Source organism: Anomaloglossus baeobatrachus, chromosome 12 (assembly GCF_048569485.1).
Source record: "Anomaloglossus baeobatrachus isolate aAnoBae1 chromosome 12, aAnoBae1.hap1, whole genome shotgun sequence".
NCBI lineage: Eukaryota > Metazoa > Chordata > Amphibia > Anura > Aromobatidae > Anomaloglossus > Anomaloglossus baeobatrachus.
In genome coordinates this window covers 21,516,524-21,588,328 of record NC_134364.1, presented here as the reverse complement: position 1 = coordinate 21,588,328, position 71,805 = coordinate 21,516,524, and the positions used below count along the sequence as shown (strand labels likewise).

Sequence of the window (71,805 nt, the reverse complement as noted above, 5' to 3'; positions counted from 1 at the left end):
CATGGTTTCAGCTCCATTAATTCTCATTATTCATGCGGGTGGAAATGACCTTTGTTCTTTCTGACCTACAGGATGGAATTGAGCAAGCCCTTCTCTTTCTGGGTGGGGGTCGGAGCACAGTATAAATACTCTGCTCCTCCTTGGCGGTCATGTAATGTTTACAAGGCTGATTTGCTGCTCTTCTGCCGGGAGTCCGGCTGGTGATTAATATTTGCACTGAGATGTGCATTGGCCTTTCGGCCCGTTATGAGAGTTTATAATGGTTTACAATTCTATGGCTGTGACCGACCTCCATCCAATAAAGGAGTGTTTTGTTAAATTATGGTGTGGTCTTTTTCTTGCATGGGACTGAGGGGTTTAGTTAAGGGGTTTATGGTTCGCAGCAGTCTGCAGTGCTGTTCATGTAGTTAAATTCATCAATATAATGGTGTCGGAGTGCACATACCAACAACTTCGGTGCCATTTTATTGAAGACACGGTTTCTGGTGACTGGTGATATTCAGTTTGTTTCAGATGATAATCAGTGTCTTCAATAAAATGGCGCCGAGTTGGCGGTATGCACATGGGCTGAATCAGTCACCATTTTATTGAAGATTTCAACTACAACGTGAACATAGCACTGTGCAAGCGGCCATAGAGGTAATGGAGATGGACACTGTGCAAAGCTTAAAATGGAGGGAAGGAGCCAGGGTAGGAATAGATAAAGAGCCCACCCACAAAGTCCCGCCACAATGCTAAATCATCGCCCCCCCGGGGTCAATAACTAGTCCTGTATAATGAAGGCTGGAGGCAGGCTCCTCTTCTGGGCAGCATATGCCCGTAGCCCAGAAGATATGAAAGGATTTTTGCCAGACACCCCCTCATCCAGGAGGCATACAGGGGTGACTAATTTCACCTTAAATGCTACCTGTATTTCCTTTAAAAAAAAAACCAAAAAAAAAAAACCCACACAAATACCAACTCAAAAAAGGCATGACCGATTTCCTTTAAGTGGTGGGAAACATATGTTCCTTTTGTCAACATTTTGTGAGACCCATAAATGTTTTTGTTTTCCAGGCTCTGGTGATTGCTTTTTTGCACCCTCCGCTGACCTTTAGACGGATACCATTTTTTGGGTAGATACAATCTTTTGATCGCCTCTTATGGCATTCTATTTATGGGAGGCAAAACCCCCTGCAATTCTGGAGTTTTGATTTTCTAAACTTGTGATGCCATTTACAGATCTGATTTTAGATTTTCACAGATCAGACATTTCTGAAGGTAGTGATACCAAATGGGTATTTTTTAAAATTGCCTTCATTTCAATGGGAGAAAAGGGGGGGAGAGATGAACTTGGGCTTTCCCCACCTTCTATTGTATTTACTTGCCCCCTAGGGGACGTGAAGCGACCATCGTCTGATGGCTTGTGCTGCACATCAGCACGGCTCTGTATAGCACAAATTACCATCTCCCATGAACGCTAGCTCATGGACAGCGTTCACTGTAGGATTGTAATGACACAAGGCTCATCAGCTGACCCCTGGTTGTCACTGCAACCCATCAGCGCACCAAGAGCACGTTATGAAGCGAGCTAATGGGAGAGGGGAATGACGCACCCCCTGTTGGTGCTTTTTAAATCCCTCTGAAGAGATTGACAGAGGGACTTTATTAGAAGCAGGTGGAGCTCCAATTTGTCCGAAGCCGTTTGAGGCACATGATGGCGGATTAAATCAGCGGTCATGTGCAGGCTCCGCACGTGAGCCCGCAACAAAGGCGGGGACCAAAGTTTACGTCATATGTTGTGAAGGGTGGATCCCTTTCCAATCCAGTACACCTTTCTATGAGGCGTCGTACCTTCACTAGTCACCGGACTCACCTCATGCTCTTTTTGAGTTTGTTTCTCCAGCATTTCAAATTCATTTATTTCCAGTTTCTTCTGAAGACATTTTTCCAGGTAGGAAATGTCTTTTTTCAGGCTTTCGTTCTCAGCTAATAGATGATCAAACTCATTCTGCATTTTGCCCAGTTGATCATGAGCCCTTTGCTAAAGGGGAAAGGGGTGAAAAGTGAAAAAAGTTGACTCCGTATTTAAAATAGTATTTAAAATAGTGGTAATAGTGTTCTCTAATATAGACAGCAAATACTGTTTCTGCCATGAGAGCTTCACATATTTCAAGACTTTCCAGCAAATCATTTTGGTCATTCTGTAAATGAATCATATATAGCTAGTGTCATCTTTCAGAAGAAAACCAAGACCTTTCAGCTTTTAACGTCAGGAAGGAGAAAAAGGAAGAGGCGAACAAGGTATCATAGTATCATAGTTTTTAAGGTTGTGTAAAGAGTGTGGCAGATAACAAAGACAGGCCTAGTGGCCGACCCCATGTAGTTCAAATGAGCCACGCCAACAAATTTTTCAGTACCCTTTTCCTCTACCTTATGGTAATGCAGATGTATGATAAGCTGGTGGAAAGCACCAACTATCTTGACGATCAAATTTTCGAGGTTCTCCAAGCAGCAAATAGTACCATTGCCATACAGAGACAATTAATCATTGTAACCAACATACTTTGGCACTGGATTACCTCACAGCTGCCCAAGGGGGGATTTGCCAAATAATAGGTCCCAGCTGTTGTCACTACATAGACCCAAAAGGAACCTTAAAAGCGCAAGCCAGCCTGAGATACAAAAGTTAAGAAAAAAATATGATGAGGTACTCAGGAGCTCAGATGCATGGTGGAGCAATACATTTTCAATGTTCAACCCCGCAAACTGGTTTAAGGGAATAGGAGGATGGTTAATGGGGATGCTGCAATCATTATTCCAAGTGCTACTCTGTCTATTAGTGGCCCATGTAGTGTTTAAATTGTTAATGGCTCTGTTTTCCTGCTGCGTGAAGAAATGCAAAGATAGTAATTATTCAGCGCCAATATGAAATTTCTAACATATACTCTTTTCTACTCTTTCCCATAGAATCACCTAGGTGTGTTATGATGTGACTCTTGTTGGGAGGTATGCAGACTCAGTACCCGCAGGACGGATGTGGATTTGAAGACTTCACACCCCCAGGCAACCCGCGGCTTGGACAGCATCCGGTGACCAGCCTGCTAGTCCAGCTTCTCCATAGGATCCAGTCCCATCACGCACGCCAAAGGGGGGATTGTAAGGAAAGAGTTAACTAAACTTGAGTAGCTAGTCACCCACGCCATTTTCAAGAAGTACAAACCGACCCATCTACGCTCTAGATGGGTGGGCAAGAGCCAAGGACAAATGAATTATCGAAACCATGAACTCACGCTTTGCCGAGAATCGAAACTTACGCTTTGCCGAGAATCGAAACTTACGCATATGCACACGACATAGCTACGCCCAAATTAACTTGATAAAAACCTGTATGTGTAATAAACTTCAGTTCAGAGCGCACACTGTTGCTTTATGTGCAGATACCAGTCTCTGTCTGTATCTCATTAAGGTTGAGAGAAGCTGAGGGGGTGACCGGGACCCTGTCCACATTCGGTCATCGCTGGCAACAGTTGTGACCTATTTAGGGGTCAACCTAACAACCTCAGTAAGAAAGCCATGGACCCCATAGGGGGGAGGGGCGACATGACCAAAGGGAAGGGAGGGAGTGAGGGGGTTAATAAAGTGAAATAAGGGGATTATGGGACATCGTAGGGGATTGGTGGAAAAGGGTCCCTATAGGGGAGGGGGGGGGAGTATATAAGCTATAGGGGAGGGGTCTTACCTTCCCTTGTGATTCCGGACGGCGAAGGATTCAGACCCAGGACCAAGGACCCAGCATGGCGGACCTCCAGGAGCTCGATAGGCTCCTCAGAGCGGCAATGGCGGTGCACGGGGCTCAGGCAGTGCAGTCCCACGTCAGGGCTGCCTGGGCTTCCCCGTCGGCACCTGCCCCTTGCTCCCCCCCTAGACGCGGGCGGCGTTCCAGGCCCCCCATCCGATATTCCCCAGGAGCAGGGGGGGCAAGGAGGCACAGCGAGAGTCCCCCTCGGGACCCTCCGCGGCGGGGCGGGCAGCGGCAGCTCCCTGCGTCTGCCCCGGCCACCGGGAGGAATCTCTGGCGAGGCCGCGGCGGCCGAGAAGGGGGCGTGGCCAGCCCGGGGCCTCCTTCCGGTCTCCGACCTCGGGCTGGAGTCCGAACCCCTGCGGCGTCTCCCGGCCGGGAGCGAGCCCGGCGACGAAGTGAGGCCAGCGGCGGCCTGGATGGAGGCGGGCCCGGCCTGAGGTCCACTTCCGGTCCCAGGCCTCGGGCTCAATTTTCCAGGCCGGCGGCAGCCCGGGATCGGGGGCGTGCCCAGTGCGGGACGGAGGCCCGGAGAGGGGGCGTGTCCAGCCTGGGGCCCACTCTGGACGCCGGGCCCCCGGCGGTGGGGCACGTCCCGGCGGCAGCAACCACACGGAAGCGTGCCCGGCAGAGGAATGAGGCCGGCAGTACCCCCCAAGGACCGTGGGGGGGCCGGGCGCAGGCAGCCAGCAGGGGGACCGGTGTGGGCAGGCGCCACCCGGATACCTGCGAAGCTGGGGAAAGTAGGGGGGATGGCGGGAGCCCGGCGGTGACTGTCAGGTCCCTCAGATAAGCTGCACTGCGCCCCTCGGCCGCGGTCTCCCTCGGGCGGGGGAGGACCCAGCGGGAGGTTCCGGTCGGAGGCCCTGGAGGGCGAGGAACAACGGTGGGGAGCCCCCTGAGTCTGGGGAACGGCTCCTCCAGGAAGAGGCCTCGGTCAGCGGCGGCCCAGGGGACAGGACGGTCTCGTGGGCTGTCGCCGCACAGCAAGCGACGGATGTCGACCGCCAGTGCCCACGCGGCGGCCCAGGAGGGCGGCCGTGGTGGAGGGGACGCATCGGCTGCATCCTCTGGAGCGGGACCGGTAGGGGACGACTACAGTGAGGAAGAAGAGGGAGCCATCCGGTCGGGTGACGAATCAGAGGAGCGGCTGACGTCGCGGAACCGTTTTCCATCTCTACGTCACGGTCGGGTGAGCTGGCCGTGGATTCGGCATTGATTGCGGTGTTGGGGAGGCGGCTGCGGGCACGGCAGCGCCGGAGGGGTCAGCTTTGCTTAGTCAGTTGTTGGGGCTGCTGCAGGGATTAGCGCGAGCACCGGCGGCTGCGGCGGCCTGGACGGGGTCGGCGGCGGATAGCGCGGCGGCGGTCGGCAGCGAGGCGGCGCCGGGGGGGCAGCGTCAGTTAGCGGAGTAGTTGAGTCTGTAGGTGAGCAAGTGGTAGAGAACGAAAAGGAGGATGAGGTGGTGCGGCTGGATGACAGGGCTAAGAGCGAGGTGTATGTGTGCTTTGAGGGGCCGCTGGGGGCGCACCTCAAAAAAGAAGTGAGGGACAAAATTTGGAAAGGGGAGTATGTGGAGATATTTTCCCTGCTACCCCTGGAAAAATTTAACCTGGACAAGGTCAGGCCGAGCGATTCCAAGAAAGAAAAGGAGGAGGAAGAAAAGCGCCGTTATAGGCTCATTCCTCGTTCCTTTTCTAATTGGTTGCAGGCATTTGCAATTTTGGCTAGCGTGATAGGGGAAAAGGAGTCGGAGCACTGCTCGGCCCTTTTCGGCTATATGGATGCTATTGGGGAGGCGTATCGCACGTACCCTTTCGTGGCGGTGTCGGGGGAACGGGAACCGGGCCCTCGGGTACACAGAAAAAGGGATTGTGCTGGCAATTTAATGAAGTGCAAATTTGGTGCAGCGTGTAGGTTTAAGCATGAGTGCTCCGGCTGCGGGGGGGGACATAGTTTGTCCAAGTGTTTTAAAAAAGGGAGGGGCAAGGCCGGGGACGGATCTGGTAAAAGGGAGGACGCCAGTGAAAATAGTGGCAGCTATGGGCTGCCATTAACTCCTTATTACCCCGATTTGCCAACGCAGTCCCAGAACTGTCGCATATAATGTATGCGGCAATTCTGGGCGGCTGCTGACTGATATTGTTAGGCTGGGGGGCTCCCCATAACGTGGAGCTCCCCATCCTGAGAATACCAGCCTTCAGCCGTATGGCTTTATCTGGCTGGTATTAAAATTGGGGGGGACCGCACGCCATTTTTTTTTAAATTATTTATTTATTTATTTATTTCACTGCACAGTATAGACCCGCCCAGCGGCTGCTGTGATTGGGTGCAGTGAGACACCTGTCACTCAGCGTGGAGGCGTGTCTCACTGCAACCAATCATAGGCGCCTGTGGGCGGGGAAAGCAGGGAATACGAGATTGTTTAATGAGCGGCCGGCTTTTTCACAATAGTAAAAGCCGCCGCAGCAGCGAGAAAGCCGTGCAGCGCCGCGCCGGGGATCGGGGAACGGTGAGTATGAGAGAGGAGGGGAAAATGACCGACAGACTGTGAGAGAGGGACAGAGATAGTGACGGACCGAGAGGGAGAGACCGACTGACAGAGAATAGTGATTGACAGATATTTTGACACATCACTCGTTTCCAGTGTTTTAGGAAACATGCGAGAAATGTATTTAGAAAATCGGATGTCACTGGTGTGAGTGCCGTCCCGTGACATCCGATTATTTACACGCTCCCATAGACTTGCATTGGAGAGACTCGCAGTAGAAACTCGCAAAAAAGCAGCATGCTGCGATTTTTTTCTCAGTCCGATTTGGACTGAGAAAAAAATCGCAGATGAGAGCTGAATCATTCACTAACATGTGTCCGATTCCAATGCGAGATTTCTCGCATTGCTCTACTGCGAGAAACTCGCAAGTGAGAAGCAGCCCTTAGACCTCGTGCACACGCTGAGAATTTGAGTATTTTACTTCAGTATTTGTTAAACTATGTTTACACAGGGAGTTTTTGGTCATTTTTTTTTCATTATTTTTTCGGCAATAGTCTTGTTTACAGATTAAGGGTATGTGCCCACAATGCGTTTTTACATGCTTTGCAGCAGCGTTTTCAAAATGCATGCGTTGTGATTTCCAAGCAAAGTCTATGGGAAATAGGGATTTCTTGTGCCCACTATGCAGTTCTAAACACTGTGTTAAATTTGCATATTTTTGGGCAAAAACTCTGCGTTGAAAGAAGCAGCATGTGAATTGTTTTTGCCATTTGAGGTGCGTTTGGTTAACATTGAAGTCAATGAGAAGTTGCAAAAAGCAAGCCACATCACAATTCCAGCGTTTTACATGCCTTTTAGCTGGTGAAAACATGCGTTTTGGGCTATATAAACGCATGCGTTTAGTTTATCAAAATAATAGAATGATATGTCCCTTTACACACACACATAGTCCGACAATTAAATTAATGAAAAATATCAATTTATAGATAATTTAGCCATAAAAAGTACATTACCGCTATAATTATATTAACTGTAACTATTTTATGATTTAAATAATTTTTTTTTTTTTTTACTTTTTTTTAACATTTTTCAATAGTGTTTGAATGTTTAAACTTTATTAAGCAGTATCTTTATGGTCAAAACGCATCTGTCTTTATGCAATGATAAAGCATGTAAAAAGCGCTAGAAACGCGGTAAAAACGCACGCGTATTTATTGCATTTTCAAAATCAAAAGCAACTTTGGCAAAAACCATTGCTGCCAAAAGGTGCGTTTAGAACTGCAACTACCTCGACGCATCGTGGGCACATAGCCTAAAGATGGACTGTTCAATACTAGGCCTTAAGGGGGCTTTACACGCTACGATATCGTTAATGTTTTGTCGTCGGGGTCACGTTGTTAGTGACGCACATCCGGCGTCATTAACGATATCGCAGCGTGTGACACGTACCAGCGACCTTAAGCGACCTCAAAAATGGTGAAAATTGTTCACCATGGAGAGGTCGTCCCAAATTCAAAAATCGGTAAGGGTTGTTTATCCATGTTGTTCATCGCTCATGCGGCAGTGCACATCGCTATGTGTGACACCGCAGGAGCGAGGAACGTCTCCTTACCTGCCACCGGCCGCAATGCGGAAGGAAGAAGGTGGGCGGGATTTAACATCCCGCTCATCTCCGCCCCTCCGCTTTGATTGGCCAGCTGCTTAGTGACGTTGCGGTGACGCCGAACGTCCCTCCCCCTTGAGGGAGGGATTGTTCGGCAGTCACAGCGGCGCCGCCGACCAGGTAAAGTGTGTGTGACACTGCCGTAGCGATAATGTTCGCAGCGGCAGCGATCACACGATATCACATGGGCGACGGGGGCGGGTACTTACACACTCGATATCGCTAGAAATTGCTAGCAATATCGTAGCGTGTAAAGCCACCTTTAGTGTTTGTTTTTTTTAAACTGAAGGGTATATTTATTAGATTAATGGATGTTTTTTACGTTATAGTTTCGTCAACTATTTTTCAGAAATTATCTGTTTCAGGTGTTTGTCACATAACCCGTGTTTAGGGATGGGGGGGGGGTCCACAGGTCCTGAACAGCCCGGGGCCCTGGTTACCCTTAATCCGCCCCTGAAACCATTATGTCATCACTGTAATTTAAGGCATTTGGAATGTGTTGAATGACACTCCTTATCACATCCTGAAAAATGTCCATTGCTGAGTAGACCCCAAAAGTCAATCTTTTATATCTTCTAAGGCCCACGTCTGTGGAAAATGTTGTCAAGTATCTGGAGTCTGGACTCAGTTCTAATTAGTGATAGCCCTTATTGAGGTCGAGCTTTGAAAAGACCGTCGCTCCATTTAATAGATGAATGATGTCATCAATCGTGGGTGAGATATGCCTTTCTCTCTGGATAGCGGTGTTGGGCAGGCACACGTCAACACACAGTCTCACCTGCTCAGGAGTCTTTGATTTTGGATCTACCACCAGTGGAGAGACCCATGGAGTAGGACCAGTAACAGTTTCAATAACATCCTCATCCATGAGGACACCTAATAAACAAAACATGGATTGGAGCCAGAATAAATATTCTTTTAAAACATATTCTTTTTTGATAAAATAAAAAATGGATTAAATATTTTATAATAAATAACAGGGATATGCATAGAACATTCCTCCTCGTTGCATAATCCATATGGGCATAATTTTACATCAGACAAAGTTTGAATGTGTAAGAAAATATCAAAATTTTTTTTTTAGGGTGTAAAGTGCATACAAGAGTCGCAGGATACAAGACACTGGAAAATAAATTCAAACAAAAAAATCAAATATTCCTGTATACAGGTTGAAATAAATATGTATATAACTGTACCGCCCCAGTAGTGGTCGAACCGCTCGGATCCAGGTATCACTACTCGTGGCTCGAGGGTCTCCGCACCCGGGGTCTCTGGGTCACTCTAAAACGTGATGGGGGGTTATTTACAGGGGATTAGATAGTTCGTGACGCCACCCGTGGTGTGTGGTAATAGGGAGTACCGCCGCTGCCGTTGGGCGTACCCGGTGTGATGGAGCGAGGGCAGCCAGATGACGTTACTCTCCATGGGTAGGGAAGGCCCCAGGACTCTGGATGGTGGGATGGATTGCAGGGGATCGCAAACTCGCTGGGGCAAGAGATGATCAGGTACTCACTCGGAAGGAAAGCAGACGCTGACAACATAGTAAACTAAGTCTCTGGGTGCCGCTGCCCTCTTGGGGGAGCTCGTCCGGGTTCCGTCCCCTGCAGTACTGCCTGATGGTCCGGAGCTTGCCTCCATGCACAGATTTTAGTAGTGTCCAAGTGGCCCGTAAGCTTGAAGCTGTCCGGTCCTCGCTCCCCACTTTTTGGTGTGAAGGAGCTGTGCTCTCAGGAGCTCACGCTTGGGATTTCAGTGGGCTGCTTTGGTTGGAAAACCCTATCCCCATCGTTGCGCTAGTGCCCCCGATCTCTGAGCTTCGTGGGGACAGTCCATAAAGGCTCTATCCGCCACAAGTTAATTGCCGGGTTGCTTGAAGCCTCTCCCCGACCTAGGGTCCAGTACCCCAACGTGCTTTCGGTCCCAGACCAGCTATTGTACTTGCTGATAACCGTCCTCCTAGACTAAGGCAAGCACCCAGTCCCAATATCCCATGACCGGGTCTCCGACTCCTCTGGATCCAGACCACCATCTGCAACCCAATGTACTTCTTCCCTGGGAGCTCCAACTCCCAGCTTCCTCCTAGCTCCTCACTGCTCAAGGGCTACCACTCGACTCACTTGTCACCTCCCACCTCCCTGCCTGACTCCTAGGTGGGCGGCCCTATTCCAGCTTAGCAGCTCACTGGTGTGCCTGACAGGGTGTGGTGCGAGGTGTGATTGGGATTTTTGGATGCTGATGGAGGCAGTGCTGCAGGTTGGGAACCCAGAGACAAGAGGGGTTGAGTCCTGCAATGGGAGATCAAGAGCGTGCAGTACCCTGTGACGACCTGACTAGTCCAGGGGCGTCACATAAAAACAGTGTAAATTGTTATATATCCAAGAAAATAATTTTCATAAATATCACCACTAGGGGTCACTGCTGTAAGAAAAAAAAAACCCATAACTGATGCAAATATAGTATATAAAATATAGTAAAAAAAAAATTACTGATTTATTGCACAGCCCAGAAAACCATACTATTTCAACCCAACATAGATAAAATAGGAAAACCAGATAAAGATAGATAAATGTATTGCACAAGAAGGCAAGAAAAAATACTGCCAGTCATTGAGATAAATAGAGTAGCAATATATAATAGCAATATATAGTGCTCAGTGCACCACCCTAAGGAACTTATATGGTTATAAAAACCTGATATAATAAAGTGGTATATGAAGGACAGACGAATGGAAATTGTTATGATTCAGTGACCGAGTAAAATCAGAAAAAGGACAAAAATGTGGAAACCCAAAAAGTAACCAGAGTGGCTGGAACCTTAACGGACTGTAGACCTAATACTGACACAACTAAAAGTAGGAATAACGTTTGGAACACCATTCTAAGTCCGAACTGGGTGCAAAAACCTAAAAAAACATCACTATGCGGAGATAAGGTATGCACACCAGTGACTATGCAAGGGGAATACATGAAATAGCAGAAACTGCTGTGTGAATGCTGACTTGAAAAATCCAATAGCTATATGCAAGAGTGAATATGTGAAAAATGGAATCTGCATTACTGCCATGAGCATATGAATCAAGAGAAATTTAGCTACTGAATTGATCAATGCAATAGAGCCCCAATACTACGCCAAAGTATTTCTCTACGTTGGGGTCCCTAGCTTGTGTGTGTCCTCTCATGCAGTTAAAAAACCTACCGTGTATGGGAAGCTGAGACCCAGGCTATTTATGCGTATGATATGGATTGGCAATAGGTGTGGTTGGGGAGGGTTCACAAACGAAAAAATACTAACAAATAGGAATAACGTTTGGAACACCATTCTAAGTTTTTTAACTGCATGAGAGGACACACACAAGCTAGGGACCCCAACGTAGAGAAATACTTTGGCGTAGTGTTGGGGCTCTATTGCATTGATCAATTCAGCAGCTAAATTTCTCTTGATTCATATGTTCATGGCAGTAATGCAGATTCCATTTTTCACATATTCACTCTTGCATATAGCTATTGGGATTTTTCAAGTCAGCATTCACACAGCAGTTTCTGCTATTTCATGTATTCCCCTTGCATAGTCACTGGTGTGCATACCTTCTCTCCCCACACAACTAAAAGTAGCCGTGGGGCGAGCCTACGATGACCTAGTCGCCTCGACAAAGCCGGAGCACTAAATATTCTTACAGAGAGAAATATAAGAAAAGTTAATCTGCCTCGGTGCAATCCGAAAGACAGCCCCCCACATATAAAGACTACCGTGATATAGGATAACACAATACGTAGCTAGAAAACAGATTCAGCAAAGATGAGGCCCAAACTATATAGGAAAGGATAGGAAAGCACTGTCTGCATCCGTAAAAACCTTAATAAATCTTAATCTTAATAAATCTCAGCACGCCTGATATGGAAAAAACCCTGCGCTCACACAAGCTCTCCCCCACTAGATCAGTACTCTGGTGTTATTGGGATCCAAAAAACACTAATATAGATGAGGGACTGAAGTTAATACCAAGCATGACAAAACACAATACACAGCAGAACATGAATCTAGGTATACTAACACTCCCAGCAGGGAATGATCCAACTCCACCAAGGACTCCACACAGGCAAAAACAGGAATCAAGCATTAGTATCAAAACAGAAAAAACTACAAGAAAGTGGAAACAATAAGCAGAGGTACAAAGACCAACTTATCTGAGAGGACTTCTGGGAGAGAGAAGGGCTGGTTTCAGAATGTCCTTAGCACACAGGAGATCAATTGAGCACCAGCAAGGGATAGGAAAAAACTACTCAGTTATATAGGCCTAATGTGAATGACCTGATTGCCAGTCCTCCACAGGTGTCTGGCTCCCATTTAACAAGTCAACTGCAGCGCCAGCACTGACCACAAGAGGGAGCCCCAAACTGGAAAATGAATTCACAACAGGAAATACATTGCACAACCCAAAGTATTTGCACAAGAGAGACAGCAGAAGGATGCCAAAAATTGCAGAAAACTGATGTAAAATGAACAGCCAAAATAGGTAGTCAGGCTGAAGGGAACCATACAGCTGAGGAAAAAAAAAGACAGTGTCCGGCTGAAAAATAAATTACCGTGCAAGAATGTGCAGGAGGAGAACCAATCACCCTGACACATTTCGCCTGGGTGGTTTCTTCGTGAGGGCAATATTGGGGTGCATAGAGGGGGATTTTATACCTCTTACCTGTGCAGCATCATGGCGCTCATGTCTGCACCACCTGGACCGGACTTTATGCTGCGGCGTCCTACGCCACTTCCCCCCTGCCCTCACCCAGAGAGCGGAGGGGAGGGAGTTACAGGACACGTTGGCATGGCAACCAGACCGGAGGTTGCAAGACAGAGCGCACACCGCCAGAAGTATGTGGTATGATGCACTCATCGCTCCCCCAGCCTAGACATGGGTGGGGTGGGGGGGGCTTGGAGCAAGGAGGTAGGTCACCATACTTCCACCAGCCCATATCACAGGAAGGAGATTGCTGTGATTTCTAAAAGGATACCCGGACATGTATAAGGATAAAAATACACAAAGATTTACAATTAATTATGTCAATCCACAAATAACATATAATTCTAACGAATATCAAAATAAATAAGTGACAGTGTTAGTGATAATTATAGTATCCATATATAAACATATAGATGTGTGCATATATATTATATAATAAAAAAATTTTATGTGAAATTTTTTTTTAAAGTGTGAATGTGTAAAAATACTTTAATAATATTTAATATATGTGATTATTACAATATGTATGTATGTGAGCATGAATATGAGGGAAGTTATACGAAAAGTGAATGGGTTAAAAATTCAAGGCGATAAGTGAAAGTAATTGAAAAAATAAATAATTATAAAAAAAAAATAAAAAAGGAAATATAATAATGGAATAAGTATGTGATATCCCAAGTGAATTGATGATGTGTGCATGTAGTGTATATATGTAAAATAGAAAAATATATGAGAGAAAAAAAAATATATGAAAATATATATTAAAACACCTATAAAAAAGAAAAAAAATGTAAAAAAAAAAATGCATAAAACCATGAAAATCACTATCACATATATAAATGTCTGTGTATCCATCTTTATTTTCTCTATCTTATGTAGAATATTCCACAAGGTTCGTAACAATATCCTCCAACAATATCTAAAAGGGAAAGGGGGAAAATTAAACAAAAAAAGTTAAATTTTATTCTTCTAAATAAAAATAAAGTTTAAAAAAAACAACAAACCTCTTTATTTTTATTTAGAAGAATAAAATTAAAAATTAATAAAAACACCCCAGTATTTATAAAAATGGGGCAAAGCTGAGTATGTCATTCAAACCGAATGGTCGAATACTGTTAAGGCTGGACTCACACGAGCGTATAGCATCGGATGCGAGAGCATCGGCTGCAATATGCTAATGAAGCCCGACTCAGGCTCTGCTGTGAGCATGAGCAGAGTGTCATGCGACTGTGACCCGATCTTGCGATCAGGTCACAGCTGTGAAGCTGAGGGCAGGCGCTGCGGAGGAGAGGGAGGGGTTAATCCTCCCATCTCCTCCACGGTCAGCCTGTGCGTATATCGCACTGCACTGGGATAATCTCCGAGTGCTGTCCGAAGCATCTCTCACACCCATTCACTTGAATGGGTGCGAGAGATGCTGCCGCTTTTCTCGCATCCAGAATCTGGATGCGATAAAAGCTGCCCAACTGCTCTCCATTGCCTAACATTGGTCAGAGATTTTCTCGCATTGCACTCGTATGATTTTCACGCTCGTGTGAGCGTATCCTAACAGTTAGAATCCGTCTTGTTTCTAATTGAGACAGTTTCTTTTTCATATCTCCACCTTGTTGATCAATCGGTGTGCAGTCAATTCCGAATGCTCTCAATAAATTTACATTGCACGCATGTACCATCTTAAAGTGTTTTGCCAATGGTTTAAGAATAGAGACTTCGGTGACATCAATCGCATTGTTGATGTCCCTTACATGCTCTTGTATACGAATCCTCAATGGTCTGGTAGTTAATCCGACATATACCTTTTTACAAGTACAAAAGGTGTAGTAGACTACATGTGTAGTATTGCAGGTAATGTCTAGTGATTTTAAATTCCCGGGATTCGTCCACTGATGAAAAAGTAATTCTTAGGCCGGCTTCACACTTGCGATTAACTCGCACGAGTGCAATGCGAGACAATCTCCCATTGCACTCGGACCAATGTTAAGCAATGATGCAGCTCCCATCTGCTATTTTTTTTTCTCAGTCCCAATCGGACTGAGCAAAAAAAAAAAAAAAATTTTGGTGAGTTTCTCGCACGGGTCTCCCCAATGACACTATGGATGCATGATAAAAACGGATGTCACACGGACGGCACACACCATCCTAGTGACATCCGTTTTTCTAAATACATTTATCGCGTGTTGCATAAAACACTGGAAATGAGTGAGGTCTTTAGATGTCGGTCAATCTCTGTCGGCGGTCTCTCTCTGGCGGTCTCTTCCCCCCCCCCCCCCCTTACTCACTGATCCCCAGGGTGGCGCGGCACGGCTGTCACAAAGCTCCGGCGGCTTTTTCTCTTTTGAAAAAGCCGGCCGCGCATTATTCCATCACTTATTCACTGCTTTCCCCGCCCACCGGCGCCTGCTTGGCTGCAGTCAGACAGCCGTCACTCAACATGGGGGCGTGTCTGACTTCAACCAATCCCAACTGCCGGTGGGCGAGTCTATCTTGCAGTAAAATAAATAATTTTAAAAAACGGCTTGCGGGCCCCCCCCCTTCCCCCTCAATTTTCATACCAGCCAGGGTAAAGCCATATAGCTGGAGGCTGGTATTGTCAGGATGGGGAGCCGCACGTTATGGCGAGCTCCCCACCCTAAAAATATCAGCCAGCAGCCGCCCAGAATTGCCGCATCCATCAGATGCGACAGTCCCGGGACTGTACCCGGCTCATCCTGAATTGCCCTGGTGCGGTGGCAATTGGGGTAATAAGGAGATAATGGCAGGAGCCCATAGCTGCCACTAAGTTCTAGCTTAATCATGGCAGGCGTCTTCCCGAGATACCTTCCATGATTAACCTGTAAGTTAAAGAAAATAAACACACATCTCCCAAAAAAACCACCCTCTTTCACCACTTTATTCAAGCCCCCAAATACCCCTCCAGGTCCGACGTAATCCACAGAGGTCCCACGACGCTTTCAGCTCTGCTACATCAGAAGCTAACAGAGAGCGGTCACAGACCATGACCGCTCTCTGTGAGCTCCCCGCAGCTTCTGAAGTGAGTCGCGCTGTCAACGGTGACACTCAGGTTACCCGCGGCCACAGATCTCAGCTGGAAAACTTCAGCTGTGGCCGTGGGTAACTTCAGTGATGGCACCGCTGATCGCTCAGATCACTTAAGTCACTCAGTGGATTTGCGGTCACCGGTGACCGAAAATCAGGCCATGACAGAGCCGCGGGATGACAATGAAGTCTGGTGACGTTCATCCGACTTCATTCTGATCGCGCAGCTCTGTCTGTGTCTGCTGTCAGCGGCCATGTAGCAGAGCTGAATGGCAGATGACATAGCTGATGAGAAGAAGAATGGATCACACACAGATTGCATATGAACTACAATCATGAGAAAAAAAACAAAACAGAATCGCATTGCAGTTGCATTGCAAACGGATCAACACTGGACAGAGCTCATGCTACTTTCTAGCATGAGACTCGGTCCGATTTTACACTAGCAAGCATGATCGCAGCCTTAGGCTGGAGTCACACTTGCGATTAACTCGCACAAGTGCAATGCGAGAAAATCTCACATTGCACTCGGACCAATGTTAATCAATGAGGCAGCTCCCATCTGCTATTTTTTTCTCCTTCAAAATCGGACAAAAAAAAAAAAAAAAGAAGAAGGGAATTTTGTTTACTTACCGTAAATTCCTTTTCTTCTAGCTCCAATTGGGAGACCCAGACAATTGGGTGTATAGCTTCTGCCTCCGGAGGCCACACAAAGTATTACACTTAAAAGTGTAAAGCCCCTCCCCTTCTGCCTATACACCCCCCGTGCATCACAGGCTCCTCAGTTTTGGTGCAAAAGCAAGAAGGAGGAAAAGTTATAAATTGGTTTAAAGTAAATTCAATCCGAAGGAATTTCGGAGAACTGAAACCATTCAACATGAACAACATGTGTACACAAAGAACAACAGCCCGAAGGGAACAGGGGCGGGTGCTGGGTCTCCCAATTGGAGCTAGAAGAAAAGGAATTTACGGTAAGTAAACAAAATTCCCTTCTTTGTCGCTCCATTGGGAGACCCAGACAATTGGGACGTCCAAAAGCAGTCCCTGGGTGGGTAAAATAATACCTCGTAATAGAGCCGTAAAACGGCCCTTTCCTACAGGTGGGCAACCGCCGCCTGAAGGACTTGCCTACCTAGGCTGGCATCAGGTATGCACCTGATAGTGTTTCGTGAAAGTGTGCAGGCTCGACCAGGTAGCCGCCTGACACACCTGCTGAGCCGTAGCCTGGTGCCGCAAAGCCCAGGACGCACCCACGGCTCTGGTAGAATGGGCTTTCAGCCCTGAGGGAACCGGAAGCCCAGAAGATCGGTAAGCTTCGAGAATTGGTTCCTTGATCCACCGAGCCAGGGTTGATTTGGAAGCCTGTGACCCTTTACGCTGGCCAGCGACAAGGACAAAGAGTGCATCCGAGCGGCGCAGGGGCGCCGTACGAGAAATGTAGAGTCTGAGTGCTCTCACCAGATCTAACAAGTGCAAGTCCTTTTCACACTGGTGAACTGGATGAGGACAAAAAGAGGGTAAGGAGATATCCTGATTGAGATGAAAGGGGGATACCACCTTAGGAAGAAATACCGGAACCGGACGCAGAACCACCTTGTCCTGGTGAAACACCAGGAAAGGGGCTTTGCATGACAGCGCCGCTAGCTCAGACACTCTCCGAAGTGATGTGACTGCTACCAGGAAGACCACTTTCTGCGAAAGGCATGAGAGAGAAATATCCCTCATTGGCTCGAAAGGTGGTTTCTGAAGAGCCATCAGCACCCTGTTCAGATCCCAGGGTTCTAACGGCCGCTTGTAAGGAGGGACTATGTGACAAACCCCCTGCAGGAACGTGCGTACCTTTGGAAGTCTGGCCAGGCGCTTCTGAAAAAACAGAGCGCTGAGACTTGTCCCTTAAGAGAGCCGAGCGACAACCCTTTTTTCAATCCGGATTGAAGGAAGGAAAGAAAAGTGGGCAAGGCAAATGGCCAGGGAGAAAAACCCTGATCAGAGCACCAAGATAGGAATATCCTCCACGTCCTGTGGTAGATCTTGGCGGACGTTGGTTTCCTAGCCTGTCTCATAGTGGCAATGACCTCTTGAGATAACCCTGAAGACGCTAGGATCCAGGACTCAATGGCCACACAGTCAGGTTGAGGGTCGCAGAATTCAGATGGAAAAACGGCCCTTGAGACAGCAAGTCTGGTCGGTCTGGTAGTGCCCACGGTTGGCCCACCGTGAGATGCCACAGATCCGGGTACCACGACCTCCTCGGCCAGTCTGGAGCGACGAGTATGGCGCGGCGGCAGTCGGACCTGATCTTGCGTAACCCTCTGGGCAACAGTGCCAGAGGAGGAAACACATAAGGGAGTTGAAACTGCGACCAATCCTGAACTAAGGCGTCTGCCGCCAGAGCTCTGTGATCTTGAGACCGTGCCATGAATGTTGGGACCTTGTTGTTGTGCCGGGACGCCATTAGGTCGACGTCCGGCATCCCCCAGCGGCAACAGATCTCCTGAAACACGTCCGGGTGAAGGGACCATTCCCCTGCGTCCATGCCCTGGCGACTGAGAAAGTCTGCTTCCCAGTTTTCTACGCCCGGGATGTGAACTGCGGATATGGTGGAGGCCGTGGCTTCCACCCACATCAGAATCCGCCGGACTTCCTGGAAGGCTTGCCGACTGCGTGTTCCCCCTTGGTGGTTGATGTATGCCACCGCTGTGGAGTTGTCCGACTGAATTCGGATCTGCTTGCCTTCCAGCCACGGCTGGAACGCCTTTAGGGCAAGATACACTGCCCTTATCTCCAGAACATTGATCTGAAGGGAGGACTCTGTCGGAGTCCAGGTTCCCTGAGCCCTGTGGTGGAGAAAGACCGCTCCCCACCCTGACAGGCTCGCGTCCATCGTGACCACAGCCCATGATGGGGGAAGGAAGGATTTCCCCTTCGACAGAGAATTGGGGAGAAGCCACCACTGAAGGGAAGCCTTGGCTGCCCGTGAAAGGGAGACGTTCCTGTCGAGGGACGTCGACTTCCCGTCCCATTTGCGGAGAATGTCCCATTGAAGTGGACGCAGATGAAACTGCGCAAAAGGAACTGCCTCCATTGCTGCTACCATCTTCCCTAGGAAGTGCATGAGGCGCCTCAGGGGGTGTGACTGGCCTTGAAGGAGAGATTGCACCCCTGTCTGTAGTGAACGCTGTTTGTCCAGCGGAAGCTTCACATTCGCTGAGAGAGTATGAAACTCCATGCCAAGATATGTCAGTGATTGGGCCGGTGTCAGATTTGACTTTGGAAAATTGATGATCCACCCGAAACTCTGGAGAGTCTCCAAAGCAATGTTCAGGCTGTGTTGGCATGCCACTTGAGAGGGTGCCTTGACCAGCAGATCGTCTAAGTAAGGGATCACCGAGTGTCCCTGAGAGTGTAGGACTGCTACCACTGCTGCCATGACCTTGGTGAAGACCCGTGGGGCTGTCGCCAGGCCGAAAGGCAGTGCCACGAACTGAAGGTGTTCGTCTCCTATGGCGAAACGCAGGAAGCGCTGATGCTCTGGTGCAATCGGTACGTGGAGATAAGCATCTTTGATGTCGATTGATGCCAGGAAGTCTCCTTGGGACATTGAGGCGATGACGGAGCGGAGCGATTCCATCCGGAACCGCCTGGTTTTTACGTGTTTGTTGAGCAGTTTTAGGTCCAGAACAGGACGGAAGGATCCGTCCTTTTTCGGTACCACAAACAAGTTGGAGTAAAAACCGTGACCCTGTTGCTGAAGAGGAACAGTGATCACCACTCCTTCCACCTTCAGAGTGCACACCGCCTGAAGAAGAGCATCGGCTCTCTCGGGGGGCGGAGATGTTCTGAAAAAATCGAGTCGGAGGACGAGAGCTGAACTCTATCCTGTAACCGTGGGATAGAATGTCTCTCACCCATCGGTCTTTTACCTGTGGCAGCCAGGCGTCGCAAAAGCGGGAAAGCCTGCCACTGACCGAGGATGCGGTGTGAGGAGGCCGAGAGTCATGAGGAGGCCGCCTTGGGAGCGGTTCCTCCGGCGGTCTTTTTAGGACGTGACTTAGACCGCCATGAATCGGAGTTCCTCTGATCCTTTTGGACGAGAACTGAGACCTTCCCGCGGGCCGAAAGGACCGAAACCTCGATTGTACCTTCCGTGGTTGAGGTCTGTTTGGTTTGGACTGGGGTAAGGATGAGTCCTTTCCCTTGGATTGTTTAATGATTTCATCCAATCGCTCACCAAACAGGCGGTCGCCAGAAAATGGCAAACCGGTTAAGAACTTTTTGGAAGCGGAGTCTGCCTTCCATTCACGTAGCCACATGGCCCTGCGGACTGCCACCGAATTGGCGGATGCTACCGCCGTACGGCTCGTAGAGTCCAGGACAGCATTAATGGCGTAGGACGCAAACGCCGACGCCTGAGAGGTTAAGGACACCACTTGCGGAGCAGATGTACGTGTGACTGCATTAATCTGCGCATGACAAGCTGAGATAGCTTGGAGTGCCCAGACGGCTGCGAATGCTGGAGCAAAAGACGCGCCGATAGCTTCATAGATGGATTTCAACCATAGCTCCATCTGTCTGTCAGTGGCATCCTTGAGTGAAGCCCCATCTTCCACTGCAACTATGGATCTAGCCGCCAGTCTGGAGACAGGAGGATCCACCTTAGGACACTGAGCCCAGCCCTTGACAACGTCAGGGGGGAAGGGATAACGTGTATCCTTAAGGCGCTTGGAAAAACGCTTATCTGGACAAGCTCGGTGTTTCTGGACTGCCTCTCTGAAGTCAGAGTGATCCAGAAACATACTCAATGTACGCTTGGGAGACCTGAAACGGAATTTCTCCTGCTGAGAAGCTGACTCCTCAATTGTAGGAGCTGGTGGAGAAATATCCAACACCTGATTGATGGTTGCTATAAGGTCATTCACTATGGCGTCACCATCAGGTGTATCCAGGTTGAGAGCGGTCTCAGGATCAGAATCCTGATCTGCTACCTCCGCTTCATCATCCAGAGAGTCCTCCTGCTGAGACCCTGAATAGTGTGATGAAGTCGAGTGAATTTCCCAGCGAGCCCGCTTAGGCGGCCTGGGACTGCGGTCCATGTCAGAGACCTCACCCCGGGATCCATGGGTCACCCCAGGAGCACTTTGCTGCTCCAATTGAGGGGGGCCTGAGGTCAATGATTGAACAGTGCCCGGGGCCTGAGTCACCGGTCTGGACTGTAAGGCTTCAAGTATCCTAGCAGACCATTTATCCATACTCTCAGACAGTTTGTCAGCAAATACTGCAAACTCCGTCCCTGTCACCTGGACAGTGGTAGCAGGTGGTTCCACCTGGGCCACCAGTAGCAGAGGCTCCGGCTGAGTAAGTGCCACAGGGGCCGAGCATTGCACACAATGAGGGTCAGTGGAACCTGCCGGTAGTATAGCCGCACATGAAGTACAGGTTGCAAAGCAAGCCTGTGCTTTGGCACCCTTGCTTTTTGCGGACGACATGCTGTTGTCTCCTCTGAGTACAATCCAGGAGGGTATATAGCCAAAAATCAACAGTGCGACCGTACAGTGTAAATGTATAGCATATAAGCATATATATATATATATGTACACTCCGGCACTCAGTGGGGCCAGCACCTCAGGTGCTGCTTACCGACCGCTAAAAAGCGGTTGTGTGATCACCAGATTCCCTGCCTGAGCCTCCCAGAGCCTGTTGTCTCTCCTCTCCAGCGTTAGAAGTGCTGACAGGAATGGCTGCCGGCGTTCTGTGGGGAGGAGGGGGCCGTGGGCGTGCCCTAGAAAGTGCGGGAATCTGGAGCCCCACTGTGCTGAATGAGGGGGGAGGAGGATACAGAGTATGCTCCAGCCCTCAGCGCTGACGTCCTGTACAGCGTCCCGCCCTTCCCCTGACTGACAGGCCTGGGGGCGGGAATATGCGATACTAGGCCGCAAAAGCCGGGGACTAAAGTTATAAGCGCGGCCGGCATATAAGCGCGGCCGGCGCGGTAGTCCCCGGCGCACTAACACACCCAGCAGTGCTGCAGTGTATATGGCACAAGCGCTCCATGCGCGGTCCCCACGGGGACACAGAGTACCTCAAAGCAGCAGGGCCTTGTCCCTGACGATACCCGGCTCCTGTCCAGCAGATTCCCCAGGGGCTGCGGAGGGAGCACGGTCCCCTGTGCCTGGAGACCGATTAGGATCCCACTTCACCCAGAGCCCATTAAGGGATGGGGAAGGAAAACAGCATGTGGCTCCTGCCTATGTACCCGCAATGGGTACCTCAACCTTAACAACACCGCCGACTAGAATGGGGTGAGAAGGGAGCATGCTGGGGGCCCTGTTATGGGCCCTCTTTTCTTCCATCCGACATAGTCAGCAGCTGCTGCTGACTAAGATGTGGAGCTATGCGTGGATGTCAGCCTCCTTCGCACAAAGCATAAAAACTGAGGAGCCCGTGATGCACGGGGGGGTGTATAGGCAGAAGGGGAGGGGCTTTACACTTTTAAGTGTAATACTTTGTGTGGCCTCCGGAGGCAGAAGCTATACACCCAATTGTCTGGGTCTCCCAATGGAGCGACAAAGAAAGTTGTTTTTTGGCTTCATTGATCTACCCAAGTGTCGCACAGTACAATACAATAACACGGCTCAGCTACAACTCCCAGGACCAGATTCATCAAAACAAATGTTTACATCAATCTTTATGACGTGGCATGCTGGCGTCAGATGCTACCGATTCATGAACAAGTGCAGAAAGATATAGACGATCACATACGGCGCTCCCAGTGTAATCAGCCTTGCACAAGGTAGATGAGGTTTTGATTTATTATTGTTGATCAGGTACATAGTGTTCCCCTCACCACATTTGGGGGCTTTTTCCTTCCAAGCTTCTGCAGGTTTTTACTAGCAAAAAGACCCTTCAGGTAATTGACAAAAAGTCTGAAGGTCCTGAGCTTTTTCTCCTGCCCTGATCAGACTGATAAGTGTCAGACAGGTTGAGATTGATGTGAACGCTGACATCCTTCCTCAGAGGTACAATTATTGCTCTCTGTTATCAGCCACCCCAACAGGTTGATCAATAGTTTGACATTTGTCCACATATGAATGATACCAGCCGCTCGTCCTCCACCTTCCAGGTCACATAACCCAACACTCAAGATTTCGATATTAAATTTACATGTTTATTTGAAAAACATCAGAACAATCTGTTTTATAGAGGAACCAGCTTTGTTCCTATTTTTTTTTTTTAACCCCCTCAGGCCAAAAGCCACAATATAAATTGCATAAAAAAAAAGGACTGATTATTTTAGAAGGTTATATCAACAGTGTACAATCTGCCCCAATGATCCGGGGTGTAGAGAATGTGATTTGTTAAAAATTTCCAGAATTTCTAAACCTATAAAATGTATTTACAAAAAACAAAGTTTAGCAAACATTTCGATACTAAAGCTTTTCTTCTCTTATAAATTAAATAACTTTTTTTTAGGTAGAAACAGGTCTCCCCTCCCATCGGTTGCATTGCATGAAATTACTTTATATTATAGAAAAAACAAACAAAAAAAAACAAACTTCAAGTATGAAAAAGTGCCTTATTGCAGTAATACCTCTTTGCACATCAAAACAAATGTTTTTTTTCCCCCTCAATAAAACAGCTGTGTAAAAAGCAGTAAAACAATCAGTGAAATCCACTCATCCATGGAAAGTTCAGTTATGGTTTATAAAGGATGATAGCAGCACCCGGGCAAGAAGGTGATGGGAGCCGTGTGGGTAACCAGGCTCCTGTGGGTCAGGAAATCAGCCGTCATAAGCTGCAGACGTGTGCATATTCCCAAGGTCATCTTCCTCTTCGAGCGTTCGCTTCAGGCTTCCTAAACACAAGAAAAGCAAAAAGTCACTACGTTTACTACCACTTCTGGGTGTATACACTCAGGTGGTACTGTGGAGGTCGCCTGAGCTATAGCTTGTTTGTTCAAATGTAATAAGAATATCTGTGTATATAAATAATCAAAATGTAGATGTAGTTGCCTAATTATCTGTCTGTCTATGTAGCCATCGCATAGACCCTTAATAAAATTCTAAGCTGTATAAGTCATGAAGGAGTTAACCAAAGATAATGAAGCCAGAATGTGAAGCTGCAAAAGTGTTATCAGTAATGTTCACACAGAAAGAATGTACAGAAACAAAGTGCGCAGTGAGAAATTAAGGAGTAAAAGTACTCCCTGTCTAGCTTCAAGGTCATTCATGCATATTGTATAATTGGATCTAATACACGGGTCAGTTGGTGATGCTGGCTCAAGGAGAACATGTCTCATGTATTCATGGTCTGATACATTAATATCGGCTCTGAGATCTCTCTCTCTCTCTATATATATATATATAGCTAATACGGCACCGTCTCTGGATATCCCAAACGAAGACTCAATTAGCAATCTTCACCAAAAATCTCTACCTTGACAGTATAATGGCTGCTGTACGGATGGATATCTAGGCATCTGTCCACTGACACTTATGCCCCAGTAATACCCATCTACCACAATGTCAGATCTCCAGCAATACTACATCAATGGACGCTTACCTGCAGCACCAGACTGTAAGGAGAACGTCCTCCCCAACTGCAGAGGGGACATCATTTTGATGGTTAATTTTGCTAGATAGATGGCTTCATATTCCTGCAGATTGAGAAGAGCAGGGTAAGTGGCAGCTACAAGGCAGATTAATGCTCAATGGATGGACCCCTGAAGATTACAACATCCCAGCTGAACAAAGCTCTAGTGAGCTGCACCCGGGTTATTAACTGTGATAATTACATCGCTACTGACAGAAGAAAACTGAATATTTTATGTATTCGTGTTTTGTCTGAACTTTATCACCTGTGCTAGTCAAAGTGGTTGTCCAGGACTATAATATTAAAGGACCAATCCTCAGCCCCAAATATAATTGTTCCTCTAAAAGGTTCTTCATTGGCTGCAGAGCATTCACCCCATTATAAATCAAAGAGAAACATATCCAACATAGACCTGGGAAGGTAGCCTGGGCTATAGATTGTTCAAACGTAATAAGATTATCTGTGTATGTAAATAATCAAAATATAGATTTAGTTGCATAATTATCTGTGTGTCTATATGGCAATCTTACAGATGCCATAATATGATTCTAAGTTGTATGTTCAAGAGAGGGTTAACCAAGGACAAGTGAACAGATGTACAATGAACAGAGAAAGTATTTATGCTTATCAGTAGTTTCACACAAAAGAGGAATGTGTCATCTGTGGGATGAAATGTGGGTTTCTATGTCCCTATGCACCTCCCTGTACTGTTTTAATGTGAGAAAAAACAAATTGATACTTTTGTACATGTCTGAAGGTTGAAATGTAATACTAATATCTGATCCATTGAATACACGAGTTCAGACGCAAGCCTGAGCTCAGAGAACATGTCCTGTGTTCATTGATTGAGTCTCATAATATCTGCACAGATACCCAATTTGGACCCGTGCCTCTGGTGCCCTGAACAAAGACTCCATTAGCAGTCTTACCCAAATTTCTCCCTTGACCGTTCTAACGCACACAAATAAAAATATAATCATTACCTGAAGTTGATGTACAAATCCAGCATTGGGGTTAATGCAGAACCTTCTTTCTTGGACGTAGGTGAAGGCATCCCTAGGAGTAAAGTGGTGACAGGTCAGTGAGCGCATAGTGTAATATTTCTATTGCTGACATTTCCCAGGCTCAACCCTTGTAAGGTGTAATTAAGAAGGTCATGTACACCTTCATGTATATCCACACACACACTGCATCTTTTCTTAACCACAAAAAACGTACCAGTGGCAAAAACACAAACGCATGCATTTGATGCGCTTTTTACTGCATTTTGCCCAATGCGGGTTTTTTTTTTTTTTTTTTTTTTTTTTTTAGTCAAAACCATTTACTTGAAGGGCTCAGAAATACTGGAAAAAAACCCTGCAAAGAATGGACATGCTGCATCTTCAAAAACACAGCCCAAAAAAAAAAAAAAAAAAAAAAAGATGCCCAGTGTAGACAGCAAAACAAACCTCAAACTTTACTGGGGGAAGGAAATTCATGCATTTGGATGCATCTTTGTGGCACCAAAATTGCAGTACAAGATGCAGTGTGTGAACGTAGCTTTATACAGAGGGGATATTCCTGCGCTGCCCATGTGCTGGGGACAATGGCTACAATGAAATAATATTAATTAGTAATATTAGTAATCAGTAAATAATGGAAGCAAAAACTATTTACAGTGATTAGACAGTGACTGTTACAAGGTTCTTTTAGATGAAACCTGGAACATACTGGTTGGTTAATGTCCAAAGAGTAATTTGGGAGATTTGAACCCCCAAAATCCTAAATGACGCCTCCTCTTCACAACTCTAGGGAGGCGATGTCAAAACAAGTCTCTTGACATCCGTTCCACTCATCATATACCTGCACTTTGTTCCCAGGCAATGCTTCTAGCCGGACTGTCCGGAGCCCGCACAGCACGGCAGCGCTCGGGACACCGAGGACATGATCTAACATCGAAACAAGACCGACGATTACAGGGCAGTATCATCTTTTTAAAGAAATGGGTATGAAAGAAATGAAGGCACTCGCCGATCTTTGCTGTGCAGTGAAAACATTTTAATCACGGGTGGAAGTTGCATGCGGTGGCAAGCGGGGAGGGGGTGAGACGGGACAACGCGTCAGACGGCCGTTTCGCACTCTGTGCTTCAACAGGTCTAGACCCGTCGAAATGCTGTGAAAGTGCAAAACGGCCATCGTCTGACGCGTTGTCTCACCCCCTCCCCGCTTGCCACAGCATGCAACGTCCACCCGTGATTAACCCCTTCACGACCGCGGGCAGTAAAATTACGTCCTATTTTAACGTGACTTAACGACCAAGGACTTAATTTTACTGCCTAAACTTCATTTGATTGCCGTGGCCATAGCAACGGCTTTCAAATGATGTCCCCTGCTGTTTTACAGCAGGGGACCTTTGCTTGACCCCAGGGGGGACGGCATCGCCACCCCCTATCGACGATCAATGTGATTGGCTGTTCAAATCTGAACCGCCAACCACATCGTTCGCACTAATTTCGGCAAAAATGCCCGAATTAGTGCGATACTGAGATCCAGCTATGAGATGCCACAGCTGCTGCAGCATATCATAGGTGGACCTCAAACATGTCGCCCCCAGCCCCTGCAGCACTGATTGGAGCGATCGTGCTATGACGCGCAATCGCTCCAATCAGTGTGCAGTGGGGCGGTCTGATCTGCCGGTGGCCGCCCTCCCCAGGCCTGTGCTGGCCTGCGAGCCCTCCCCCAACATGTCTGCAGCGTGCAGTGGCTGGTACTTGTGGTACCACGCCACCGCTGCTGCTGCCGCCGCCGTAGCTGAGGTCACCGCTCCTGCTGCACGTGAGTACTGTGCTCACCTTGCAGCCCGTGCGCGCTCCCGTGGTGCCCCTGCGCGTGCCCCCCTGCGATCTGCCCCCCCGACATCCCGATCTGCTCTCCCCACCCCCCCCCCCACCCCCCCCCCCCCCCCCCCCCCCCGACATCCCGATCTGCTCCCCCCGCGATCTGACTGCCTCCCCCATTATCTCTATTCTGCTTCTGCAGCTCCCACTCCGGTCTCCCCCTCTGCTCCCCCCCCCCCCCCTCTGCTCTCACCTCCCCCCTCTGCTCTCACCCCCCCCCCTCCCCCTCTGCTCTCCCCCGACGTCCTCTTACCTGTCTTCACCGGCCCGATCACATCTGCCTCCATCGCTGGGTCCTTCCTGGGCATTCTGCTGATCTGCCTGCTGCTCCTGTAAAGCTGTCCATCTCACTGCCTTCTTGTTCCTCTGCAGCTCTTCTGGTCAGTGATCCTCTGGGTACTGTGAGTATAACTTTTTTTCTGTACCCTGTCCATTTTTACACCTCATCCGTCCGTGCGTCCTGCTGAGCGCTGATCAGGGATGCAGATAACGGATCTGCATCCCTGCTCAATTTTTGGCGGGACTTTTTTCCGTATCCGCAACGCTTTTTGTATCCCATCCGTCCGTGCGTCCCGCCAAGCACTGATCAGGGATGCACATAACATATCTGCATCCATGGTCAATTTTTGGCGTGACTTTTTTTATACGTATCCGACGCTTTTTGTATCGCATCCGACCGTGCGTCCTGCAGCGGCCGATCAGTGCACTGAGTCTGTGCGTTTGAAAAGTCAAATGGCGTTCCTTCTCTTCTGAGCCCCACCATGTGCTCAAACAATTACTTTCCACCACATGTGAGGTATCTACGTACTCAGGAAAAATTGCACAATACGTTTTATGGTGCATTTTTTCCTGATAGCCTTGTGAAAAAAGGGAATTTTGTTTACTTACCGTAAATTCCTTTTCTTCTAGCTCCTATTGGGAGACCCAGACAATTGGGTGTATAGCTTCTGCCTCCGGAGGCCACACAAAGTATTACACTTTAAAAAGTGTAACCCCTCCCCTCTGCCTATACACCCTCCCGTGGATCACGGGCTCCTCAGTTTTGGTGCAAAAGCAGGAAGGAGAAAACTTATAAATTGGTCTGGGGTAAATTCAATCCGAAGGATGTTTGGAGAACTAAAGACCATGAACCAAAAGAACAATTCAACATGAACAACATGTGTACACAAAAGAACAACAGCCCGAAGGGCACAGGGGCGGGTGCTGGGTCTCCCAATAGGAGCTAGAAGAAAAGGAATTTACGGTAAGTAAACAAAATTCCCTTCTTTGTCGCTCCATTGGGAGACCCAGACAATTGGGACGTCCAAAAGCAGTCCCTGGGTGGGTAAAAGAATACCTCAATAAAAAGAGCCGAAACGGCCCCCTCTTACAGGTGGGCGACCGCCGCCTGAAGGACTCGCCTACCTAGACTGGCGTCTGCCGAAGCATAGGTATGCACTTGATAGTGTTTCGTGAAAGTGTGCAGACTAGACCACGTAGCTGCCTGACACCTGCTGAGCCATAGCCCGGTGCCGCAATGCCCAGGACGCACCCACGGCTCTGGTAGAATGGGCTTTCAGCCCTGAAGGAAGCGGAAGCCCAGAAGAACGGTAGGCTTCGAGAATCGGTTCCTTGATCCACCGAGCCAAGGTTGACTTGGAAGCCTGCGAACCCTTACGCTGGCCAGCGACAAGGACAAAGAGCGCATCTGAACGGCGCAGGGGCGCCGTGCGAGACACGTAGAGTCGGAGTGCTCGCACCAGATCTAAGGAGTGCAAATCCTTTTCACATTGGTGAATTGGATTAGGGCAAAATGAAGGCAAGGAGATATCCTGATTGAGATGAAAAGGGGATACCACCTTAGGGAGAAATTCCGGGACAGGACGCAGAACCACCTTATCCTGGTGAAACACCAGGAAGGGGGCTTTGCATGACAGCGCTGCAAGCTCAGACACTCTCCGGAGTGATGTAACTGCCACTAGAAATGCCACCTTCTGCGAAAGACGTGATAAAGAGACATCCCGCAGCGGCTCGAAAGGTGGTTTCTGAAGAGCCGTTAGCACCCTGTTAAGATCCCAAGGTTCCAGCGGACGCTTGTAAGGTGGGACTATGTGGCAAACTCCCTGCAGGAACGTGCGGACCTGCGGAAGCCTGGCTAGGCACTTTTGAAAAAACACGGAGAGCGCCGATACTTGGCCCTTGAGAGAGCCGAGTGACAAACCCTTGTTCAGTCCGGATTGAAGGAATGAAAGAAAAGTAGGTAAGGCAAACGGCCATGGAGGAAAACAGTTATCAGAGCACCAGGATAAGAAGATTTGCTAAGACCTGTAATAGATCTTGGCGGACGTTGGTTTCCTGGCCTGTCTCATGGTGGCAATGACATCCTGAGATAACCCTGAAGACGCTAGGAGCCAGGACTCAGTGGCCACACAGTCAGGTTGAGGGCCACAGAATTCAGATGGAAAAACGGGCATTGTGACAGCAAGTCTGGGCGGTCTGGAAGTGCCCACGGTTGACCCACCGTGAGATGCCACAGATCCGGGTACCACGACCGCCTCGGCCAGTCTGGAGCGACGAGAATGGCGCGACGGCAGTCGGACCTGATCTTGCGTAACACTCTGGGCAGCATCGCCAGAGGAGGAAACACATAAGGCAGTCGAAACTGCGACCAATCCTGAACTAACGCGTCCGCCGCAAGAGCTCTGTGATCCTGAGACCGGGCCATGAATGCCAGGACTTTGTTGTTGTGCCGTGACGCCATGAGATCGACGTCCGGCGTTCCCCAGCGGCGACAGATCTCTCGAAACACTTCTGGGTGTAGAGACCATTCCCCCGCATCCATGCCCTGACGACTGAGAAAATCTGCTTCCCAGTTTTCTACGCCCGGGATGTGAACTGCGGAGATGGTGGAGGCTGTGGCTTCCACCCACTGCAGAATCCTCCTTCCACACAAAGCATAAAACTGAGGAGTCCGTGATCCACGGGAGGGTGTATAGGCAGAGGGGAGGGGTTACACTTTTTAAAGTGTAATACTTTGTGTGGCCTCCGGAGGCAGAAGCTATACACCCAATTGTCTGGGTCTCCCAATGGAGCGACAAAGAAAAAAAAGCTACCTAGTTGAAGCAACCGTTTTGTGGTAAAAAAAAAATTTCTCTTTTCACAGCTCAACGTTATAAACTTCTGTGAAGCCCCCAGGTGTTCAAAGTGCTCACCAAACATCTAGAAAAATTATTTGAGGGCTCTAGTTTCCAAAATGGGGTCACTTGTGGGGGAGCTCCATTGTTTAGGCACCTCAGGGGGTCTTCAAACCCGACATGGCGTCAGCTAATGAGTGCAGCTAATTTTGCGTTCAAAAATTCAAATGGCGCTCCTTCCCTTCCGTACTCTGCCGTGCGCCCAAACAATTGATTTTTACCACATATGGGGTATCAGCGTACTCAGGAGAACATGCACAATAAATTGTATTGTGCACTTTCTCTTTTCTCCCTTGTAAAAATAAAAATTTTATGGCTGAAGTAACATTTTTGTGTTAAAAAGTAAAATTTTCATTTTTTCCTTCCACATTGCTTTGGTTCCTGTGAAGCACCTAAAGGGTTAATAAACTTCTTGGATGTGGTTTTGAGCAGTGTGAGGGGTGCAGTTTTTAGAATTGTGTCACTTTTGGGTATTTTCTGTCACCTAGGTCTCTCAAAGTCACTTCAAATGTGATGTGGTCCCTAAAAAAAATTATTTTGTAAATTTTGTTGGAAAAATGAGAAATTGATGACCTTTGACCCCTTCTAACTTCCTAACGAAAAAAAAAATTTGTTTCGAAAATTGCGCTGATGTAAAGTAGACAAGTGGGAAATGTTATTAAGTAACTATTTTGTGTGACATCTCAGATTTATGGGCATAAATTTTCAAAGTTTGAAAATTGCGAAATTTTCAAAATTTTTGCAAAATTTCCTAAATTTTCACAAATAAAACGCAAAAAATATCGGCCTAAATTTACCACTGACATGAAGCACAATATGTCACAAAAAAACAATCTCAGAATCGCCAGGATCCGTTGAAGCGTTCCAGAGTTATAACCTGTCAAAGTGACACTGGTCAGAATTGCAAAAAAATGGCCTGGTCATTAGGGTGTTTTAGTGGCCGGGGGTGAAGGGGTTAAAATGTTTTCACTGCACAGCAAAGATCAGTGAGTGCCTTCATTTCTTGCATAACTTTCTTGGATTATTCTGGACTTTTGAATGAGCTGTTGCAGGAACTTTTTCTGCCATGCCATTTTGTTCATTTCAGCAAAAAGCGCATGGCCTTTGCCAAAAATATTCCTCGTATTGAGCAGTGCCCTGATTATCGTTCTCAATTATTTGACAGTCCTTTTTAAAAACTGCACTTCTGTAACAAAGTACTTCATTCATTTCATTCCCTTTTGCTGCATAACTGCTTGGGGTGTTCACCCAGCTTTTTTGGGGGTTCAAAGCAAAAAAAAAAAAAACAAAAACAAAACCCAAGTGACTCTGGACATTACCCAGCCTGTATATCCCAGGTTTCTTCTACAGCAACATTGTGACAGTCACTAATCCCTTTAAATCGTTCTTGCTTCCATTATTTGTATGTATTGTTGCTTTATTCATAGCAGCCATTTTCCCCAGCACATGGGCAGTGCAGGAATAGCTCCTCTATATTTTTATTTTCCAACCTCCTGACAAGACCTGTCTGATGATGACCCATTTTAATACCAGCACCAAGATTCATGCAAGTCAAAATGTATTTAAGCTCCTTTGTTGCACCTCGGCACGCTCCAGTATTTGCACCCTTTGTTGCACACATTTGGCTGGGTTTTTTGTAATCACTCATTTGCTTCCTAAATGTAAAACGTTAAGCAATTGTTTTCAATTATTGCAGGGGGGGTTTAAATCATTGGCAATTGCACAGCATCTGGGCTTTTTGCCACAAAAAAAAAAAAAGAAGGGAATTTTGTTACTTACCGTAAATTCCTTTTCTTCTAGCTCCAATTGGGAGACCCAGACGATTGGGTGTATAGCTACTGCCTCCGGAGGCCACACAAAGTATTACACTAAAAAGTGTAAGGCCCCTCCCCTTCTAGCTATACACCCCCCGTGGGATCACGGGCTGCTCAGTTTTAGTGCTAAAGCAAGAAGGAGGAAAGCCAATAACTGGTTTAAACAAATTCAATCCGAAGTAACATCGGAGAACTGAAACCGTTCAACATGAACAACATGTGTACCCGAACAAACCAAAAATCCCGAAGGAAACAGGGCGGGTGCTGGGTCTCCCAATTGGAGCTAGAAGAAAAGGAATTTACGGTAAGTAACAAAATTCCCTTCTTCGGCGCTCCATTGGGAGACCCAGACGATTGGGACGTCCAAAAGCAGTCCCTGGGTGGGTAAATTAATACCTCATGTTAGAGCTGCAAAACAGCCCTTCCCTACGAGGAGGCAACCGCCGCCTGCAGGACTCTTCTACCTAGGCTGGCATCCGCCTAAGCGTAGGTATGCACCTGATAATGCTTGGTGAAAGTGTGCAGACTCGACCAGGTAGCTGCCTGGCACACCTGCTGAGCCGTAGCCTGGTGCCGTAATGCCCAGGACGCACCCACGGCTCTGGTAGAATGGGCCTTCAGCCCTGATGGAACCAGAAGCCCAGCAGAACGGTAGGCTTCAAGAATTGGTTCCTTGATCCATCGAGCCAGGGTGGATTTGGAAGCCTGCGACTCTTTACGCTGACTAGCGACAAGCACAAAGAGTGCATCCGAGCGGCGCAGGGGCGCCGTGCGGGAAATTTAGATTCTGAGTGCTCTCACCAGATCCAACAAATGCAAATCCATTTCATATCGATGAACTGGGTGAGGCAAAAGGAAGGTAAGGAGATATCCTGATTGATATGAAAGGGGATACCACCTTAGGGAGAACTCCGGAATCGGGCGCAGCACTACCTTGTCTTGGTGAAACACCAGGAAGGGAGCTTTTGGATGACAGCGCTGCTAGTTCGGACACTCTCCTAAGAGACGTGACCGCTACCAGAAAGGCCACTTTCTGTGAAAATCGAGAAAGTGAACATCCCTCAGAGGCTCGAAGGGCGGCTTCTGGAGAGCAATTAGTACCCTGTTCAGATCCCATGGGTCTAACGGCCGTTTGTACAGAGGGACAATGTGACAAACCCCCTGCAGGAACGTGTGTACCTGAGGAAGACTTGCTAGGCGCTTCTGAAGAATACAGATAGCGCTGAGACTTGTCCTTTAATGGAGCCGAGCGACAACCCTTTTTCCAAATGCAAATGGCCAGGGAGACACTCCCTGAGCAGAGCGCTAAGAGAAGAATATCTTCCACATCCTGTGGTAGATCTTGGCAGGCGTCGGCTTCCTAGCCCGTCTCATGGTGGCAATGACGTCTTGAGATAATCCTGAAGACGCTAGGATCCAGGACTCAATGGCCACACAGTTAGGTTCAGGACAGTAAGTCTGGCCGGTCTGGTAGTGCCCACGGTTGGCCGACCGTGAGATGCCACAGATCCGGGTCCATGACCTCCTCGGCCAGTCTGGAGCGACGAGGATGGCGCGGCGGCAATTGGAGCTGATCTTGCGTAGCACTCTGGGCAACGGTGCCAGATGGGGAAAACACATAGGGTAGCTGGAACTGCGACCAATCCTGAACTAAGGCGCCTGCCGCCAGAGCTCTTTGATCGTGAGACCGCGCCATGAAAATCGGGACCTTCTTGTTGTGCCGAGACGCCACTAGGTCGACGTCCGGCATCCCCCAGCGGCTACAGATTTCCTGAAACACGTCCGGGTGCAGAGATCATTCCCCTGCGTCCATACCCTGGCGACTGAGGAAGTCTGCTTCCTAGTTTTCTACGCCCGGGATGTGAACTGCGGATATGGTGGATGTCTTTCACCCACATGAGGATCCGCCGGACTACCTGGGAGGCTTGCCGACTGCGTGTTCCGCCTTGGTGGTTGATGTATGCCACCGCTGTGGAGTTGTCCGACTGAATTCGGATCTGTTTGCTTCCCAGCCACTGCTGGAAGGCTTGCAGGGCAAGATATACTGCCCAGATTTCCAGAACATTGATCTGAAGGGTGGACTCCTGCTGAGTCCACGTACCCTGAGCCCTGTGGTGGAGAACGACTGCTCCCCACCCTGACAGACTCGCGTCTGTCGTGACCACCGCCCAGGATGGGGGTAGGAAGGACTTTCCTTTTGACAATGAGGTGGGAAGAAGCCACCACTGAAGAGAGTCCTTGACCGTCTGAGAAAGGTAGACGTTCCTGTCTAGGGACGTCGACTTCCCATCCCATTGGCGGAGAATGTCCCATTGAAGTGGACGCAGAAGAAACTGCGCGAAAGGGACTGCCTCCATTGCTGCTACCATCTTTGCTAGGGAGTGCATGAGGCGTCTTAAGGGGTGTGACTGGCCTTGAAGGAGAGACTGCACCCCCGTCTGTAGTGAACGCTGTTTGTCCAGCGGAAGCTTCACTATCGCTGAGAGAGTATGAAACTCCATGCCAAGATATGTCAGCGATTGGGTCGGGGTCAGATTTGACTTTGAAAAGGTGATGATCCACCCGAAACTCTGGAGTGTCTCCAGCGCAACGTTCAGGCTGTGTTGGCATGCCTCTTGAGAGGGTGCTTTGACAAGTAGATCGTCCAAGTAAGGGATCACAGAGTGACCCTGAGAGTGCAGGACTGCTACCACTGCTGCCATGACCTTGGTGAAAACCCGTGGGGCTGTCGCCAGACCGAAGGGCAGGGCTACGAACTGAAGATGCTCGTCTTCTATAACGAATCGTAGCAAACGCTGGTGCTCTGGAGCAATCGGCACATGGAGATAAGCATCCTGCTGTCTAATGATGCTAGGAAATCTCCTTGAGACATTGAGGCAATGACGGAGCGGAGGGATTCCATCCGGAACCGCCTGGTTTTCACGTGCTTGTTGAGCAGTTTTAGGTCCAGAACGGAACGGAAGAGCAGTCCTTTTTGTGGCACCACAACAAGATTGGAGTAAAAACCGTGAACTTGTGCCTGAAGGTAACAGGGATTACCACTCCTTCTGCCTGCAGAAGAGCATCGGCTCGGTCGGGAGGTGAAGAATCGAGCCAGAGGATGAGAACAAAACTATCCTGTACACGTGAGACAGATGTCTCTCACCCACCGGTCTTTGACCTGTGGCAGCTAAATGCCGCCAAGCGGGAGAGTCTGCCCCCGACCTCGGATGCGGAGAGAGGGAGAGAGGGCTGAAAGTTATGAGGAAACCGCCTTGGTAGCGGTTCCTCCGGCTGCCTTCTTTGGGCGTGAGTGAGCCCGCCAGGAATCTGAGCCCCTCTGAGCCATTTGAGTCATTTTGGACTAGGAATTGGGACCTGCCCGAGCCTGGAAAGGACCGAAACCTCGACTGTTTGATCTGGGTTGGAGTAAGGACGAATCCTTACCCTTGGACTGTTTGATTTCATCCAATCGCTCACCCAACAGTCTGTTACCAGATAATGGCAAATTGGTTAAGCCCTTTTTTGGAAACAGAATCTGCCTTCCATTCCCTTAACCCCAAGGCTCTGCGCAAAACCACGGAGTTGGCGTACGCCACCGGCGTACGGCTCGTAGAGTCCAGGACAGCATGAATAGCGTAAGTCGCAATGCAGACATATGCGAGGTTAAGGGTGCCACCTGCGGCCCAGATGTACGTGTGACAGTGCCCATCTGCGCAAGACCAGCTGAAATAGCTTGGAGTGCCCATACGGCTGCGAATGCCGGAGCAAACGACACGCCGATAGCGTCATAGACAGATTTGAACCAGAGGTCCATCTGTCTGTCAATGGCATCTTTAAGTGAAGTCCCATCTACCACTGCAACTATGGATCTAGCCGCAAGCTTGGAGATTGGGGGATCCACCTTAGGACCTGGGTCCAGCGCTTGACCACGTCAGGGGGAGAAGGGTAACGTGTATCCTTAAGACGTTTGGAGCAAGCTTGTCTGGATAAGCGTAGTGTTTCTGGACTGCTTCCCTGAAGTCAGAGTAGCCCAGAAAGTACTGAATTTACGCTTGGGATACCTGAAATGGAATTTCTCCTGCTGTGAAGCTGCCTCCTCCAGTGGAGGGGCTGAGGGAGAAATATCCACCAGTGTATTGATGGGCGCTATGAGATCATTCACCATGGCGTCACCATTAGGAGCATCCAGAATGAAAGCGGTCTCAGGATCAGAACCTGATCAGCTACCTCATCATACAGAGAATCCGCCCGCTGAGACCCTGACCAGTGTGTGAAGTCGAGGGTCTCTCCCAGCGAGCTCGCTTAGGCTGTCTGGGACTGTCGTCCGTGTCAGAGCCTTCAGTCTGGGATGTATAGGACCCCCTTGGAGCACGGATTAGTTCCAACTGAGGGAGACCGGGGATTGTTCAACAGTGCCCATGGTCTGCGTCACCGGCCTGGACTGCAAAGTTGCTAGAATTTTGTCCATAGCCCTAGACATTTTATCAGCAAAAAACTGCAAACTCTGTCCTCTGGACAGTTTCACAGGTGGCCCCTCTGGGCCACCACTAGCAGAGACTCTACCCAATGGGGGTTAGTGGAACCTGCCGGTAAAGCAGTCGCACATGCGGTACAGACAGCATAAAGAGCCTGTGCCTTGGCCCCCTTGCTCTATGCTGACGACATGCTGTTGTCTCCTCAGAGCTATCTAGGGGTATATCGCCAAGAAGCGACCGTACAGCCACAAGTCTCAGCCGCGCCGCAGCCTCCAGCAGCGGCCGGCGCGGCAGTTTCCCACAGATAAACTCACTCAGCTAAGCTGCAGTGAGTATAATCCAAGCGTGCAGCGCTGTTGTCCGCGGCGCACTAACACACCCAGCAATGCTGGCGTGTGTCTGTGCATGGTCTTGCAACATAGGTACAAGCATAAACACAAAACACTGGCAATAAAGGGGTCAGCACCAAGGTGCTGCTTACCGCCCGCATGAGCGGGTATGTGGTCGCCAGAATCCCTTTGCTGGGTCTCCCAGAGCCTGTGTCCGTTCACCAGCTTAGACTGCCTGCAGGAATGGCTGCCGGCGTCCTGTGAAGAGGGGCGGGCCATGGGCGTGCCCCAGACAAAGTGCGGGAAACTGGCGTCTCACTGTGCCCAGTTTAGAGGGCTGGAGTATGTAAATAAGACTCCAGCCCTCGGCGCTGACCATTGTACAGCGTCTCTCCCCTTCCCTGACTGTCAGGCCTGGGGGCGGGAACGAAGCGAAACTAGGCCGCAAAAGCCGGGGAATCGATTTATAAGCGCTGCCGTCGTATAAGCACGGCCAGCGCGGAAGTCCCCGGCGCACCACAAGTCCCAGCCGCGCCGCAGTGTAAAACAGCCAGCGGCGGCCGGCGCGGCCGTTCCCCATACATAAACTCACACAGCCGAGCTGTTGTAATAGCCCAAGCGCGCAGCGCTGTTGTCCCCGGCGCACTAACACACCCAGCAATGCTGCGGTGTGTCTGCGTGTGATCCATACGGGGACACAGAGTACCTTAACGTTGCAGGGCCTGTCCCTGACGATACTCCGCTCCATTCCAGCAGGATCTCCGGGTCTGTGGATGGAGCCCGGCCTCAGAGCCTGGAGGCCGGTAAGATCCCACTTCCCTCAGAGCCCTCGTGGGGATGGGGAAGGAAAGCAGCATGTGGGCTCCAGCCTCCGTACCCGCAATGGGTACCTCAACCTTTACAAACACCGCCGACAAGAGTGGGGTGAGACGGGAGCATGCTGGGGGCCCTAGTATGGGCCCTCTTTTCTTCCATCCGACATAGTCAGCAGCTGTTGCTGACTAAACAGTGGAGCTATGCGTGGATGTCTGACCTCCTTCGCACAAAGCTTGAAAACTGAGCAGCCCGTGATCCCACGGGGGGTGTATAGCCAGAAGGGGAGGGGCCTTACACTTTAGTGTAATACTTTGTGTGGCCTCCGGAGGCAGTAGCTATACACTCAATCGTCTGGGTCTCCCAATGGAGCGCCGAAGAAAAGGAAAATCCTTCAGATCTCAATGGCTCACTGCTCCTCGCAGCAGCCTTCCCTCACTTACAGTCCAGGGTCAGACAAAATCGGACTGATTATGGTAGCGACACTCCGATCAAACTCCAATCTGAGTGTCAGCTTAGTGTGAGAAACTGATGGAGTGTCAGGAGAAGATTGAGAACAAAAACCTCCATTCTGTGAGTCTGCAGAACTGGGACTGCACTCTGATGTCATCTGAGTGCAGTCCAATGATTTCCACGCACTTGTAGCATGGGTGCATGCCATCAGATTTGTGCTGCAAACTGCATCATGCTCAACCCAAGAGAAACAAGGGCAAAGCAGTCATGGGTCACACAAAAGTCAATAATCAATACAACATCTTTTGCAAAAATATAATAAATATTTATTTAAATACAGTGCATAGCAAAAGAAGTGACATTAGATAAACATCAACAAGGATTAATCAAGAACACTGATCAGGTTAAAGTTGTGTCACTGATGAAAATCACGGGTCCACAGACCAATGGGGAGTAAAAGTACACTTGTGTCATCGGAGGACTCCTCAAAGTAACTATGCAAGGACAATATTTGCCCATCATAGAACAACAAGGCATATGCACAATTGAGAGGCATTACAGTACATGTCCAAAATGACAGGCACTCATTCAGTTAATAGTTCCCATTACTCAGAGGAGCCAAATCCATATAAAGTCAGCGAAACGTGCGCGTCGGGGCACGTTTTACTCGGTCTCCACGGCTACCAAGTATGGGTGAGTGTCAGATGGGAGTTTTTCTATTTGCCTTTATTATCCTTTACTCCTTATCTGGCTGTCTTTATATGGATTTGGCTCCTCTGAGTAATGGGAACTATTAACTTAATGAGTGCTTGTCATTTTGGACATGTACTGTAATGCCTCTCAATTGTGCATATGCCTTGTTATTCTATGATGGGCAAATATTGTCCTTGCATAGTTACTTTGAGGAGTCCTCCGATGACACAAGTGTACTTTTACTCCCCATTGGTCTGTGGACCCGTGATTTTCATCAGTGACACAACTATAACCTGATCAGTGTTCTTGATTAATCCTTGTTGATGTTTATCTAATGTCACTTTTGCTATGCACTGTATTTAAATAAATATTTATTATATTTTTGCAAAAGATGTTGTATTGATTATTGACTTTATGGTCCTTTGTGTGACCCATGACTGCTTTGCCCTTGTTTCTCTTGGGTTGTGCTTATGTATGCTGGGTACAGTCATAATATGGTAAAATTGGTCGTACATCTTGCCCTTTTTTGTCTGATTCAAACTGCATCATGCTGTGCCCCCCCCCCAAACATCAAATCGGCATAAGAAAAGAAAGAAAAAAACCGCAGGTCACTGCCCCATAAAACATTGGTTGGCGTGCCATCAGATAAAACATGGGACAGCGCTCTGTTATACAGTTCTGTGAGCGAGCCCTTTAGATAGCAGGAGTGGCAGCTTTCCAGATTAGAGGGTAGAACGCATGAACAGAGGGCAGAAAAAGGCAAAAAATAAAAGTTTCTAATCAGGCTAAAAAAATTCAGAGTGGATTAAGGTTTTAGGCCCTGACATTTTACATCAAAGTGTCCCACAAATGATCCAAGGGCTTTTTAAGAGGTCTGTAAAGCTAATTTCTACTACATCCATAGAGCATCAGATTTATATACTGCCTCTGCAGATTCATATACTGCCTCTGCACCTTCAATGAAGTATAAACCATCGATTTTATAGAACCAAATCGAGACTTTTTAGTTGGGAGTTTTTTTGGTCGCTACCTGTATTTTATGCCGAAGGTTTCCATGATGTAAGCAATAACCAAGGCAGCGCTCCTGGAGATTCCCGCATTCCCATGAATTAGGACTTTACCTGCAGAGAAAATAATTATTAGTACTGAGTGTCCCAGTGGGGAGCACAGTCCGTGCAAGCAGCGATGTGAGAGCCATAAGCCCCCAGCCAAGTAACGGAGGGGGTTTATATATAGAGTAAGGGAATACAGGAACACTGAGGGCCTGATGGAAGCCTATGGGTGCACCGTCCGGCCAGTTATGGGGTGGCTCCATGGAGCAGGGAGCCTGTGCTCTCCCTCCACAGGCCTCCCTCTCCTCCAATGCATTTCTAATGCCAATCCTCTCCTGTCCAGATGTCGAGTGTTTGAACATTTTTACTTCCACTTTAGGTTAATAACACTTGGGAAGATTTCACATCGCTCTGAAGAGACGCCAGGAGGAAATTATTATTGTGCACAGAATTGTTAGAATTGTGAACAGTCTTTATTATTGAAAGAGTCTTTTACTTGGTGGGAATAGGAATTTGAATGGATATTTTCCAGAGTAGGTGCAAAAAAGGTACAATCTATCCCATTCACATTCAATGGAAGCACAATCTTGGCGTATTTAAAGGGGCGGTCTCCTTGCTCTTCTGGAGCTCCAAATTATATTCTCTCGGATGCTGCATTCACAGGTAGCTTTGTCTTTGCAGCATCCGACAGGCAGCAAACATTAAGCCATGGAAATATCCAGAGCTCAAACTATCACACACAAAAAAAATAAATAAATAAAAGCTGGCAAGTGTGAGCTCATGTCTAGGAGCTGCCCCTGCAGAGGTGGCCGGTAACCCAGGCCGCGAGCTGTCAACTAAGATTGCAAATCTTAAATAGTAAGTTGATCGTTTTTATAAGGACTTTACAACTTTTACAAATTTACAAAGAAGACATCCCTTTTATAAAGTATTTGAACTGTGACCTGAACTTTAGTATGCACTCTGCCCATGAATGTCTTATGGAGGGTGCGAGCTTACACAACACTATCAGTCGCACCATTTAATTTTTTTTGTTTTTTTTTTTCTTTCAATCCTTGCTATAAAGACTGAAACCAGATGAAATGAGCAATGCCTGCACCACTCACCCCCGGGCTGTAAACCTCCATCTATGAATTCCTTTGTCTGCAAAAAAGAAAAAAAATAAATAAATATAAAAAACAGACATTGCTGTAGTTTAGATCTCCTGGAGGTATTAGGGTGGAGGGCACAATATAGCTGAGACAAATACAATGAAACCCCACCCTGTTATAGGGATTATCCGGGGCTATTACTATGGGCCGAAATACTAAGAGGCCTGTTCTACCCGGCCCGACCCAGAGCTGTCACTGACGGCCCCTGCCAGCAATTCTGCTGCATCACAGACCAGTTTATGGGTCACCTTTTGTTTCCATTATACTGATAATCTGTTATAGATCAAGTGTGCCAAGGAAGTTATGAGTTCAGACACCATTGTTGTCTACGGCAGCAATTGTCTTACCCATGTGCTGCCAGCTAAAGAATATTCTATGTTGCATCCTCCTCCTCCCTTTGGATGGGGGGGGGGGGGGGTGCTAAGCCTTCCAGCTCCTAAAATTTCCTTAACCTTTATAATGACAGATCCAAAAGTGAAATGAAGGGAATTTTGTTTACTTACCGTAAATTCCTTTTCTTCTAGCTCCTATTGGGAGACCCAGACAATTGGGTGTATAGCTTCTGCCTCCAGAGGCCACACAAAGTATTACACTTTAAAAAGTGTAACCCCTCCCCTCTGCTATACACCCTCCCGTGCATCACGGGCTCCTCAGTTTTGGTGCCAAAGCAGGAAGGAGGAAACTTATAAATTGGTCTAAGGTAAATTCAATCCGAAGGATGTTCGGAGAACTGAACCATTAACCAAAAGAACAATTCAACATGAACAACATGTGTACACAAAAGAACAACAGCCCGAAGGGAACAGGGGCGGGTGCTGGGTCTCCCAATAGGAGCTAGAAGAAAAGGAATTTACGGTAAGTAAACAAAATTCCCTTCTTTGTCGCTCCATTGGGAGACCCAGACAATTGGGATGTCCAAAAGCAATCCCTGGGTGGGTAAAAGAATACCTCGATAAAAAGAGCCGAAAACGGCCCCCTCTTATAGGTGGGCAACTGCCGCCTGAAGGAGTCGCCTACCTAGGCTGGCATCTGCCGAAGCAGAGGCATGTACCTGATAGTGTTTCGTGAAAGTGTGCAGACTCGACCAGGTAGCCGCCTGACACACCTGCTGAGCCGTAGCCTGGTGTTGAAAGAAAGAAGGAAAAGTGGACAAGGCAAACGGCCAGGGAGTAAAACCCTGATCAGAGCACCAGGATAAGAGGATCCTCTAAGTCCTGGGCTAAATCTCGGCGGACGTTGTTTCCTGGCTTGTCTCATGGTGGCGATGACATCTTGAGATAACCCTGATGACGCTAGGGGCCAGGGCTCAATGGCCACACCATCAGGATGAGGGCCGCAGTATTCAGATGGAAAAAAGGCCCTTGAGACAGCAAGTCTGGTCGGTCTGGGAGTGCCTACGGTTGACCCACCGTGAGGTGCCACAGATCCGGGTACCACGAACTCCTCGGCTAGTCTGGAGCGACGAGGATGGTGCGGCGGCAGTCTGACCTGATCTTGCGTAACCCTCTGGGCAGTAGAGTCAGAGGAGGAAATACATAAGTCGAAACTGCGACCAGTCCTGAACTAACGCGTCCGCCGCCCGAGCTCTGTGATCCTTGGACCGAGCCATGAATGCCGGGACTTTGTTGTTGTGCCGAGACGCCATTAGATCGACGTCCGGTGTTCCCCAGCGGCAACAGATCTCTAGAAACACGTCCGGGTGAACAGACCCTTCCCCTGCTTCCATGCCCTGGCGACTGAGAAATCTGCTTCTCAGTTTTCTACGCCCGGGATGTGAACTGCGGAGGTGGCGGAGGCTGTGGCTTCCGCCCACAGCAGAGTCCGCCGAACTTCTCGGAAGGCTTGACGACTGCGTGTGCCGCCCTGGTGGTTGATGTACGCAACCGCCGTGGCGTTGTCCGACTGAATTCGGATCTGCCTGCCTTCCAGCCACCGCTGGAACGCCTTTAGGGCTAGAGACACTGCCCTTATCTCCAGAACATTGATCTGAAGGGAAGACTCTGTCGGAGTCCAGGTTCCCTGAGTCCTGTGGCGGGGGAAGACCGCTCCCCACCCTGACAGACTCTCGTCCGTCGTGACCACAGCGCCGGCTGGGGCCGGAAAGATTTGCAAGGGAAATAGAGGCGTTCTTGTTTAGGGACGTCGACCTCCTGTCCCATTTGCGGTGTCCGATAGAAGCGGACGCAGACGAATCTGCGCAAGGGAACTGCCTCCATTGCTGCCACCATCTTCCTTAGGAAGTGTGTGAGGCGCCTTAAGGGGTGTGACTGTGTCCGAAGGAGAGAGTGCATCCCTGTCTGTAGTGAGCGCTGTTTATGCAGCGGAAGCTTCACTATTGCTGAGAGAGTATGAAACTCCATCACGAGGCATGAGAGTATCCGGAACCGTCAGGTTCTCTGTCTGTTGAGCAGTGTGAAGTCCAGAACGGGGCGGAGTGATCCGTCCTATCTTGGTACCACGAACGAGCTGGAGTAAAAACCGCGACTACGTTCTTGAAGGGGAACGGGGATCGCAACTCCTCCTGCCGTCGGAGTGTTTACCGCCTGAAAACGTGCATCGGCTCGCTCGGGGGGCGGAGATGCTCTGAAGAAACGAGTCGGAGGACGAGAACTGAGCTCTATCCTGTAACCGTAAGACAGAATGTCTCATCCATCGGTCTTGGACATGTGGGGACCGCTCCCCTGACCTGGACCGCCATGCAGAAGAGGTTCTCTGGCTCTTCTGTGGCCTGTTGGACGATGAGGATTGGGACCTAGCTGAGGGTGCTGAGGTCTCTTTGGTTTGGGCTGGGTAAGCACGAGTCCTTTCCCTTGGACTGCTCAATCGTTTCCTCCAATTGTTCGCTAAACAATCGGTCGCCAGAAAAAAGCAAACCGGACAAGAGCTTCTTGGAAGCAGAATCTGCCTTCCATTCGCGTAGCCACATGGCCCTGCGGACTGCCACCGGAGTGGCGGATGCTACCACTGTACGGCTAGCCGAGTCCAGGACAGCATGCACGGCGGAGGAAGAAAATACCGACGCCTGAGACGTCAAAGACGCTAATTGCGGAGCAGAGTATGACCGCATTAATCTCAGACCGAGCAGCTGAGATAGCCTGGAGTGCCCACACTGCTGCAAAGGCTGGGGCAACGGACGCGCCTATGGCTTCCTAGATGGATCTCATTAGGAGCTCTGCCTGTCCGTGGCATTCTTGAGCGTTGAACCGTCAGCCACTGCTACTACTGATCTAGCCGCCAGTCAAGAGACTGGAGGGGCACCTTGGGACACTGAGCCCAACCCTTAACAACGTCAGAGGGGAAGGGACAACGTGTGTTATAAGGCGTTTAGTAAAAACGCTTGTCCGGGAAAGCCTTGTGCTTCTGGACAGCATATCTGAAGCGTTGAGAGCCACGTCCGGACAGAGTCCTGGGTTGCGACCTCCGCCTCGTCCTCTATAGAGTCCTCAAGCTGAGACCCTTGATGAAGTCGGGGAAGATCCTAAGCAAGGCCGCTTAGCCGGTCTGTGACTGCGGTTCGTGCCGGAGTCCACCACGTAATAACTAGAGGCCACCCCAGGAGCACGCTTCGTCGCAGACCGAGAGAGGCCTGGGGGCGATCCTGCAGTGCCCGGGGCCTGTGTAAGGGGCCGGTCTGTACTGCAAGCTCCTAGTATCTTAGCAGACCATTTGTCCATAGCCTGAGCCATGGATTGAAAATGACTCAGTTTCTCAGCAAAAGCTGCAACTCTGTCCCTGCCACCTGGACAGGGGACGCCGGCGGAGCTCAACCAGTGCCCCCGGCTCCGGCTGAGCGAGTGCCACATGGCCCGAGCAATGCTCACAGTGATCACTGAGGGATACATATGTACAGTCGAACTGTGAAAATGCATACAAACATTATCTATATATACAGTTCAGCACTCTAGGGGTCCCAGCACCGAGAAGAAGCCCCCTGGTGTACCGACCGCTCAAGCAGTGTGTGCTGCTTAAAAACATGGCTGTCGGCGTTTACAGTGGAGGGGGGAGCCGTGGGCGTAACCCCAAAAGTGCGGGAATCTGGTGCCCCGAGTGAAACGTAAGGGGGGCGGAGGACGGCCGAGTGTGCTCCAGCCGTCACTGTCGGCCTCAGACTGACCGTCCCGCCCTTCCCCCTGACTGGCAGGGCCGGGAGTTTAAGGCGCTAGGCCGCAAAAGCCGGGGCTAGAGTTAAAAATCGCGGCCGGCAAGCAGGCGCGGTCAGCGCGGTAGTCTGTACTAACCCCGCAGGCGCTGCCAAGTCTGAGGCTAAGGTGCTCCCTGCACCGTCCCCAAGGGGACACTGAGTACCTTGCGGGGATCAGTGTCGTAGAGTGATTAGTGAGGGGGGCGGAGGACAGCCCAGTGTGCTCCGGCCCTCACTGTCGGCGTCAGCCCGACCGTCCCGCCCTTCCCCCTGACTGGCAGGTCCGGGGGCGGGAGTTTAAGGCACTAGGCCGCAAAAGCCGGGGGCTAAAGTTAAACACCGCGGCCGGCAGGCAGTCGCGGTAGTCCCGTACCAACCCGGCAGTCGCTGCCAAATCTGAGGCCAAGGTGCTCCATGCACCGTCCCCAAGGGGACACTGAGTACCTGTGCGGGGATCTGTGCCGTAGAGTGCTTAGTGAGGGGGACGGAGGACAGCCAAGTGTGCTCCAGCCCTGTCGGCGTTAGACCGACCGTCCTGCTCCTCCCCCTGACTGGCAGGGCCGGGGGCGGGAGTGTAAGGCACTAGGCCGCAAAAGCCGGGGACTAGAGTTAAAACCGCGGCCGGCAAGCAGGCGCGGTCGGCGCGGTAGTCCCGGCGTCATACCAATCACCGCAGTCGCTGCAGCGTCTGAGGTCAAGGTGCTCTATGCACCGTCCCCAAGGGGACACAGAGTACCTGTAGATGCAGGGCCCTGTCCCTGATGATACTCCGTCTCCTGTCCGGCAGAATCCCACAGGGGCTGCGGAGGGAGGCCGGTCCCAGTGTCTGGATGACCGGATAGGATCCCACTTCCCCAGAGCCCCTAAGGGATGGGGAAGGAAAACGGCATGTGGCTCCGGCCTGTGTACCCGCAATGGGTACCTCAACCTTAACAACACCGCCGACTTAGTGGGGTGAGAAGGGAGCATGCTGGGGGCCCTATATGGGCCCTCTTTTCTTCCATCCGACAAAGTCAGCAGCTGCTGCTGACTAAAATGTGGAGCATTGTGTGAGTGTCAGCCTCCTTCAACACAAAGCTAAAAACTGATGAGCCCATGATGCACGGGAGGGTGTATAGGCAGAGGGGAGGGGTTACACTTTTTAAAGTGTAATACTTTGTGTGGCCTCCGGAGGCAGAAGCTATACACCCAATTGTCTGGGTCTCCCAATGGAGCGACAAAGAAAAAAGTGGTGTGTATTAAATACAAATATGTTAAAAAAAAAAAAACCTTTGTGCCATCAAAACAAGTCGCCTTTATTTCACTTTGGATCTGCCATTATACAGTTTTGGAGTAAAAGCTGAAGAGATTTTTAGAAGCTGGAAGTCTTTCATTCAACCAAATGGAATCAGTCTTTTTCCCTGCTTCATGCACACCAGCAGCCAAACGATACAGGCAAGCTGGTTCTCCTCTCCTCCTGATCCTACTCTTAGCCCATTCATCAGAACAGTTTGTCATTTCCTCCTCTCATACCCTACATGACAGCACGATTCTTAACATACCGTATTTTCAACATTGTAATATGCACTCCCCCAAAACTGGCAGAGAAGGGTTGGGTGACTTATAATCTGGATATGACTTACCAGGGAGGTGGAGCAAGGGTCAAAGGAAGCAGGTTTGGTGATACTGCGCGTTTGGGGTAATGCAGTGGGCGCAATTTATTGGCAGGGTGCGCTGCGGGCTCCATTGAACTGCCGGCAGTTGACATGATAAACTTCAAGAAAACGGCCATGAGACCAATCTGCACAAGCGCCGCCTCCACAGCTGTTTCCTTGAAGTCCATTGCGTCAAAACCTGGCAGATCAATGCACCCGCCGCAGCGATACTCATGAGCCCGCAGTTTTGCTTACCCTCCATCCACTGACCCTCATGTGCCATGACACCACCTGCGAACCCGCAGCATCGCTGACATTGCCTCCTGTGACCCTCCTGAGCTGTGACACCACCGCCGCTCCCCCCTGGTGAGCCAATATAATCCAGTGCGTCATCTAATACGAAAAACACAGTATTTCTCTTCATTACACTATTCTGAGTATACTGTCCCCACCCCCTGGAGTAGGAGAACCCCACATAAGAAGGCAGTTTATGAAACTGATCCTGGCTAGTTTAACCACAACTGACATCAGTAGGAGGCACTCTAATCACTTGATTCTCATTTCAATTACTGGATTTTATGCTGCAACTCTGGTCAGATGTCGAATGACAACAGAGGGAAGCTCCACTCATGAGAGGGGCGATCAAAAAAAAAAAAAAAAATAGAAGGATTTTTGTGTACTCACCGTAAAATCCTCTTTCTCTGAGTCTTCATTGGGGGACACAGGACCATGGGTTATGCTGCTGTCACTAGGAGGCTGACACTAAGTAAACAGAAAAAGTTAGCTCCTCCCCAGCAGTATAACCCCTGAGCCGGAGGCGGGCTCAATCAGTTTAGTGCACAAGCAGTAGGAGGAGAACCAAACAATCCTGGATAAAACAAGGTAAAAACTATGATCATTAGTCGTGTGCCCAGTGGCATGGGAATATGGCCACTGGGGTAACCGGCAGGTAATATATAACAAGAAACACAAGCAGGGTGGGTGCTGTGTCCCCCAATGAAGACTCAGAGAAAGATTTTACGGTGAGTACACAAAAATCCTTCTTTCTCTAGCGTTTCATTGGGGGACACAGGACCATGGGACGTCCAAAAGCAGTCCCTGGGTGGGAAGAGAACCATCACCAGAGATAGGAAGGAGCCGCTTCCCCCTGTCGGGCTTGACCCAGACCTACAAGCACCTACCTTGATACAGGTGTGCGACTGCCGCCCGCAAACCTTACGCCAAGACTGGGCTCTACCGAAGCTTGGGTGTGACCCTGGTCAAAACTAGTAAAGGTATGCCGACTAGATCAGGTGGCGACCCAGGGGACCTGGCCAGTCGACGTCTGAAGTCCATCCGGCCAAGGGGTATCCCTTGCTCGGTAGACCGCGGCGGAAGTCCGTCCTTCGTGCGATAGCCTAACCATATGGAGGAATGGATCAATGTGAAATTCTGGCCCTTGGCGCCGGCATGCGCCTCTTGGGAACAGGTGGAAGGATGGACTGACTGTCGGTGTAACCGAAAAGTGGTGTCCTGCAGACCTAAAAGACTGAGGGCTCGTACCAGCCCTGGAACGAACTAGGCCCTCATTTTGGCTGAGAGAGGAGACTAGAACCGAACACTGAAACCTAAACTCCTCTTCTGGAAGAAACAGCAAGCTGCCTTGGACAGAACGAAGGGTTCTGCCGGAGCACCCCCTTGTCCTGCTAGAGGAGCCGGAAAAGGGGCAAAGGCGACAAGAGGGCTGCCCGCCCTGATGCCGTCCGTAACCAAAAGACGGCCACGAGGAGCCCACCTATCAAAACAGGTGGGAGCAGGGAAAAAGAGTACTCTGAAGCGAAACCATCACTGGATTAAGGTCCCACGTTTCTAGTGACCGAAGATACCGCCGAGCCAGATGGACGCTTCCCTGAGTGGAGGCCGTGATCGAAGGACGGAAAGTGAGAGGACTCCGAAAACCCGAACAATCGAGCAGCCACCTGGTCGATACAGGGAAACGCGAGAGTGCCGCATCCAGAACTGACTGGAAGAAGGCCAGCAAGAAGGAGGGGAGGGAGAGAGAGGAGAAGGGAAGATGTGCTCCTCATACCACCGGGGGAGCTCTGTACGAGTGGAATTAAATCCTCGAGGAAAACTGGACTCCCCAGCCCTCACCATTTGTCTGCAATCTTCTTGACAACAGACCTGACCGAGCCAGAACCCAGGATCCACTGGTGAGCCCGTTGGACTTGGGACTTCTGAGTCCTGGTAGAAGAGAGGGGCCCCGACACGGATGAACTGGGCGGTCTGGAAGGAGTCACGGGGCATCTGCGAGGAGTTGAGCAAGATATGTGAACTATGCTCACCTGGGCTACTCCAGAGCCTTCCTCTGCCCTGGTCCATCTTGAGAACCCTAAAGATCATGGGAAACCGCGGGAAGACGCACAAGAGCCTGAATAGGCTTCACGACCGGTCGAGGGCATCGTCACCTAGTCCAGAGCAGGTGGCACCCACGATGCCCCATTGACCTGAAAGTGGGATCGCAAGACCAATAGGACCACGACTGGAGATCTTCCTTCGCCGGGGAACTGGCTGGTGACTTCCCTGTTGAAGAGCCATTTGCCTAAGCGAGGTCCTTCTTGCCGAGAGAATCGGCCGTCCAAACGTCCACGCTAGGTATGTGGAGCCGAGATTAGCGAGTGAAGAGACCTGTCCCAGAGGAAGATCTTCTAGGCTTCTTCCCTTGCCATGACACTCTCTGCATCTCCCTGGAGGATGATGCACGTCACCGCTGTGGCATGGTCCGAGTGGAACCTGAATGGGCCACCCCGACCAAGAGAATCAATTGTAAACCGGGCTAACCGGAGGGGAGAAGGATACCCTAGCATGGGAGACTGGTGACGGTTGATAACACGCTCCAGAGGAGGAAAGGGGAGCTTCAAGGGACGGTTGTGAAAACTGGTCCGCAAGGAGGGGATTGGCGAGTCCCCCACGAAGACGGAACCTTCCTGACTCCGTTCTTCAGAGTGGTCCGCTGGAGAGTCAAGGATGAATCTGGTAAGTGCACCGCCGCTATTCCCGCCACAGACTGCCGAGGGCTCGCATAGCAAAACTGATGGAAAAAAACGGGCGCGGATGGCAAAGGGTACGCGGGACTCTGTGCCCGGTAGAAAACTACTCCTGCGTGAGGAGTAGCTACCCGTGGACGGGCTCGATACCGTGCCTAAGAGATGATCTACCGGGTAGGGATCTGAGAGGACTCCCTCCGGTAGCTCAGCTACCCTAGTAGCGAAAAGTGATGACGGTCTAAACCTCAAGCGCGGGCCCTTGAAGGGAGAACTCTGGTCCTCTAGGTCGTTTCTGGGCGGAGTGAACCTAGCAGCCCTGTAGCGTAGTATGCGCAGGGACAGTGATCCCTGCAAGCGCTCTTAAAAAACTGGAACGGCCCACTGTCCCGCGAGGCGGAGGGACTGTTGGAGGGATAGAGGCGCCCTGACGGGTGCGGCGTGAACGGACTGGGACCTAGCTGTAGGGGGACGATCCTGATGCGTCTGGCCAATGCCGGGAAGAGATGTACTCTTCCCTTACGTAGCCTAGTGGAGAGAAGTACTCTACCCTGACGTAGCCTAGGGGAGCAACTGGCCCCGCCCATCTCCGAAGGGCGTTCACGTACAGTCGGAAGGGAAGTCAGCGACTCCTTAGACGTCGATTCCAGTTCCTAATCCTGAGTCAGAGGTCTCGACGGGTGTACACACCGATGCTAGAGGCTCAGGCCGAGCCGCAGTCAGACCCAGGTCTGTGAAGAGAGGGTACTCACGGAAGATGATAACCAGTCCAGGGTCGGCATAGGTGGAACGTGGTCCGCCGCGTAGGGTGTCCGCGGAGACCCTGCGGAGCGTCACGTTAGGGACGAGAAGCCAGAAGGAACCCAGGCGGGTCGATTACAGGGTAGCGCGCCTCTTCCTTTCGGAGCCCCCCTTCGAGAAGGGGTAATGACAAGTAAAGGGACTTACCACTGGTAAACATCGTGCCTGGGAAATAACCATGCTCACGCAGTCAGCACGGCGAACTCTGGATGTCCCCTGTAAACCGCAGGGGCCCGCCACATTCGTCTCTTCAAGATGACATGCCCCCTCTCTCCGGAGCCCTTTGGGGGAATGATAATGGCAATAACACGACTTACCGCTGGAAACGCAGTGTCTAGTTGCTGTTCGTGATCAAACAGCGACTCCAGTGTAGCATGCCCATTTTGTCCGAAAACCCTCTTGGAGAAAGGCATAATGATACTGACAAGACTTACCGCTGGTAAACTTCGTGTCCGGTTGTTGTCAGTGATCACGCGGTAACTCGGCGAACTCTGGATGTCCACTGATTACATCAAGGGTCCGCTCCAAATGTCTTAAAGGAGACCTGCGTGCACAGAGAGAAGAGGGCTGTCCGTAGCCTTACGGCTTGACTCACCATTCCTAGCAGGCTACTTGTCATGCGGCAAAAACATCCAGGTCCTGCTCGGAGTTCACCAGAGGTGGAACGCCTGGGCCATCACCCGAGAGGTCGAAAGGCTACCGAAGGACAGGCAGTCTGGACCGGGGATTAAGGTGAAACCTGGGGGGCCGCAGAAGATGAGACCTGGCGGGTCCGCTTCCGGCAGAGGAACCGGCCCCTGGTATGGGACTCACCTCCCCGAGGGGATTGCGCCAGTCCTGTGGATGATCTGACAGAGCGTCGGCCAGGGACGCAGCGCATGCGCACCAACCCGAGGGACGCCAGCGAGGGGATTTAGCCAGAGCCAGGCGCCAACTATTCGGCAGGGGCGGGGAGCAGGGGCGTGCAGTGCCAGTGGCTGTGGTGGATGTAAAAAACAATTGAGGGAAGCGTAGACCTGAGCTTACCGGTCCAAAAACAAATATCTCAAGCTGAGACCTGTAAGAGTTAATAAACTCAATCTACATATATAGTAATAACTCAACCCATGAACATAAAAAACCTACTATCGTTAAAAATTGTGGCTATTTTTGGGCCCATTTTTCCCTGATAAGGGATGCTGCAGCCTCAGCAATCCGCAGATCAGGAGTCTGCCCTGATCCTCTTTTTTTTTTTTTTTTTTTTATTTAAAATGGACGCTGAGGGGGCTGGAGGCGGACCCAAGAGAGCGGGAAAAACTATCCACCACCCCCCTAGTGATGCCTGGAGCAGAGCGGAGGGCGGAGGCAGAGAGGCCGGCGGCCAATAGCGCTGCGCGGGAGGCGGGCCTGGGACGCCGAAGACAGGGCCGAAGCCGGGGACTAAATTTTGAAGCTGCCGCCGCGGGCAGAGGCAGCGCCGGCGGACCCACTCACGAAGCGGCGGCGGCGCAGTAGCGATGCGGCGGTGGCGCAGTAGCGATGCGGATCCCCCCGACCTCGGATATCGGCAGGGAGCTCCGCGGTCGTGGCCGGGGTGCCAGGCGGCTAGGCCCAGACCGGGGACTAAATTTGGAAGCTGCCGCCGCGGGCAGAGGCAGCGCCGGCGGACCCACTCACGAAGCGGCGGCGGCGCAGCGGCGATGCGGACCCTCCCGACCTCGGATGTCGGCAGGGAGCTCCGCGGACGTGGCCGGGGTGCCAGGCGACTAGGCCCAGACCGGGGCCTAAATTTTAGCAGCCGCCCGATGACCGGATGGGGACGTGGGGGCGTCCGGTGAGTAGGCCCGGACCGGGGCCTAAAGATTGCATCCGCCCGGGAGAAGGTAGGAGAGGGTGTCCTACCTGAAGGGCGGCGTCGCATCTGCCAGTGTGCAGGCGTGGAGCTCTGCACCCGTGCCCCTGTGCTCCGCACACCGGATGACTGGCTGCGGCAGCAGGAGAAGAATGAGGCAGGCAGGCAGGCAGGGAGGTGGACGCCGGTGGGGGGAGGAAGCCCCTCTGAAGTGTAGCAGCGCTGCGGGCCCCATCATACAATCCAGACGCGCTGCGAGGTCCAGTCCCTGCTGTATGCCCCTTGCACCCTTTGGGGTGATACCGCAGGGTGAATAGGGGGTGCTCAGTAAAGTTCAGCCCCGCGTGCCAACCCGGGAGTGGTACCGTGGAATTGGACGGGGGAGAGGGCCCGACGACTCAAGCCTCTGCGACCCAGGGGAGTGGTACCCACACGGGCTGCGAGAGCTGAGGTAGAGAAACGATACCTGTAGAAAAAGAGAATTACCACAGATGAGAGCGACGAGCGTCGCCGAGAGAAAAAATGAAAAAATATACGCAAAAAATCAAGTGGCTGAAGGGGGCCCAGTCGGCCCACATCAGCCTCCTACGACACTAAGCAAAAAACTGATTGAGCCCGCCTCCGGCTCAGGGGTTATACTGCTGGGGAGGAGCTAACTTTTTCTGTTTACTTAGTGTCAGCCTCCTAGTGACAGCAGCATAACCCATGGTCCTGTGTCCCCCAATGAAACGCTAGAGAAAAATACATTTACTGTGACTACTAAGAGTAGAAGACACAACCTACAAAAGAACTTACCATAGGGAAAAAGCGGATGATGTTTTCAATGGGGTTATCTGCAATATCCAGGACTAGATATCTGTGAACCAAGAGAAAGAAAGGTGAGAACGTCACTAAATGAACGAAAATGGAAGGAGACCGGACTGATGTCCTCTGAGCATCTTATGGAGGCGCACGTCTGGAACCGGATGTCACAGTAACCGATAGGGAAACAGATGTAGTGTCATGTCTTGTGCAGGGGATCAGGAGGTTAATATAATGCTAATCCAGGGGCGCACACACTTACGATTGTCCCCCTGCAGAAATGTTGAATTCATTGCAAAGTTTATATAATCAATGCTTTTTGTAACTTACCATGTAACGCCACTTACCGGAATAGGTGTTGAAAATTTGGTTTGATGAAATTTGCTTCGATGCTTTGCCTTATGCAGATTATGTGTGTTATCCCGGATTTCTGGAGGATGGAGAGCTGCAATAAAGGGGCATCTGCTTAAAGACATTGCAAGTTTTCATAGCAGCTCAGAAACAGCGCCTCTCGTGTCCCGAGGCTGTGCCAGGTACTGCAGTAAATCTCAATGTCCATGGGGTCAAATTACAGCAACAACCTGCCAATATTAGCTCTACAATTCATTTAGGTCTACATTAGTGGGGGGAGGAGAGGAGAGGGGGGAGAGGGGGCAGGATACATACTTTGCTTTTCATTGCTGCTGAGTACGGACCCAAAAATAAGCCGGGTAAAATTTCCTGAAAAAAAGAAAAAACAAACAAAGCACATAAATCACTAGAGAAAAAGCTCTCCTCATCCACTAAATACAAAACCCCGCCCCTGCCACACAGCAAGATCTACGGAGTGTGTGAACGTGATCATGAAACCGGCTATAGAAAATAAATAAAATCCACAATACCTGCATCTCCCTCCTCATCGGATAACTCCAGTCCTGATGGGAAAAGAAAGCACAAAAAATAATATAATATAATACTCCCTCCTAAACCCCTGTATATACACCAGTAGCCTCCCACTCCCATCGCTTGTAAATAAATATATATAATATATATATATATATATATATATATATATATATATATATATATATATATATATATATATATATATATATATATATATATATATATATATATATATATACACATACACACACACACACACACACACACACTATGTATTTGCTCCATATGCGCACACACACTTAACACTCCCTTTTCCCTATTTTACACCCCTCCCCCCTTATACATATTACAAACTCATTTTTTATTATTATTATTATTATAATAATTATACACTTATATACACACACACACACACACACACACGATAGATAGATCTCAATACACAGACACAAACTACGCTCCCTCACTCCCCCCCTCATATAGCTAGATATATCTCTATATCCACTCCACATTTTATACACACACACACACACACACACAGTATATATCCACATATACTTGCACTCCCTCCTACTCCCAATATATTCCATTACACTCCTCTCTTCCCCCAGTATATCCAGTATATAATTTTACACTTCCTCTCCTATATATTTAAACTTACTCTCCATAAATATTCTGCTCCCTGGCCCCTCTGTATATAGGATGCACCCTCACTCCCCCTGTATCTGTATAGATTACACCTCCCCCTGTGTATAGAATACACACCCTCTCCCACTTGTATAAATATTACACCCCCAGATATAGCATACTGAACATATTACATCCCCCCTGTGTGTATACCCCCTGTATATAGCTTACACCCCTCCTCCTGTATATATGCATTAAGCTCCCTCTTTATATTCCTCCCTAGTGAGCCGCCTTCACAGTCTCCCTAACGTTTTGCATGTCTACAGTGAAGGTATGTCTGTGTGGTATGTGTGCTGTTCCTATGCTATCAGTGTAATAGCCCGATAGCACACAGGCAGCATGAGCTGTTCCTTACCTGTTCCCGGCACTGCTGTTACTTCCGGGTGTGCAGTGAATATTCATGAGGCATAATGAGCGGACCCGGAAGTAACAGCAGAGACAGGAGCCACAAGTATAAATGCTTTGTTTTTATGTCACCCATGTTTTCTCAGGTAGGTGTCACACAGATCACACCAGTGTGCGGCCCGTGTGACACCGGTGCTGCCGAGAAAAACGGGCCTGTCGCCGTGTGGAGCACACGAACACATGGTTGATGTCAAGGCATTTACGGGTCTCCGGTAGGTGTGTAAACGTGCCACGTACGGGAGACACGGGTGTGAAGGAGGCCAGCTGTTACATTTCCTCTCCGCAGCCCCCGGTCAGGGGACCCGGCTCGGCCGCTCTCACCTCGGCGTCCTCCGTGCATGGCGGGAGGGAGGGGAACTCCAGCTTCACGTCCTCCATGCCGCGTCCTGCTGTCACACTGCGAGGCCGGCAGTCAGCAGTCCCGTCACCGCCCGAGCCATGCTGCACTCCGCCAACCTGCCGTCACCACCTCATATCAGCGCGCGACTCCAGACACTGCGGCGCAGCGTGATGACGCCATACGCACGGCGCGTCTGTCGCCTTTATATACTTTCTTTTTTGTGGAGGGGTCAAAATCTACCTTAAATATCCTATATCGATTTGTAACCGGTGCAGCCTTATCACGTGACGACGGGTTTATTATTATGCCGCCGCTATGTTATAGGTGGCATCCCGGGACTACAAGTCCCATCGCCATTACCCAGTTTAGTGTATGGCAAAGCATGCCGGGATTTGTAGTTTTGCTGGGTCACACTTGGCTCTGGCTGGATTTAGAGGGTAGATTCGTGACCTATTGTGGTCACAAGCCGCAGTTCCATTATATAAGTAGTGAGAGAATGCAACACATCCAACACGTGCAAAACTACAACTCCCAGCATGCCCTGCCCGTCTCAGCAGTAAAGCTGAATCTTTAGTGAGATTTCTGAGCAATTTCTGAAAATTTTGCGGATTAAAGGACATTGTATTAAAGTTTCCCCCAAAGATTGGTGACGCAGAGATAATTACTGCTATTTCCTCAGCTCTATACACCCCCTTCCCCCCAAAAAAATGTTAATGTGTCAGTAACTTGTCATGTGGCCAATACCTCCTGCTGGTCACCAGTGTTGTTATTGTCTGCTGAAGCCGGCATCCCACTCTTCTTAAAGGCGGCCCTCAGGTCATTGAGGTTCTTGAGTACAGAGTTAGGGCGGCGTCACACGCTACGATATATCGGGTGATATGTCGTCGGGGTCACAGAGTTTGTGACGCACATCCGGCATCGTTAGAGATATCGTAGCGTGTGACAGCTACGAACAACTGTGAACGAGCAAAAATACTCACCTTATCATTGCTCGTTGACACGTCGTTCATTTTCAAAAAGTCGTTCCTCCTTCTGCGCACCGGTTATTCATTGTTCCCGAGGCAGCACACACCGCTCCGTGTGACACCCCGGGAACGGCGAACAACAGCTTACCTGCGTCCCACCGGCAATGCTGAAGGAAGAAGGTGGGCGGGATGTTACGTCCCGTTCATCTCCGCCCCTCCGCTTCTATTGGGCGGCCGCTGTGTGACGTCGCTGTGACGCCGAACGTCCCTCCCACTTCAGGAAGAGGATGTTCGCCGTCCACAGCGAGGTCGTCCGGGAGGTAAGTGCGTGTGACGGGGGGTAAACGACTTTGTGCGCCACAGGCAACTAATTGCCCGTGACGCACAAACGGCGGAGGCGGGTACGGATGGACTTTATGAAAAAGATTTTTTGGTTATCTTCAAAAGGGGGGACTGTTATGGATGGGATTTAATACATATTGAGTATAATCAAGAAAATGCTGGACTAACAAAAATGGCGCTTGATTTAGCTTGATCTATCTAAACACACCCATGTCTGGCAATTTCAGACATGGGACTTTCCACTTTATCATAAGACATACTTTTATTTTAATACATGCTGAGTTAGCTTAATATAAGATTATGAAATGCATACATATATATTACTCGATGTAAGCTGTTTTTGCAAGTTAACCAATAGGATTATAGTAGGCACCCCTGGCTCTCAGCCAAGGGTCTTTGAATATTATACCCTTCACTTCCCCAAATAAATCAGAATTCTACATCTATCATGACTGGCTGTCTTTGGTTTGTGTAGATATAGATATCGCATGCGATAAAGGTCTTTAATTATTAATTTGGAATACAGGTGTCAAAGGGATAGATGCGTATCATATGAATGGCATCAACCTAAATTAAGGCTTTATCAGCTCGTGCGATGACACGATAAGATCGTACCGTGTGAAGCCGGCATTACAGCCTCTACACAGCGACTCAGCTAATCCCATAGATTTTCCATGGGATTCAGTTCTGGAGAAAGTGTCTCCATTTGAGGACCCCCAGTCTCCAGCAGCCGTTCCCTAATGATGCAACCTCAATGAGCTGGAGCATTGTCCTCCATGAAGATGAGATTAGGCCAGTGTTCACGCGGAGGCATAATGACTGGATTAATGATGTTATTCCAGTAGTCGGGGCTGTCACTGCACCATTCCACAGTGTAGGGCCGTTCTGTACTGACCAGACACACCGGACCACACTGTAAGGCTGGGGCCACACGGGGACTACTGCGATCCACTTGCATGACACTCGGCTCGTGCTGGCAGTACAGCAGAGCCGAGTGTCATGCGTGTGTGCTTGCAACTGAGGTCCGTTCGTGCGAGCAGACCTCAGCTGCGGGGGGCGGGCCGGCACTCAGGAGGGGAGGGAGGGATTTCTCTCCCTCTCTCCTGCGTAGCCGGCTATTGCCATTCTCGCACTGCACTAGCGGTACACCAGTGTACCGTGAGTGCAGTGCGATTTTTCTCTCGCCCCATTCACTTGAATGGGTGCGAGAGAAAGAGTCTCGCATTACAATCGCAGCATGCTGCGATTGTTTTCTCAGTCCGATTAGGGCTGATACAATAATCGCTCATGTGTGCTGACACACAGGCTAGAATTGGTGCGAGGGGAATGAGATGTTTTATCACACTCCACTCGCACTGTTTTTCTCGCCGTGTGGCTTAGGCCTAACACCACCACCAAAGGCTCAACTGGTGACAACAATGGCTGATGTATAGCGCTCTCCTTGACATCTCCAACATCGTTGGTGGCCATCATTTCTGCTCAGCCCTAGGCCTGTTTCACACGTCAGTAATTCTGGTATGTTTGTGCTTTTTTTTCTACGTACCAGAATCACTGACATACGCAGACACATTATAATGAATGGGTCTGCTCACACATCAGTGATTTTTCACTGACCTTGTCTCCGTGCGGCGTACCCGCGTGTCCGTGATTGCCGCACGGAGACATGTCCATTTTTTTCCGGCATCACTGATGTCCCACGGACTACGCAGTGGTGTGATCCGTGAAACACGTGACAGAAAAAAACATGCATATAAAATAAAAATCATTTTTACTCACCCGGCTCAAGCGACGCTCTGTGCAGCCTGTTCTGCCTGCTGCTTCTGAGCCGGCTCATTACTGTCGTGCATACTCATGAATGCATGACACAGCCGACTCAGAAGCAGCTGCTGCGGAGGTCAGCGCCGGCCGGATGCTGCACCGCGGGAGCGATCAGCACCAAGGACAGCGTAAGCGGGCACAGGTGAGTTAATCTCTATGTGCTATCATGGACCACGGAGAACGGAGCCTGGATTGCACATAGACAACCGTGTGCCGTGAATCACGGCACACGGAGGGACATGTGCGTGTTTTACACGTCAGTGAAGAACGTCTGTGTTTTTCACTGACGTGTGAAACGGGCCTAAAGTGGCTTTTATCAGTGAACAGTACTGAGGCCACTGGCCCCTCGTGCAGCGGAGATAACACCTGAGCTTGGTAGTGTGATCAGGTACGTAGAGGACGCCTGAGCCTGGTGGTGCAGTCCGGTACATAGATGACGCCTGTGCCTGGTGGCGTGGTCAGGTACGTCGATGACGCCTGTGCCTGGTAGTATGATCAGGTACGTCGATGATGCCTGTGCCTGGTGGAACAGTCAGGAACGTAGATGACGCCTCTGCCTGGTGTTGCAGTCCGGTACATAGATTGCACCTGTGCCTGGTGGTATGGTCAGGTACGTCGATAACGCCTGTGCCCAGTGGTATGGTCCGGTATGTAGATGACTCTTGTGCCTGTGCAGTCCGATAAGTTGCATGTCGTCTAGCACGCAGACCACACTGATATAAACGGTTTTGAATGGTCTGACGTGACCCTTGTATGCCTCCCACCTCACTTAAATGTGCCTGGAGCTGTGTGGCATTCATCATCCGGTTCTGAAGGGCATTGTTCATAATGAAGCAGTCATCAGTGTGGGATGTGGCCAATGGACGCCCACTTCTCTGCCTTTCAGTGACTCTTCCAGTCTCTCTGAGTCTCTGTACAACCTGCTGGTGACACTCTGTGACGCTCTAAGCTCAGTGGCCTCTTCCGTCTGAGAACATCCTGTTTGAAGCCTCACAATGACACGGTACTGTTGATCAATTGTTAGGTGTTGTCTTCATCTCATGATGTCAAAACATGATCAGCATGATAAAGAGGGCTGTTTAATACCACTTCTTACTGAACCCCGACATTTATTGGGCAAATTCATGGATCAAACACCTGTTGTGAATTTTCCCATTAAGCTCTTTGTTAGAGAACAGCAAGTTGTGCAAAACTTCCTGACACATTGAACAGTTGTACAGAAGCATCCAAAAGATTAGAGAAGGTAACATTAATGTCACCTGAAAAGGTCAGAGAGCATCTGAGTATTATTCTCAAATTTCACCCATAAGTCTAACTTTTTGTGAGACGTGTTTTTAGAGAAATTTCCAGGTTATGTTAATGTTATAAATCATAAAAAAACCCTTTTGTAACAATTCCACGTCCTTGCTCACAATAAGTAGAAATAACTAATAAGCCGGGATTTCATCTCTTGTAGGTAACAAATGTCCAGGAAATTGCACCGTTGTGATGTGATCAGGAGGTTTGCAGCTTCAGGATGTTAAAAGAAACTGTTGATATTCATTGAGAGCAACAGGATGAGATTAAAAGTTAATCTGTCAGCAGGTTTTTTGCTCTGTAATCTAACAGTAGCATGTTGTATGGGTAGAGATCCTGATTGCAGCAATGTGTCACTTAAGGCCACTTTACACACAGATAAATCTTTGCCAGATCTGTGGTTGCAGTGAAATCATGGACATATTGTTCCATTTGTACACAGCCACAAACCTGGCACTGATTGTCCACAATTTCACTGCAACCACAGATCTGCCGCAGATTTATCTCTGTGTGTGACAGGGCCTTTACTGGGGCAACAGTTGTGACCGAATCAGTTTTCACTGCTGCAGATGTAGCAGAGCTGTGTGTAATGCCACACACTCCATAGATTTCTGTGTACATTGTATAGAGTCAGAGAGCTGCTAATCAGCGCTGGGGGTAAGGTTGGACTAGGAGGCACAGGGCCAGTTGTCCTGTAGTGATAATTTCCTGTTTACAATTACTGGGCTGTTTGTATTTAATCAGGGTCTCAACTCTCAAGATTGCATAGGAAAAACCTGGTGACAAATTCCCTTTCAAAGGCAATTGATGAAGACTGGGGCTTCCCCCGCTAGCCGTACAGTCCATCATACCGAATAAAGATGAACCAGAGTCATTAAGCCATATACTCTTCTTCATAGACTTCGCTCATCTTTGTGCAATAAAATTTTACACCAATGGTGACCACAGAATCTCGTGCGGAGATGTGTCAGGCGGCAGCTGCTCCTTTCGAAAACCGTTTCCTCAAGCAAACGTGTTATTAATAAAAAAAGATATTTATGGCTACGATGTTCCATCACTTTATGATCAGTTGTTTAACCATTGAGACCCCCCAGTGATCCTAAAGACTGAGGCTGCAACTATATTTATGTTAATGTCAGGGCAGATCCGCATAGGGAAAAACTAAAAAGCGACCCAAGTGCAGTGGCTGCTTCAGAATCAATGGAGGCACCTAAGGTCAGACCCCCCTCCCTACTTACCATAAAGCATGTTTTCGTTTTATAAGACACACCAGATAAGATTCACCCCAAATTTAGAGAACAGGTTAAAAAAAAAAAAAAAAAAAAAAGGGGGGGGGGGTCTATTTTTAATCCAGTTGTGTCCTAGCGGAGGAGGCGACGGCAGCGGAGCAGGGTAACAGGAGGCAGTAACGGTGCTGGAGTAGGCTGACGCTGCATGCTACAGGCACTGTGAGGCAGGAGGAACAACTGTCAGCGGTGCGGTAATCAAAGAATTGGCACCCAGAGTCGGCATGTACGCAGATTGAGCGACCGGCTCACTGACCAGCCAAGATCTTGTCAGGGGAGACCGCTAAGGAGTCTTCAGGGTCACAGAGTCGGAGTCCAAATCAAATCTGCGCAGATTTATGTATGAGGAAAAATGACCACACAGACAAGTCTCAATCTGGGAGAAGCTCAAAGCTCTTCTAATCCGTACATTATAAAGAAGGGAATTTTGTTTACTTACCGTAAATTCCTTTTCTTCTAGCTCCTATTGGGAGACCCAGACAATTGGGTGTATAGCTACTGCCTCCGGAGGCCACAAAGTATTACACTTTAAAAAGTGTAACCCCTCCCCTCTGCCTATACACCCTCCCGTGCATCACGGGCCCATCAGTTTTGGTGCCAAAGCAGGAAGGAGGAACTTATAAATTGGTCTAAGGTAAAATCAATCCGAAGGATGTTCGGAGAACTAAACCATGAACCAAAGAACAATTCAACATGAACAACATGTGTACACAAAAGAACAACAGCCCGAAGGGAACAGGGGCGGGTGCTGGGTCTCCCAATAGGAGCTAGAAGAAAAGGAATTTACGGTAAGTAAACAAAATTCCCTTCTTTGTCGCTCCATTGGGAGACCCAGACAATTGGGACGTCCAAAAGCAGTCCCTGGGTGGGTAAAAGAATACCTCGATAAAAAGAGCCGAAACAATGGCCCCCTCTTACAGGGGGGCAACCGCCGCCTGAAGGACTCGCCTACCTAGGCTGGCATCTGCCGAAGCATAGGCATGCACCTGATAGTGTTTCGTGAAAGTGTGCAGACTAGACCAGGTAGCCGCCTGACACACCTGCTGAGCCGTAGCCTGGTGTCGCAATGCCCAGGACGCACCCACGGCTCTGGTAGAATGGGCTTTCAGCCCTGAAGGAAGCGGAAGCCCAGAAGAACGGTAGGCTTCAAAAATCGGTTCCTTGATCCACAGAGCCAAGGTTGACTTGGAAGCCTGCGACCCCTTACGCTGGCCAGCGACAAGGACAAAGAGAGCATCAGAGTGGCGCAGGGGCGCCGTGCGAGAAATGTAGAGTCTGAGTGCTCTCACCAGATCTAACAAATGCAAATCCTTTTCACATTGGTGAATTGGATGAGGGCAAAATGAAGGTAAGGAGATATCCTGATTGAGATGAAAAGGGGACACCACCTTAGGGAGAAAGTCCGGGACCGGACGTAGAACCACCTTATCCTGGTGAAATACCAGGAAGGGGGCTTTGCATGACAGTGCTGCCAGCTCTGACACTCTACGGAGTGAAGTAACCGTCACTAGAAATGCCACCTTCTGCGAAAGACGTGATAGAGAGACATCCCACAGCGGCTCAAAAGGTGGTTTTTGAAGAGCCCGTAGAACCATGTTGAGATCCCAGGGTTCCAGCGGACGCTTGTAAGGTGGGACTATGTGGCAAACTCCCTGCAGGAACGTGCGGACCTGCGGAAGCCTGGCTAGACGCTTTTGAAAAAACACGGAAAGCGCCGAGACTTGACCCTTGAGAGAGCCGAGAGACAAACCCTTGTCCAATCCAGATTGAAGGAAGGAAAGAAACCTGGGTAAGGCAAACGGCCAGGGGATAAACCCCCTCTCAGAGCACCAGGCTAAGAAGATCCTCCAAGTTCTGTGATAGATCTTGGCTGACGTTGGTTTCCTGGCCTCTCTCATAGTGGCAATGACATCTTGAGACAACCCTGAGGACGCTAAGAGCCAGGACTCAATGGCCACACAGTCAGGTTGAGGGCCGCAGAATTCAGATGGAAAAATGGCCCTTGAGATAGCAAGTCTGGTCGGTCTGGGAGCGTCCACGGTTGCCCCACCGTGAGATGCCACAGATCCGGGTACCACAACCGCCTCGGCCAATCTGGAGCGACGAGGATGGCGCGGCGGCAGTCGGACCTGATCTTGCGCAACACTCTGGGCAGCATTGCCAGAGGAGGGAATACATAAGGCAGTTGAAACTGCGACCAATCCTGAACTAAGGCGTCCGCCGCCAGAGCTCTGTGGTCCTGAGACCGTGCCATGAATGCCGGGACCTTGTTGTTGTGCCGAGACGCCATGAGATCGACGTCCGGCGTTCCCCAGCGGCAACAGATCTCTTGAAACACGTCCGGGTGGAGAGACCATTCCCCCGCGTCCATGCCCTGGCGACTGAGGAAGTCTGCTTCCCAGTTTTCTACGCCCGGGATGTGAACCGCGGAGATGGTGGAGGCTGTGGCTTCCACCCACAGCAGAATCCGTCGGACTTCCTGGAAGGCTTGCCGACTGCGTGTGCCGCCTTGGTAGCGGTTCCTCCGGCTGCCTTCCTTGGGCGTGGTTGAGCCCCCGGAAGCTGAGCCCCTCTGAGGCTTTTCAGCTCTTCTGGACGAGTACAATTGGGACCTGCCCGAGCTTGGGAAGGACCGAAACCTCGACTGTCCTACCAGGACAGCATTAATAGGGTAAGTCGCAATGCAGACATTGCGAGGTTACGGACGCCCCTGCGGCACAAATGTACATATGCTCAAGACCAGCTGTGCAAGAACAGCTGAAAAGCTTAGGGTGCCCATACGGCTGTAAATGCCGGAGCAACCGACACGCCGATAGCCTCATAGACAGATTTCAACCAGAGTCCATCTGTCTGGCATCTTTAAGTGAAGTCCCATCTCCACTGCAACTATAGCTCTAGCCGCAAGCCTGGAGATTGGAGAATCCACCTTTGGACCCTGGGTCCCGCGCTTGACCACGTCAGGGGGAAAAGGATAACGTGTATCCTTAATACGTTTGGAGAAAACGCTTATCTGGTAAGCGTGGTGTTCCTGGACTGCTTCTCTGAAGTCAGCATGGCCAGAAAAATACTCAATATACGTTTGAGCTACTGAAATGGGACTTCTCCTGCTGTGAAGCTGACTCCTCCGCTGGGGGAGCTGAGGGAGAAGAAGGGAATTTTGTTACTTACCGTAAATTCCTTTTCTTCTAGCTCTTATTGGGAGACCCAGACGATTGGGGTATAGCTACTGCCCTCCGGAGGCCACACAAAGCACTACACTAAAAAGTGCAAGGCCCCTCCCCTTCTGGCTATACCCCCCCGTGGTATCACGGGTTCTCCAGTTTTAGTGCCAAAGCAAGAAGGAGGAAGCCAATAACTGGTTTAAACAAATTAACTCCGAATAACGTCGGAGAACTGAAAAACCGTTCAACATGAACAACATGTGTACCCGCAAACAACAAACAAATCCCGAAGGACAACAGGGCGGGTGCTGGGTCTCCCAATAAGAGCTAGAAGAAAAGGAATTTACGGTAAGTAACAAAATTCCCTTCTTCTTCAGCGCTCTATTGGGAGACCCAGACGATTGGGACGTCCAAAAGCTGTCCCTGGGTGGGTAAAGAGATACCTCATGTTAGAGCTGCAAAACAGCCCTCCCCTACGGGGATGTCACTGCCGCCTGCAGGACTCTTCTACCTAAGCTGGCATCCGCCGAAGCATAGGTATGCACCTGATAATGTTTGGTGAAAGTGTGCAGACTCGACCAGGTAGCTGCCTGGCACACCTGTTGAGCCGAAGCCTGGTGTCGCAAAGCCCAGGACGCACCCACAGCTCTGGTTGAGTGGGCTTTCAGCCCTGAAGGAACCGGAAGCCCAGCAGAACGGTAGGCTTCCAGAATTGGTTCTTTGATCCATCGAGCCAGGGTGGCTTTAGAAGCCTGCGACCCCTTGCGCTGGCCAGCGACAAGGACAAAAAGTGCATCTGAACGGCGGATAGGCGCCGTGCGAGAAATATAGATTCTGAGTGCTCTCACCAGATCTAGCAAACGTAAGTCTTTCTCATACCGGTGAACCGGCTGAGGACAAAAGGAAGGCAAGGATATATCCTGATTAAGATGAAACGAGGATACGACCTTAGGGAGAAACTCCGGAATGGGGCGCAGCACTACCTTGTCCTGGTGGAACACCAGGAAGGGAGCCTTGGATGACAGAGCTGCCAGCTCAGACACTCGCCGAAGCGATGTGATCGCAACAAGAAACGCCACTTTCTGTGACAGGCGAGAAAAGGAAACGTCCTTTAGAGGCTCGAAGGGCGGCTTTTGCAGAGCAACTAGTACTCTGTTCAGATCCCATGGATCTAACGGCCGCTTGTACGGGGGCACAATATGACAGACCCCCTGTAGGAACGTGCGCACCTTAGGAAGACGTGCTAGACGCTTCTGAAAAAACACAGATAGTGCCGAGACTTGCCCTTTAAGGGAGCTGAGCGACAAGCCCTTTTCCAACCCCGATTGCAGGAAGGAAAGAAAGGTGGGCAATGCAAATGGCCAAGGGGATACTCTCTGTGCAGAGCACCAGGATAAGAAAATCTTCCACGTTCTGTGGTAGATCTTAGCAGACGTTGACTTCCTAGCTTGTCTCATTGTGGCTACGACTCCTTGAGATAATCCTGCGGACGCTAGGATCCAGGACTCAATGGCCACACAGTCAGGTTCAGGGCCGCAGAATTCTGATGGAAAAACGGCCCTTGGGACAGTAAGTCTGGTCGGTCTGGCAGTGACCACGGTCGACCGACCGTGAGATGCCACAGATCCGGATACCACGATCTCCTCGGCCAGTCTGGGGCGACGAGTATGACGCGGCTGCAATCGGATCTGATCTTGCGTAACACTCTGGGCAAGAGTGCCAGAGGTGGGAAGACGTATGGGAGCCGGAACTGCGACCAATCTTGAACTAATGCGTCTGCCGCCAGAGCTCTTTGATCGCGCGACCTCGCCATGAATCCCGGGACCTTGTTGTTGTGCCGGGACGCCATTAGGTCGACGTCCGGCACTCCCCATCGGCGACAGATTTCCTGAAACACGTCCGGGTGAAGGGACCACTCCCCTGCGTCCATGCCCTGGCGACTGAGGAAGTCTGCTTCCCAATTTTCTACGCCTGGGATGTGAACCGCGGATATGGTGGATGCTGTGTCCTCCACCCACATTAGAATGCGCCGGACTTCTTGGAATGCTTGCCGACTGCGCGTCCCTCCTTGGTGGTTGATGTATGCCACCGCTGTGGAGTTGTCCGACTGGATTCGGATCTGCTTTCCTTCCAGCCACTGTTGGAAGGCCAGTAGGGCAAGATACACTGCCCTGATTTCCAGAACATTGATCTGAAGGGTGGACTCCTGCGGAGTCCACGTCCCCTGGGCCCTGTGGTGGAGAAACACTGCTCCCCACCCTGACAGACTCGCATCTGTCGTGACCACTGCCCAGGATGGGGGCAGGAAGGATCTTCCCTGAGACAATGAGGTGGGAAGGAACCACCATTGTAGAGAGTCCTTGGCCGTCTGGGAAAGAGAGACTTTCCTGTCCAGGGACGTTGACTTCCCGTCCCATTGGCGGAGAATGTCCCATTGAAGTGGGCGCAGATGAAACTGCGCAAAGGGAACTGCTTCCATGGCTGCCACCATCTTCCCGAGGAAGTGCATGAGGCGCCGTAAGGGGTGCGACTGGCCTTGAAGGAGGGATTGCACCCCTGTCTGTAGGGACCGCTGCTTGTTCAGCGGAAGCTTCACTCTCGCTGCTCGAGTATGAAACTCCATGCCAAGATACGTTAGCGACTGTGACGGTGACAGATTCGACTTTGGAAAGTTGATGATCCATCCGAACATCTGTAGAGTCTCCAGCGTAGCATGTAGACTGAGTTGGCATGCCTCTTGAGAGGGTGCCTTGACAAGTAGATCGTCTAGGTAAGGGATCACCGAGTGTCCCTGAGAGTGCAAGACTGCTACCACCGCCGCCATGACCTTGGTGAAGACCCGGGGGGCTGTCGCCAGACCGAATGGCAGAGCTACGAACTGAAGATGGTCGTTTCCTATCACAAAACGTAGAAAACGTTGATGTTCTGTAGCAATTGGCACATGGAGATAAGCATCTTTGATGTCTATTGAGGCAAGGAAGTCTCCTTGAGACATTGAGGCAACGACAGAGCGGAGGGTTTCCATCCGGAACCGTCTGGCGTGCACATGTTTGTTGAGCAGCTTTAGATCCAGAACAGGACGGAACGAGCCGTCCTTTTTTGGAACCACAAAGAGATTGGAGTAAAACCCTCGCCCCCGTTCCTGAGGCGGTACAGGAACCACTACTCCTTCCGCTCTTAGGGAGTCCACCGCCTGCAGCAGGGCATCTGCTCGGTCTGGATGTGGGGAGGTTCTGAAGAACCGAGCTGGAGGACGAGAACTGAACTCGATTCTGTACCCGCGAGACAAAATGTTTGTCACCCACCGGTCTTTGACCTGTGACATCCAAATGTCGGAAAAGCGGGAGAGCCTGCCCCCGACCGGAGATGCGGAGGGGGGGGGCTGGAAGTCATGAGGTAGCCGCTTTGGAAGCGGTTCCTCCATTTGCTTTCTTGGGGCGTGCGTGAGCCCGCCAGGAATCTGAGACTCTTTGCGTCCTCTGAGTCCCTTTGGACGAGGAGAATTGTGTCTTGCCCGAACCTCGAAAGGACTGAAACCTCTGCTGCCATTTTTTCTGCTGAGGTTTGCTTGATCTGGGCTGGGGTAAGGAAGAGTCTTTACCCTTGGACTGTTTAATGATTTCAGCCAATGGCTCGCCAAACAGTCTATCTCTAGATAAAGGCAAGCTGGTTAAACATTTTTTGGAACCAGCATCTGCTTTCCAGTCCTTTAACCACAAGGCTCTGCGCAAAACTACCGAATTGGCGGACGCCATTGAGGTGCGGCTGGTAGATTCTAGGACCGCATTGATAGCGTAAGACGCAAACGCAGACATCTGCGAGGTAAGGGACGCCACTTGCGGCACCGCTGGATGTATGATAGCATCCACTTTTGCTAAACCAGCTGAAATAGCTTGGAGTGCCCATACGGCTGCGAATGCTGGAGCAAACGACGCGCCGATAGCTTCATAGACAGATTTTAACCAAAGGTCCATCTGTCTGTCATTGGCATCCTTAAGTGAAGCGCCATCCTCCACTGCAACTATGGATCTAGCTGCAAGTTTGGAAATCGGGGGGTCTACTTTTGGACACTGGGTCCAGCGCTTGACCACATCAGGGGGGAAAGGAAAACGTGTATCCTTAGAACGTTTAGAGAAACGCCTTTCCGGATGAGCGTCGTGTTTCTGGATTGACTCTCTGAAGTCAGAGTGATCCAAGAAAGCACTCAATTTACGCTTGGGATAGAGGAAACAAAACTTCTCCTGCTCTGCAGCTGCCTCCTCTGCAGAAGGAGCTGGGGGAGAAATATCCAACAGTCTATTGATGGCTGAGATAAGCTCGTTTACCATGGCGTCCCCATCCGGGGTATCCAGATTGAGAGGGGTTCCAGGATAAGACTCCTGATCACTCTCTTCAGACGCATCACAGGGCGACTGATTGCGCTGAGACCCTGAGCAGTGTGATGACGTTGAGGGTCTTTCCCAGCGAGCTCGCTTAGGGTGGCTGGGGCTATCATCTGAGTCATAATACTCAGCCTGGGAAGCCGGGGACCCCCTTGCAGTCTGGATTAATTCCAACTGAGGGGGATTAGAGGACAGAGACCTCGCCGTGTCCATAGACTGAGCCCCAGTCATGGATTGCAAAGTTTCAAGGATTTTTGCCATAGTCACAGACATTCCATCAGCAAAAACTGCAAAGTCTGTCCCTGACACCGGGGCAGGACTTACAAGCGTCTCAGCCTGGGTCACTACCCCTCCGGACTCCGGCTGGCGAAGCAGCACCGGATCTGAGCATTGCACACAATGGGGGTCTTTGGAACCTGCTGGTAGAGCAGCCCCGCATGCAGCACACGCAGTGTACACAGCCCTAGCCTTGGCAGCCTTGCGTTTTGTGGATGACATGTTGCTGCCTCCTCAGAGCGATCTGGGGTATCCAGCCAGGAAGCGACCTCACAGTGCAAGAAATAAATAAATATATATATCTGGTGACACAGTACACCAATGCACACTGAGGCACTAGAGGGGCCAGCTGAAATGCCGCTTACCGCCCGCTTAAGAGCGGGTGTGTGGTCTCCAAAAGCCCCCTAGTCCAGGTCTCCCAGAGCCTTACGTCCTTCCTCTAGCCAGACTGCATGTAATGGCTGCCGGCGTCCTGGGAGAGGAGGGGGGGCGGGCCCTGGGCGTTCCTGACTAAGAGCGGGAAGCCTGCTTCCCTCTGTGCCTAGTGAGAGGGCTGGAGCATGTAAATCAGGCTCCAGCCCTCGTCGCTGCTGCGAAACAGCGTCTCTCCCCTACCCTGATTGACAGGGTGGGGGCGGGAACGAAGCGGAGCTAGGCCGCAAAAGCCGGGGACTGGATTTATAAACGCCGCCGCCGTAAAAGCGCGGTCGGCGTGTCCCCGGCGCACTACAAGTCACAGCAGCGCCGCCGGTCCAGTGGGGGTCGGCGCTGCGTTCCCACAACACAAAAGTCCCCCAGTAAACTGCAGGAACACCAACTCAATCGTTACGGTCCCCGGCGCACTACAACACCCAGCCAGCCCGGAGTGTGTCTGTGCCTGCCGGGGACACAGAGTACCTGTATGATGCAGGGCCTTGTCCCTGATTGTACTCCTGCTCCGTATCCATCAGGTGCTATGGGTCTGTGGATGGAGCCCGGCGTCAGAGCTTAGAGGCCGGCAGGATCCCACTTCCACAGAGCCCTACAAGGGGATGTGGAAGGAAAAACAGCATGTGGGGCTCCAGCCCCTGTACCAGCAATAGGTACCTCAACCTTACAACACCATCCACGGGTGAGAAGGGAGCATGCTGGGGGCCCTATATGGGCCCTCTTTTCTTCCATCCGAAATAGTCAGCAGCTACTGCTGACTAAAATCTGTGGAGCCATGCGTGGATGTCTGACCTCCTTCGCACAAAGCTTGAAAACTGGAGAACCCGTGATACCACGGGGGGGTATAGCCAGAAGGGGAGGGGCCTTGCACTTTTTAGTGTAGTGCTTTGTGTGGCCTCCGGAGGGCAGTAGCTATACCCCAATCGTCTGGGTCTCCCAATAGAGCGCTGAAGAAAGATCCAACATTCCATTGATGGACGCTATAGGATCATTCCTTATGGCGTCACCATCCGGTGTATCCGGATTGAGAGCGTTGTCAGGATCAAGTCCTGATGAGCTACGTCTGCCTCATCATACAGAGAGCCTCCTGGGACCCCCCCCGGAGCACCGATTTTATTCCCAATGAGGGTGGCCAGGGAGCAATGATCCAGATTGCCCATGGCCTGTCCGGACTGCAAGTCTCTATCCCATTGCAACTCCATCCCTGTCCTTGGACAGGGTTGACAGGTGGTTCCTTTGGCCACGTCTAGCAGAGACCCCGGCTGACCAAGTGCTCCAGGGGAGCATTGCACACAATGGGGTTCAGTGCCGTGGAACAGTATCACATGCAGTAAAAACAGCATCGAAAGCCTGTGTTGCTTATATGCTGCTGCCGACTAGCCATCTAGGACAGTCATGGCGAACCTTTTACAGGCAGAGTGCCCAAACTGTAGCCCTAAACCCAATTTTTTTTCCGAAGTGCCAACCAATCCTATTATATAAAGAATTGATTTTAATCTTACCTTTGCCGTCTTCTCTTCAGCAGGGGGCATCACGCTCATTTGTGCTTACCACACATTGAAGCTGAGCCCCTGCCCTTTCCAGACACAGCAGATGGATTGATCTTTCTGGAAAAAAATTGCAGCATATTAGACAGAGAATTTAGCCTGGAATGCAATCAGATGTCACCCTGTAATCCACATCTACATTTCAAAGTCTGAACATCTTGAAATCCCATAAAGACGTACAAGTTGCTCCCCTCCCCTTTCATTGTATAGTTATGTCCCCCTTCCTGACCACTTCCTGGTAAACATGTCCCCCATCCTGATATATATTTCCTACATTCTGGTATATTTGTCCCCATCACGGCCCCATCCTGGTAAATGTCCTCCATCCTGGTAAATGTTACCCATTCTGGCATGTTCCCCCATGCTGGTAAATGTACCCCATCCTGACATATTGCCCATCCTTGTAAATGTTCCCCCATCCCGGCATGTACCCCATTCCTGGTAAATGTTCCCAATCCTGGTCAATTTACCCCATCCAGGTAAATGTACCCCTTCCTGGTAAATGTACCCTATCGTGGCATGTTTCCTCCATCCTGGCATGCATGTTTCCTCCATCCTGGCATGCATGTTTCCTCCATCCTGGCATGCATGTTTTCCCCATGCTGGCATGCATGTCATCCCCCCCCATGCTGGCATGCATGTCATCCCC

At 50.0% G+C, this 71,805-nt stretch overlaps 2 protein-coding genes across 2 annotated transcripts in view; one reads left to right on the top strand and one right to left on the bottom strand.

Annotated features, from left to right (window-relative positions):
* LOC142257540 (nuclear mitotic apparatus protein 1-like) overlaps nt 1–3,394 on the top strand; it is a 33,540-nt gene extending 30,146 nt beyond the window's left edge. The window contains exon 7 of the mRNA XM_075329690.1: nt 1–3,394. This exon is cut by the window's left edge and continues 175 nt beyond it. The gene's annotated coding sequence lies outside the window, so the exon portion shown is untranslated.
* Nucleotides 3,395–22,849: 19,455 nt separating this feature from the next.
* Nucleotides 22,850–55,825, bottom strand: STYX (serine/threonine/tyrosine interacting protein). The gene is made up of 10 exons (XM_075330909.1): nt 55,636–55,825; nt 54,219–54,251; nt 54,004–54,057; nt 53,685–53,782; nt 53,332–53,392; nt 41,062–41,098; nt 39,934–40,024; nt 25,279–25,351; nt 24,266–24,359; nt 22,850–23,558 (listed from the first exon to the last, which is right to left on the bottom strand). Exons 1-10 carry the CDS (start codon nt 55,690–55,692, stop codon nt 23,485–23,487), a joined length of 672 nt encoding a protein of 223 aa, XP_075187024.1. The 5' UTR covers nt 55,693–55,825; the 3' UTR covers nt 22,850–23,484.
* Between the last annotated feature and the right edge of the window lie 15,980 nt (nt 55,826–71,805).

Coding starts and splice junctions, on each gene's coding strand:
- STYX (XM_075330909.1), bottom strand. CDS start 55,692: ATGGAGGACGTGAAGCTGGAGTTCCCCTCCCTCCCGCCATGCACGGAG. Junction 25,352..39,933: donor ACCTTCGGCATAAAATACAG/GTAGCGACCAAA, acceptor CTTTACTCCTAG/GGATGCCTTCACCTACGTCC. Junction 24,360..25,278: donor GATTTGTACATCAACTTCAG/GTAATGATTATA, acceptor CTCAATCTGCAG/GAATATGAAGCCATCTATCT.